The sequence below is a fragment of the Clarias gariepinus genome, chromosome 12 (genome assembly GCF_024256425.1).
Source record: "Clarias gariepinus isolate MV-2021 ecotype Netherlands chromosome 12, CGAR_prim_01v2, whole genome shotgun sequence".
NCBI classification, from domain to species: domain Eukaryota; kingdom Metazoa; phylum Chordata; class Actinopteri; order Siluriformes; family Clariidae; genus Clarias; species Clarias gariepinus.
Genome location: NC_071111.1, coordinates 20,827,414 through 20,899,502, shown reverse-complemented (window position 1 = coordinate 20,899,502; position 72,089 = coordinate 20,827,414). Strand labels below are relative to the sequence as shown.

Sequence of the window (72,089 nt, the reverse complement as noted above, 5' to 3'; positions counted from 1 at the left end):
TTTTCTCCCCATGCTTGCTTCAGGTTTCTTCCACAGTCTAAAGACATGCAGATTAGACTGATTGGCATTCCCAAATTCCCTCCCAAAGAGGTTTTCTTCACAGTTGTAAAAATGGAAATAAATACAATGGCCACCACTGGCCTTCCTTGTTTAAAGGTTCCTGTATGAATGGATGGACCATACATTAATGTGGTCTGGTTAAAAGGATCAGCTCAGACCTGTCTAAAAATCTGTTGTGGTGTTTGGCACATGGAAGTTATCAGCCAATCCTTTAAGCGCTGTAAGTTGCAAGGTTGGACCTCCATGCATTAGACTTCAATACCCTTGAACTCTTTGCCTGCTAAGCCTATACACATCTGTCTGTGATGCACTTGGGGTTCAAATACCTTTCTTTCTTCCATTTTTTTTTTGTTTGTTATTTTGGTCTGTCCACTTGCCATCTGGCACAACTGGCTATGGATACACCCCACCCTGGAGATATATCCTCTGTGGCAGTTACTTATGGGGTCCGGTTGCCAGCTCGATGCCTGATTGTCATTCACACATTATGGGCTATTTGGGAACACCAGTTATCCTAAACTGCATGTTTTTGGGTGGAAACCCACCAAGCACGGGAAGAACATGCAAACTCCATGCAATCAAGACCCCAGGAGACCCCAGGAGCCCACTCCATGAACCTGACCCTGGAGGCGACAGTGGTAACCACTAAGCCACCATACTGCACCTTTATATCATATTTGTGCTTTTTGTAGGATCAAACCAGTCAGGCTGGCCTTCGGTCCCTGTTGGCATGGGTAAGCCTTGAGTGCCCATGATCTTCAGTTTACTGGTATGTAATAAATGGAAAATGATTATATAAAAATGTAAAAACTGGTATATAAACAATCAATGTTATTTCATTCACCTGACAGTTGTGTTGATGTTATTTGTCACATACACGACCAGGCACAGTGTTTTATCTGTGAATACTCTTTTAGAGCATCCTTTCCCCAACAGCCATCTTTTTCTTTTTTTTTTCAATTCAGAAAAATTCAAGTAAAAAAAAAAATCACACATCTCAGAGACACAAAAAAGCTGGAGGCATGAAATTGTAATGTTAAGCCACTGTAAATCCTTGCTGAAGAATGGAGACACAGATTGTAATAATCAATGTTAGCCCTTTAAAAAGTGATAGAAGAATTGACAGCCAGAAGAGAGACAAACGCGCACGGACACACACACACACACACACACACACACACACACACACACACACACACACACACACACACACACACACACACACACACACACACAAATGCCAGCACACACGGCATGCATGATGTGTCTGACTGTTCTTCCTGGTTTATTAACAGCAAATTATTTATGATATATAAGCATTAATCAACTTTATGAGTCCACGACATTAAAGCTATTCACATGTTGTATAGAAACAAAAGGGTTCCAGAGAACCATAGTAAGTATTACCAGTATTACCATATAAGGAACAAGGGGGCTATTTTATGGACATATGACATAAAATAAAGAGAGATGTACAGGAAGAGATAGAGGCATGGGAAGGTCAAATCAGATTCATATTCCAACTTTTTTTATCCAAATTTTATAACTTTAGCAAACAAAGAGATGATTCTGTGCTTCAGAGTTTATGCCAACAGTTTGCTTAAGTCCCACATGTAGGTGTGATGATGGTGTGTCCACATACTTTTGTCCATATCGTGTCTGTAATGTCCCAACAAATTAGTCACTTCAGCCTTCACAAAAATCATACTCCTGCTCTGCTTTCTTGCAGATGACACGCACAAAATGTTTTATATATTTATTTTGAACCATTTTCTTTTTTCCATGTTCTTGTTTATGGCAGATTCATAACGAACACATCAAAAGAATGTTCAGCTGTATCTACTGGCCAGTGCGTTTTTATCTCTCGTGACAGAGCAGCAGGCAAAATGTCTTTCTTGTCTGTCTGTTGATATTTCATCATTTACGCACGCTCGTTTATTTTCCCGCTAGGGCTAAGTAGATATAGTGTGGGTTCTACCATATACTTATTTTATACGTCAACGCTTTAAACTTTTTATTGCTAAGATACTGCGTTTCTTTCTGTAACGATGCCGCAATATGCACTCGATGGCGACTAGGCCGAGATCTTATAAACGTAATTTACATAATAGTCCCGCTTTATAGGCATTTCAACCTTGTATTCAACTCTGTCCATGTGTTGGCGCAGACGGGTCCAAATTCATATCAGGAGGAGAAGGATGTAAAACCATTTCCTACATAATGTGCCCACTTTAAAATAGCTCTGCTGCAAATCTCGCTATCCATTATGAAGCAAGACACAGCTCAAACACCGTGCTAGTAAATGAAGTCTGCCACATTATGCATGCAGATTAATATAAATCTCACTCGTGCAAAAAGACAAACCCGGCAAGACTGCACCGCTTGTATGCTGTAGTTCACAAAGGAAACAGGAAAACAAATAAATAAATAAATAATAATAATAATAATAAAAAAAAGAAACAAAAAAATAAGCTGAGACATGCCAAGTCCAACTGAGCTTGCTGCCCACACAAATGTGCTATGTTTCAAATCCAGCCCTTCCTGATGGTTATTATCCTCAAAACAGTATAGGAAAAATTTAACAAGACACCACAGACAGATCCCAAATGCCAATCCACCCACAACTGCATGGATTGTTAAATCAACCACCATTTCTTTCCAGATATATATATACCGCTCATACATAATCCAGATAGATAGATAGATAGATAGATAGATAGATAGATAGATAGATAGACAGATGTTTTCTAGACCCATTATATTCTTGCTGATTTTTGATGAAAATTGCATTTTGTGGCTAATTGGCGTAAGAAAAAAAAAACATGCTTTGAATAATTTAAAAATGTTATTTTTAACGTATATGAATTAGAGATATAATTATTCTGATTCATAGGGCAAATTAAAGCAAAACACTTCCAAACCCTTAATTAATGATCTTTTACATGGCTCGGTAAGTCAGACATCTTATTATGTTTAAAATTCTCTTATTAGAGAAGCTAAGTTTCATGCACACTGTAAATAGCCCCCTAGAGCTTAGTAATGCAACAACAAATTAATTGCAACTTTGCCATCTAATTGTGGATTTTTAAATGTAAATACAGCAATTTACTGGCTGGATGAGGCTGGATGAGGCTCACGCACACGTTCATACAATGTGGGAAATTAGGGAACGCAACTTAGAATAACCTGCATGTCTTCAGAATGTTGGAGGAAACTGGATTACCCGGAGGAAACCCACCAAGCAAACTCCATTGACACACACATGAGGACTCAAACCCTTGACCCCAGAGGTGTGAGGCCATAGTCTCCTGAGATATGTCTCATACAGCTTTTCACATCTGGATCCTGGATCGATTTTTTGCTTGTCTATTGTCAAAATTGCTTAAGCGCTGTCAGATTCAGTTGAGACCAAACATTTCAGACCAAAGAAAAATTGTGTGCTGGGATTTTTTTTATTTTTTTATTTTCTATTTATTCAAAACGCCCAGGTTTGTGAAGTGTCCAATAGGCTGTGGTTGACCTATTGTATGAACAGCTTCTATGTGTGTAGGGGATCAAGAGAATTAATTAAGGGGATGCACATCAATGTGGGTAAATACTTATGCAATTATTTTTCTTTATGTAAAAAAAAAAAAGAAAAATCTTTAGTACAGTACTCCCTGACTTACAAACATTTAAGTTACAAATTTTCAAAGATACAAATGGACCACTTGTCCATTTCTGGTTCATTCACGGAAGTAACTCAATATACCAATATTTAAGTTACAGCATATACAATATTTTTAGTGTGTAAGAGAATGTATAACATGTCCAAAGTCTGGTATATTGTATGTGTGTGCATGTGATGGTGTGGGAGAAAAAAGTCGGTCTCACCAGTTTCATTTAATTAGTCCAAAAGAATGTTGATAAAAAATGGCTGTCCTGTAAAGCTGTCCTGATGGGATTCCCCTTGTGATTTAAAGGCGCAGAGACGGCATTTCACTGTGAGATTCATTCGCAAACCATGTCAGATGGTTTTGGCCACATGATGGCAGTGTGGGGAAGGGGACATATTTAGTCAAGTGGGTTGGTATGCTTTACATCATATATTTATGTCAAGTTGTATAAGACTCACTTTGTAGAACTTAAAAACAAATCAGACTTACGAACGTGCTCCCGGAACAGAGCTTGTTTGTAAGTAGGGGACTAATTGTATTAGAAGAGTTTTTAAGTTTTAACATTGTTAAAGTTTTTTATCCAGTAATTAAACAAAATCTTGCAAAATTAACACACTGTTTTAATCCTCAAGGTGACTACATACAAAGAAATTAAGTAAAGTATAAAACAGTATAATGTAATAATTAACTGTTTGATGTTAGTTGCAATAGCAGTGTAATGCATGATTTACATAAAATATCAACAACAAATGTCAATCTCTAAAATGATATGAACACAGTACACTAAACAAAGTGCAAGCATGCCATGTTCCAGGCACAAAGAGAATCACAATTTTTTTACCAAGGTATGTGTGAAAGTGGCATACAGAAAGCCCTGGCCTCAAACCCACGGAACACCTTCTGTATAAATTGGAATTGCAGACTGTGCACCAGACATCATCATCCAAATTCAGTGGCTGAACTCACTAATGCCTTCTGGCTGAACGGGCACACCGTCACACAACCATTTTCCAAAATCTAGTGGACTGCCTTCCAAGAAGGGCAACGGTTATTATAACAGTAGCAGAAATAAACCTGGATTGGAATATTCACAGAGCACTTATAGGTGTGAATGTTCTAGTGTCCATGTGCTTTTGGCCTTATAGTCCACCTCAGAAAGACCTAGTGCTGGGCTCTCTATTTCTATGTGACCTTTTATAGTTTTACACCTAAACATACATGTTTTAGCTAGCATCAGGAGTGAAAGCAGTATTAAATTCTTGCCTACAACAGTATTAAATTCCACTACAACCTTCATCGCTTCATATTATTCATATCTTCTCAGTTTCATGCAGAATATTTTAATATTCTAATACCTGTAGGGAGTAGAAAGCAATTAGAAACACTTGACATTGTGTATAGCAAAACATTTGTTTTAATGTTTAAGGTACAACCTTTAACAGGCTTATATAAAAATTGACAAAACTTTTAAAATGATTATAACTTGTTTTGTTTTAATCAAATGTCCCAGAACAATAAATCAAGCATACCCTTAGGTATACAGTGCCAGATCACACCGGCTTACTTTCTCTCATGAGTAGCATTCATGGAAAATACTTCGTTTTTGTTCTATCTGTAAAAGTGAATATTAATATAAGTCAATTTTCTATCATGATAAATGCCATAGGTTTATACTCTATATCAGAAATATTAAATTAGCTCCGATTTTAGTGGCAACAGTTTTCTAAGAAAAATGCTTTGTAAGTCTTCTTCTTTCCTTATTTGTTGTGATAGGAATAGTGTATGAATAACAGTTTTAATTTAGTTTAAAAGGCTCTGTTTCACTCCAGCACATCAAAAGTCATACACTTGGTTCAATATTGGCCAGCATCAAGAACACAACTAGATGCTGTGGGTTGCAGTGTTGGGCCTCCATGGATCAGACTTGTTTATTCAGTGCATTTCATGGGTGCTCGATCAGATAGTGATCTGGGGAATTTGGAGGCTGGCTTGGCAGCCTTGAACTCTTTGCCTGCTAAGGCTCGTCTATGATGGCCTCTGGTGCACTGGGTGTTCTGGTGTCATTCTATCATGACAAGCATTAGCTTTATTAGGGGACGATTTGTACTGAATTGACTTTCGTGTGGGATCAGACCACAGAGGCTAGATTTTGTCTTATTCACTTTTGGAAAAAGTAGGCATTAAAAACTGTTTTTGTGCAAATAAATAAACCTTCCCACATCACCAGACACTGACCCACTGGCCTGCTTAAGTATCTTCCAGTTCCTCATCATCCCCATGGTGTCATATTTCAGTTGATTTCATCACCAACCTCCCAAATTAGCTGAGGTCAGATTCAGTGAAATATTTCACCACTCTGTTATTTCTGAGCATCATCTTGGATTCTGCAGTGCAATTCATATCATGTCTGTAGAGCATGTGGTCACCAATTCAACATCAATGTCAGTCTATTATCTGGGTGTCCTCCACTGTCTTTTGGAATGTGAAATGTCTAAACCAGGGAAAAGAATGATATCTAAACTCTTACTGCAGTCAAAACATGACTGGAGGTGTTAGGTTTTCTGAGCTGAGTATACTGTAAGTGCAGGAATTGCTGGAATGTATTCAGACCTGTACAGTACTGACCTAGACAGATCAACCATAGCTTAAAAACCTACTGTAGTTTTTTTCCTCCTTGTTGCTCTGGCTCCAACAAACCTCTAGGGGAGTGGGATCCTAAGGTTGCTGTCAGTTTTGAGGATTGAGGTCTTTGAGGATCAGACGAGTCAACAAGCTCGACCTCTTTGCCAGTGCATCATAGACTACAGTATATGCAGCGAGTTATAATGCACTGGGTGTTCATTTACTTTCTTTTCTTTTTTTTCTGTAAAACAATTTTAGTGGTATACTGTATAATTAATAATCATTCTTAATCAACTCACCTGGCAGTGGTGTTAATGTTATAGCTGATCTACATATCTGATGTACTGCATATCGATGTATATGTTTATGTATATAAAGTGTCATTGGCTTCAAGATTGGCTAAGATTGTGTGCGTAGCTGTTGTTATTTGTTCTTTACACATCTCAATGAATATCCTGTTTGGGAATGCAGATATGTTTAAATGTGTTTTAATGTGTTCCTAATGTGGTGGATTACATATCCACACCACTAATGGAATTCTTCTGCGATTGTTTTTGACTTTAGGCAAAAGTTTAAACTTTTTTTTTTTTTACTTTCTTGCCTGTTCTCTTCTAACTAATTTCCCTTATTGTTTTCTTTTTAATGTTCTATGTGCTAATGTCACTTTAATTTTACTTTTTGTGATGCTATTGATAGGAGTTAAATCACCTACAGTGGGAGAAAAGCATGATGCGGCATGATATGCATGCCTGGAAGACACTTCCATTATGCTGCAGCAGCATTAATACATACTGTATGGACTGCACTGCATATGGTCTGCATTGTTCTAAAGGCGTATGCTGTGTGGCTTAGTAGTGTTTCTAGCTAGACAATAAAAATAAAATGGTACCGTTCGCTTTCAGGGAGCTGCTCACTAATGAAAAGAATGACCATTACTGGGACCATTTATTATTAGTTTTTTTTATAGTGAATACTGAAACACCAATCCATAGTCGAAACCTGTTATATTAAATAAAACTGTTCCTGAGTAACTTTTAGTAATCATTTTTAAGGTCTTGGATTATATTATGTTGAGAATCAAATTCATTAATTGATCCACTTACATAGAATTCTACACACCTACTGATTTACTTGTCTTCCAGTTTTTAGTCATGGTAATTAAACACATTCTATTTTATTTTGTTCCGCATGACCAGGGCAGCTACTCTGGGAACTAGGGGATTATTCTCACAAGCGTTGTTTTTGCCAAAGAACAAACAGCTGTCACCTGTCAGCTGTTTCTATAAGCCCACATGGGTGACCAAACAAATTGGGGTTGTGTAAATACTGCTTTTCTTTGATGTTGCATTATCACAGCAATGAGTGACAAAAAAGAGGAAATTACAAGTAGAGCAGAGGTGGTAAAAATAACCAACTTGTTTCATCAAGTAAAAGTGCAATTCCTTATTTGAAATGAAAAAAAAAAGAGTTACAGAAAATTCCTAATAAAAATAAAGTACAACGGTTTTATATGGTGCGTTCAAGTCAAACTGGGACTCGTGCTGTAATTTCTTATGAATTTCTTTAAGGTATAACTCAGATTGACATTTTTGTAAAGAAAGCCGCATTCTTTTTCATTAACATTCTTCGAGTGAAATTGTTCTTGAAAATTTACAGAAAAACAACGTTTTTTCCCCACTTTTCCATTCTGAACTTTTCTTCAACTTGCAGAGTAGATGCATCTGTCTGTGGGAACTGTACACACAGTCATTCATAAATTTTAAGTAAAAAAAAATAAGTCAAATTTAAAATTAAAGAATGCCTCGGGAGGCCAGAATTTCAGACGTAAACCAGGCGGTCTGATCATAGCCCTGGCATGCTGAGAAATCTTGATGGTACACAAGCACGAGTGAAACACTGGGATTAGTGCATTAGTATAGCAGGGATTGTATGTTTAATATTAATGTAAAATGTGCTAATGTGATATTGTTGCATTATGACCTTTCTGCATGTTACAGTGTTATAGCATGCATGTGACTTCACTATCCAGGAGAAGACTGGTGTTTCCACCTGGCAAGTCTGGCAAGTCATTGGATAACCACCAGGCATGTTGTTGCTGTGGTGTAAGCATTATTAATAATATAAATATCTTGCCTTGGCAATCATCATTGTTCATGCTCATGTTAGACACATAAACATTGTTGACTAGCCACACATTGCACCCTGTGCACACTGGCAAGGATGTTGGCAGTATTGACCCCAACAGTAAGGCTAGAAATGGCACCCCACCAGACATCTCAGTGTTGAATAAATCCTTGATGCCTCTCGGCCATATTTCAAAGACATGTGTCAGTAGTAGTGACAAGGGCATGTGCTCATACCCTCAGGTGCTGGTCCAGTGCTGGATTTTTTTCATTTGATATATCTTAGGCGCTCTACCTGGAAGAAAGAGAAATGATAAGATGCCTTGGAGGGAAGAATAAAAGTAAAGGCGATGTGTTTGGCTAACATCACAGCATTTCAACATCCTCAAAATAAAACTTTTTTCGAGAACACTTAAAGAAGATTACACTCACAAGAGTGGACTGACAACACTGTGGAGGTATTTTACCAGCAGGGACACACAAAAGTGTTTGTTGAAGAGAGGTAATCAGACACACACTTAGAGTAGGCAAATGCACACCTTCACATGCCAAACATCTCGTTAGAGTGATTCAGTCTTGCTAGAGGCCTATACATATATAGATGATATACCCTTAAAATATTGAGATAATACACACATTGGAATTAGTTATGAAATTCAAACATTATAGTGTTTTTGCTTCACCGTTTATGTGTGTTTGTATAACAGACAGCCTTGAGGGGGTTGCATTGATGTATCGAAGCAACAGGTGTGACATCTACTGTATGCACTGATGTCTATGTCTGGATCTGTCTCCGGTTTTATATCCAATGTAAACTCAGCCTTGTAACACCCACTCAAAAGCAGCTGGTCAGTGAGGACCAAGTACTTGAACCTCCACTTATGTGGGAGTTTTGTATCAGAAAGACATTTCATTAATTTTACTTTTTTAATTCACTCTCAATTAACTTATTTTTGTTATTATTATTATTATTATTATTATTATTATTATTATTAATTTTATTATTATTATTATTATTATTATTATTATTATTATTATTATTATTGCCCTATTTCCATAAGATGTCATATTGTGATTCATATACATTAGTCTCATTCATGTCTTCCTGTTTGAAGTACCATACTTTAACATGAGTTTTAACTCTAAACACAAACTGAATTAAAAGAGGAGCATTTTAAGTTGTATTACTCTGACAATGTATGTGGGTCTGCCCCATCAACAGAACGCCCACTATTCAGAAAATTTATATAAGGGTTAGGCTTAAGGTTAGAATATGGTTCTAGTCAGTTCACTGCAGTGAGACTAACTAGCCAGTGTTATACCACTGATGTAAATCTAAAGTGGCTTTCGCTGAAGCTTTTCAATTAGCTGTCCATCATTAAGATGTGAGTTGAGATTAATATACATCATGCTGTGCCTGAACCCAGCATGCTGGCCAAAGAAATTGACATCACAGCATTATTAAACACTCAGGCTATCTTTTCTTATATGGATGATGATGCATCTAGGACAGAGGTGAACCTGGAGGAGCTGCATGTGAAAGTCACCACCAGGTCACACGTCACAGATTGCTATGCTTTTATGATAAAAAGAGTTCCCTGTTAAGAGACTCTTTTTCATGGGTATATATCCATAATTTTTGTGGCAGTTACAGTATTTACAGGGTCGGGGTGCCAGCTCGACCCCCGATTGTATCTGAGCACTTGGGGGTGAAGGACCTCGCTCAAGGCTCCAACAGTGGCGGCATCATTCCGGGGACCTCCTGGTCAGAAGTCCGACACCATAACCTCTGGGTCACCCCTGCCTCTGAATTACTGAAGCAGTGGCAATATGAGAATACAGAATCACGTTTACATGTTTCACGTTTTTTTTTTTTTTTTTATATTTACTCAATTATTTAATCGCTTGTCTAATTTATGCAATTGATTGTCTTTTTTTGATATCCTAAATGTAGCACAAAAAAATAAATAAATAAATAAAAAGTCATATCCACTTCCCAGAATGCACTCACATTCAAACTTCTTTTTTTTTTTTTACTACTGCCTACTTCCTCTTACAGTATATACGGTAGAAAGACCCAATCCCCCCACCCCACCCCCCCCCCCCCCAAATTCCATACATTAGATTTCAAGTATAGAACATTTTCTTTCTTTTCTTTGTTTTTTTTTTTTATTCTGGTTTATGAGCTTGTCCTTAATTTCCAGGTTCCTTGATTTTGGTAATGCCTTGTCAAATCTGTATGCCATAGCCTTTTTCTTTTGTCTTTTGACTGATGGTTTGGATCCGGTTGCTTGTCTGATTTTTTTTTTTTTTTGATTTTCAATAAGACCACTACTTCAATTTCAAAAAATAAATGACCTTTTTTTTTTTTAATAAAAGATGTATGTAGGAACAGAAAAGGACCTAGATGCTATATATAGACAGGGTCCTGTTCCATCACAGGACACGTGTACGCACACACTCACACACACACACACACACACACCCACACTGTAATAAGGGGAATGTGTAAATGCCACTCAGCCCAATCTACATGCCTTTGGACTCGGGGAACATACAGAGTCTATGCACACTGACTCGTATGTGGGACTCAAACCCTCAACCATGGAGGTTGAGGCCACAGTGCTAATCAATCAATCAATCAATCAATCAATCAATCAATCAATCAATCACAAATACTGTATCTTTTATCTTTGGTCAGATAACCCACGATCATTTAGGCCAAAACCAGCATGGCGACTCTCCTTTCTCCTTGTAGTGTGTTGACATACTTTGATGACACACACCTAATCTCTCTCCATCAAAGAACAGATTAAATGTCACTAGCTTTTCTTGTCAGACACAATGTCGCATCAGCCAAGCGCATTTATACCTCCTTAACATTTGGTAAGCTTTTGTTGATAAATTTCTAATCCTCTTTTAAAAGCAAGGATAATAACACCACAATGGAACCTAAGCTGCTCACATCTGAGATAGATTGCTTTACTCTCTTTACCTCTTACTGACATTTTCTTTATTTCAAGTGAACCTAGGATTTTGGTATTACAAAGGGGAAAAAAGGAAATTAAGATATAAAGTAGGTACTTAATGAATTTCAAGAAGTTTACAAATGAAGAGTGTCCTGGTGACTTCACATGAAAAAGAGTGCACATACTGTCCACTGCTCAGCCATCAAAATTCATGCAACCATGCATGGGGCCTAGCAGGTAAAGAGCTCAAAGGTTGCCGACCAGGCCTCCACACTCCTCACATACCACTTGCATCGGACAAACAAGTCCAAACCACCACCCTGCAACCCACAGCATCCAAAAGATCTTCCATCAACATCCTGGTGCCAGACACCACACACACCCTAGTGCCCTGCTAAGCCACCTAATTGGCACAAGAGGAACCCAACACCTCAAAGGTTTTAATGTTATGGCTGATCAGTGTATATTGCCAATGACCCTACATGATGCAGTATATTATACAGTATATAATAAAGTGTAAAGCTCCAACTTTGTGTCATTATTAAGAGAAATGTCTTATACGAAGCATTTTTTTTTTGTCTTATACGAAAATGTCTTATACGAAGCATTTTTTGAAATTGAAGTAGTGGTCTTATTGAAAATCAAAAAAAAAAAAAAAAAATCAGACAAGCAACCGGATCCAAACCATCAGTCAAAAAACAGTAAGCATATACAGTACTATACTGTATGTAAACATGTTTTGTATATACAGTACATCAAGTTTAAACAGGCATGGTGGACACGAATCCTTATAAGTAAACACATATTACAGATTATGCATTGTACTGTAGTAATACTTTGATGTTGAATGAATATATAGACACCAGTTTAATTGTGAAGCATTAACCTTAGTGCATTAGGTGCATTTTTATACATGAAACATGAATCATGGAAGCAGTGCGAATGGACCGTTCAGATTCTAAATTTGAGCTTTTAATAACTTAATGCATTTATTTATTTACAAACTATTTAATTATAGGCAAATGGAATGTGGCACCACCGCTGTGCATTATAACAATTCAGTGATAAACTTTTAAAACAAGCTGTGAGGACCATGTTAAGAAGAATAGATAATTCCTGCTAAGAGTTTTGGTTCCCCTTACTGCACAATTTTAAATTTGTTTTTACATTTATTAGTAATAAATTATGACTTGAGAAAAAAAAATGTTTTTTTTCCACATCTGAAATTTATTCTTGCACTTGCTCAATTTCCTATTTTGACTAAATACTACTAACAACATCTTATGGCTTGTTTATAGTTAAAGTGGCAACAGACAACATATTGTCTGTCATACTATATCAACATACATGAGTGTTGATTTTATAACACTCACTCATCATCCTCACCGCTTTATCCTGTATTTAGGGTCACAGGGGCCTGGAGCCCATCCCAGGAGACTTAGGGCACAAGGCGGGGTACAGTCTGGACAGGGTGCCAATCCATCGCAGGGCACACACACCTACACATAACACACACTCACACACTCATTTACACACTACAGTCAATTTTGGAAATGCCCCTGAGCGTAATCTGCATGTCTTTGGACTGTGGGAGGAAACCAAAATACCCAGAGGAAACCCACCAAACACATGCAAACTCCATGCACACAGAGACGGGGATCGAGCCTGGCCTGGAATCAGACCCAGATCCCGGAGGTGCAAGGTGTCAGTGCTAATCACTACACCACCGTGCCGACCTAATGTTATACCCCTTTTTTTCTATTTTCTAACTTACAAATAATTGACATTGTAGCTATGTTGTGGAATAATGGCATGACTACCACCCTGATGAGCTGCAGATCCTGAGTGCTACTGTGTTGCTTAAAATTTATTGACCCTGGACTGTTGTTTCATCTGTGCCGTTTGAATTACTTCTCTGCGATTGTTTATCCTTGCTCTTTTGTCGCTGGTGCTGTGACATTTTTGCTTTTACTTCTGCAGTGTGTTTCAGATTTGATTACTGTACATCTTGTTGAGTCATCTGAATTACTGAAAACTTGCAGAGATACTAGAACTAAAGTTAGAAAACTAAAACAGCAAATACACCAGGAGGACTCTTTGAGGCAAACACACGAAACTTCAGTCATCATGGAGTAATTGGATCCAAACCCCCAACAGACAGCACCCAGTCTCTGCCCAGATAACACCTGGATGTGGGCCAGTTCTGGCAAAAATGTGGCTGTGTTGGCCAATATATAGTAATGCTTAATATTAATAATAATAATAATAATAATAATAATAAAAACACAACGTATGTGGTTTAAAGACATACTTGCTTTAAATAGTTTTTTTTTTCACTACCAAAATTCTGTTGCCCCTGTGTTTAATAAAAGTGTGTAATAAAGTGGGCAGCATGGTGGCTTGTTGGTGCACACCTCCAGGGTCTGGGTTTGATTCCCAGCTGGGTTTGATTCCCACCTCTGTGTGCATGAAGTTACTTTTTATTTCAAAGACCTGCAGACTTTTCGAACTGCTCACTCACGCACCATTGGGGGCAACACAGACACCTCTGATTGGCTGTAAAGCCGTGATTAATGTGGGAGCACTAAGTACCTCTCACCCCTCCCCTCTGAGAGAGCTCGGCCAATCAGCTCTCTCTAGACCTCCCCCTGCGAGAGGTTACGGCATCACCCGGGAATCGAACCAGTTAAAAAATTGTTTTTAACAATTTGTAGAATCTATAAATATGCGATAATTGTTCGGTATGTGGGTCAGATAATCATGGTAGAGATGATCCAGAACTGTGCCATGATAATTTTGAGTATAAAACAGACATAGGCCATAACTCTGATCTCTGATAAACTTTGCATGTTCATTTCTGAGGAATATATCCTCCTTATAAAAAGTGCGAAAAAATTTCAGCACAGTTAGTGCAATTCTTACTTAAAAGTAATTAATTACCAGCACACCCACACTAATTCATTCTGTGCTTTAACATAGAGGTAAACACAATGTGTGCTGAGACAGTTATTTATGAGACTGTGAGTACACCTACAGTAATTGTTTTCTCTTTCTCTCTCGAGATACAAATGGTATTCCTGAGCTGCAACAAATCCTGACCTCTTCTTGTTTTTGGACCTGTCTGATGCACCCTGGTGCCCCGCTTCTGGTTAGGGTTCTGGGTCAGTGCTGAAAATGGCTCTGTGTAGTCTGCTTGGGATGTGTGTGTGTAAGTGTGTGTGTGTGTGTGTGTGTGTGTGCGTGTGTGCGTGTGTGCGCGTGTGTGTGTGTGTGTGTATATGTGTGTGTGTGTGTGTGTGTGTGTGTGTGTGTGTGTGTGTGTGTGTGTGTGTATATGTGCGTGAGTGTTTGTGTGTGTGTGTGTGTGCGTGTGTGTGGTGACTGGGGATGCTTCCACTTGTCCATGAAGATTGATGCAGGCAGTGTTTCTCTGATGACTTCTGACTGCAGTTATTTAATAGTTCAGGACTGAAATTCCTATAAAAAGTTTTTCGTACCCGAGCCTCCAACATCAAAATTGGACTTCATATTAACTTAAACACCTTTCCTGTTATACTGGACTTTCAGCCTCATAGCACAAAGAACGACGGCAAATCTTTCCCCGATGTCTGATATCACCCTGGTGGATGGGCTCATGCAACATCATGGAAATCTTCCCAAGCACCACATGTTCAACATTTTCCCTCAGAGTCCCCCCGAGCAAACTTACAATGTGGAACCCTTTATGTTATTCCTTGCTACCAATTAAGTCTTAAACGGTGAATTAATTGTTTTTGATGGTGCAGCATTTTGGTGCAGCTTTTGCTTTTTTGTGTGTCACCTTTTAGCAATATCAGCAGAATGAGCTTATTAATTATTTCTTTAAGCAAATGTCTCAAAACATTACCCGAAAAAAAAGAAACAATAACTGCACAGATCTAGTTATGGTGTCTCCTTGAGCACATAGTTTTATTGCAGCATTGTTGTTTTCATCCTTGACTGATACTTTTATGTGGCATATTTCATGTTGTATGTGAGCTTTGTATTCTAGAACAAACAAATTGATAGAACTGGAAAAATAATGAAGGCTTGGCTGCTTTCCAGTAGCTCACTCTGGCTCTCTCTCTCTCTCTCACACACACACACACACACACACACACACACACACACACAAAGGCACTCTGGCTTGGCTCACTATGAAAGAAAGAAAAGAAAATTGCTCATCAATATATCCCACACATATTCGCAACAGGTGTGATGCCTTAATTGCCTCCCACATGCTTCCACAGCAGACTCCCAGTAAGCCAGGACCTGGTACACCACCACCCAAAACAGGTCCAGTCTGTGTCTGACATTCCCCATTCCCGTAGTTGTAACACCAGAAACCAACGAGTGATCGGCTCATCGGTATCCTTTATGCGGTGGAGCCGCTGCAGGGGGGCAGAGCCACTGAAACAGAGAATAGATGGGCACTCTTATAAGTACTAAAGGTGGGAAGCCATTAAAGGACTTTATCTCAAAGTGTAAAATTTCTCACTTGGGAGCACCAATTCTAAAGATGATTCGGTGTCTCCTGTGCCCGGAGCAAATTGTTCTGTGTTAAGTGGTCCAGTGTCCAAAATTTTGGACCACTCTTACATGCTGCTGTAGTTTGGCACATAATCTACTTTCAATCGTTATTATAGATTACTATGTCATCTAAGTAGGCAGAAGCATAAGTGCTTTGGGGCTGTAACACGCAATACATTAGTCTTCAAAAAATAGCCAGTGCCCCAAAAAGCAAGAATGAAAATGTGACAAATTGGTGTAAACCGAACGTGGTGGAGAAGGACATATTTCATTAGACTCTGGAAACAATAGAATCTGCCCATAGCTCTTATTCAAATCCAGGTTTTTTAAATTCAAATTTTCTAAAAAAAAAAATTAATAAAAAAAGAAAGAAAGAATTAAAGAAAACAAGAGAGGCAGATTCCAATAGGAAAGAATGTAAAATATAAAACCTACAATATTTTGTTAATACAATAAAGTAGAAACAGGAATATATAAAAATGTGAGGGGAAAAAATGAACTGTATAAATAAACTGTCATATAAAGTATATGAAATGTGCAATGTGTGCAATGTGCAAACCAGCAATAGTTTGGGTGGTCATGGAGTGTGAAATAAAATTAAATAAAATGATGATCAGCAATAGTTAGTCCTAATCAGTGTTGGTGGACGTTACTTTTTAAAGTAACTAATTACATCACAAAATTACTGTCTTTAAAAAGTAATCCGTTACATTACAGCGTAACTTTCTGATAAAAGTAACTATTTCGAGCACTTTTCCATTGCAGAAAACGAAAACTCCTTTGTGATTCCTCATGCATGTTGTTTTAGTCAAGACCTTTATTATTATTCTACCATCATCACTCAGCGAAGTTTGGCCCATAATCTGTTAACTACTAATACCCCTATCTCATCTACACGGTTTCGCGCGGTAGCCGTAAGTACGGTTCATCATGATTTACTGTAAGTTTTGGCGCTATGATTAGGTTTCCATTTTTTCGTACGCCGGTCCTCGTATAGTCAAACCGCATAGGTGAGATAGGGGTATAACAGCAGGAATAACAGAGGGGGGCGGGTTATCGGGGGCAGGGCTTGTAGGACGACTTTCACACACGCACACTAATAGATTGGGAATGACTCCTGTCTGGCTCACGGATTACATAAATTGTCTGAATAACGAATTACATTTTTGAAAAAATAACAAAATAACTGACTAGGGGTTAGATTACAGTACACGTTACATCAAAAAAGTAATCCAAGTACTCTAACACGTTACACCCAACACTGCTCCTAATTTTTACAGTATGTAAACAAAAGAGTCATATTTCATCAGTCCAAGGCTACATCGATGGAATGCATAGGATAGAAATGAATTTTAGAAATTACATTGATTTTGTGGATGTCCACACAGAAACAGCCTGCCTTACTAGCCTTAAGTAAAACCAGCTCCTCTCACTCTGCTGATATTTCAGGTAAGTGTCATCCTGTTGGTCCTCATGGCCTGGGAAAGCCTTTATCTGCCTAGCATTTGCCCTAACTCATCTTAAGACACTGAGGTTTTTTTTTTTTCATTGCAACTTACAGTACCATGATCTGCCTTTTGGGACTTTTCTCTATTTTTGTGTACAACTGTATAGTGAACGTCTCCCACTCACAAAGTCTCCGGTCACAAGTGCCCCAGTACATGGAGTTTATTTGCATAAAGTATGGGACATAATTGATGTGTCTTGGTCAAAACAGGGCCTCTGCTAAACTCTTCACAGAGGCATTCTGCTACGGAATATTACTCTGCATAGTCCACCAGAACTAATCCGAAGTGATATCCTCATGCTGACGGGTCTAATGGCCTGATGCGATCCATGCTAACTCTTTTAAACAGGATCACAGTAAGAGAGGGAGGCCACAGTGGTATCTGGGACTGCTGGGGGTCTGGGACTACTGGGACTGCCTGAAGATTTACCAGGTGACATTTATGCCGAGACACAAACCACATGCATGCATCCGATGCATCCAGCAAGTACAGTATTAAACTAACTATTTACAATGCTGGTGTTTCAATCACCGCAGAGTTCTCTGTTATTCAATTATATTGAGCTCTGTCAAAGAACATTTCCTTGCTGCCTCTTGGTATCAGTAACTGGGTCATTGTCTTGCTTGTTACAGTGGCTCGCTTGGTATAAATGATCACTTATAATAGGAAAATGGAGAAAGACAAGTGCCACCAGCCTGAATACTTTCATCCTCAATTACCACCACCTGCTCAATTGCATTGCACACAGTTAACATCAGATGATTGCACCAGCAGAAAATCTGCTAGAGGCTTAAAGAAAGGATGCGTGTCTGCCTCTCAGGCCACCGTCTCACCGTTCGCCTCATTGTGATCATGCCCAGGCCACACTCTAATGGGACACACCCAGTCAAATTTGTTCTGTTAATTGCTGTATGTTTAATTTAGCCAATCTGTACTCAAAATTACCAAATGGGAAAGGTGGGGACAAATCACCACCTATGTTTTTTCCATTACAAGTGGTTTTTAGGGGCACCATGTGTGCACATCCATATGGACATATAGAACAGACAGGATACCTTTACTTCCAAACATCCCTGGTTAGGAAGCTGATGACTCACTGGGTTCTTGAGTCTGCTCACACAGACATTTTAATCATCTGTTCTAGTCTGGTTGGCGGCACTGGAACCCGTCTTGTCGGCAGCTGTGCCAGGGGAGTTTCCTCCATGTCAGAGTGGCTTCCATTCTGTGCTGATCTCCTGAGTTATAGCGCCAATGTGTCATATTTTGGCTATCAGCAGGGAGAACTCAGCAGACTCAGGTAAAGGTTGTATGTGCAATTTTATTCTAAAAGGAAAACAAAATAATAGTGCTGAAAAATAACAGAGGGTTGTCTGCTTTCCTACAGCTGCCTTCGGCTCACTTACTCGCACACATGTGCACACATTTATAGCAGACTGAATCAAGCAATAATAGTGTTCATGATGCATTGTGTAATTTTATGACATGTGCCTTGGAGCGTTAGTAATAATGGTAACATTGCTACTATCCGAAAAGATAAGCAACAGGTATGCCGCAGTAATGTTTAATACCCATGCCCCAGCCCATACCCAACCACACCCCCCCTCCCCCACCCCATGCATCTGCTGCAGACTCTTAATAAAAGACACCTTCAACAGGGTTTACATTATTATGTTGGCCTTTTTTACATTTATATTTTATATATTAGGTTGACTTAGTGGTAAGCACTATTGCCTTGCACCACCAAGGTCCAGGTTCGATTCCCAGCCAGATTCGCCATGTTCTCTCCGTGATCGGTGGCTTTTCTCTGGGTACTCTGGTTTCCCTCCAAAGACATGCAGATTAGGCCAACTGGCATTTCCACTTTGCCCATAAGTGTGTGAATAAGTGTGTGTACTGCATGTGTGTGTGCCCTATAATGGATTGGCATGCTGTCCCATGTTCCTGTATACAGGATTAAGCTGTAAAGATGGTGAGAAAATGAGTGAGGTTTTTTTTTCTTTCTTTTTTCCATATTATTAATATTGTTATATAGCTAAAATGTGTATTTTTTGAGTTCTCCATTCCCCAGGCTTTTCATTATATTTTGGAACATGTCTGTAGGGTTTTGCCCATTCAGCCATAAGAGCATTAGTTTTCTATTAGACGTCAGGTGATAAAGGCTCTGGGTGCAGTAGGGATTCAAAGTGTTCAGTGTGCTTGAGGTCCAACTGATGTGTTCATTGTGTTTTATGCATAAGGGCATTCTCATTCTGGAGCATGGTTGGGCAATGCTAGAAAATACTGTGGTGCCCTATAGAAATGTACAGTATGTCTCTAACACCATCTCAGAGAGACATCACTATTAGATCGTTGGTGAAAACAAAAGTCCATATTATGTTTATAATAATAATAATAATAATAATAATAATGTTTCTGGTCGTTCATGTATAAACTACCATGGTGAAGGTGGTGTTAAAGCCATAACTGTGCTATTAGAGGAATTTATTTATTGTATCTCTCTCTTTTTTCTTTATTATTGTAATTGTTTTATATTGTTACATATTGTGTTTGATGTCAGTTGACAAACAAAATAACTAACAACACATCCATTCTCAGACATAAGAATGTGAAATCAGGCATATACAGAGAGTATCATAGTGGGGTAGAATATTTTTTACATGATGATAAAACTTAAAATATTAGATGCTAAATTTGATGCAAATACATGGTAATGTTGATCTGATTTTTTTAATGCCCAATTTATCAAGCTAATTATAAATGGGTTTATGCATTAATAATACATATGAACATTTACACAAGATAATTGGTATTCATGAAATACTGTATATTTGGGAAACCGTTTCTATTTAAATTCTGCTGCTTAGATTGGTGAAATTTCTGCATAAGAAGCCTTTAAATAATCTGGGTGTATAGACTACTGCATTGTTGCATACGGAATAATGTTGAGTAAAAATTTATAAAAAGATATAGTTTTATCTTGTTTACAGCATAAGGGACACCCTTATCCAGTAGAGCGTATGCCCTGTAGTCTCTATCAAAAAACAAATCCTAGATGTGTGATGCGAAATCGCTGTGTGGAAGGCTGCACTGAGCATGTTGTTTAAATGTCTGTTCTTCCCCTGAGCACTGGAGAATAAAGTAGCCTTGCTCATACGGTTCACATCTATTCACTTTTTTGGTAAAAAGTAAAATCCACTTCTTTTATCAGGGGCTCCTCAAGGATGAGTAAATTTGTCCCTGGGTTTCTTCAGTGACAGTCATCTAAACACCAAAAGGGGAACGGCCTGAAAAAAACTGGGAATACCATGTGCACTTACAGTATGATATAAGACTGGATCTTAATTCATTAAGTGAAAATCAGCAGTCAGGACATCCAATTATTCAAAATTTCTATTGTTTATACTGTGCACTCTAATGTTAATTGTGCACAACAATGTTATGTCATTTAAGTAAATTATGGTCATGATATAATAATATAATAGATTTTTATTGAGCAAGCACTCAGAGGTGAAGATGTTCGTGATAGTACTATAAATAGTCTTCTATAGATGAGTGATCTGGGGAAGAACAGACACTTTAACAGCATGCTGAGTGCAGTCTTCCACATATATTATATTATATTATATTATATTATATTATATTATATTATATTATATTATATTATATTATATTATATTATATTATATATGTGTTTATAGACATAAATGGTTGATTGAAAGTAATGATATGAAGAGTCTCAATATATAGTGCTGTGCAGAAGTGTTGTGCCACCCCTCAGCAGCAACCTCATTTCCCCTCTCGTCTGTTCCGACCACTTGGCATTCCGCATACCCTCTTTGTTTCTGGTTCAGGGTTGAAGAAATATGGGCTGGCTCAAGAGTTTTGAACAGTACTGTATAAACAATAAGTTGTTTGGTTGCCATGGTGTTGCATAAACTATTTTTGAATGGTTTTACCTTTTTACTCCAGGTATCAGCAAATGCAGAATTGATTCAAGGGCACATCAAATTTTAAAAATGTACCCATGGGCCCTCTCTGTTTGGAAGACAGGGGAAGAAGTTTTAAGGCAGCTCGTACCGTTATCTTCATCCCTGACTTAATTTTTTTTTTTTTTAATCCTGACTTTTTATGTTGCTGTGCGTGCAGAATTACATCAGTTCAAATTCTTTTTTTTAAATAAAAGACCATTTAGTGTTGTGGGCAGTGCCATTCAATGAGACGTATAAAGAACGTTTTTTGGTGCAAAGTAATAGCTTCAAACCCTGTCTGCTCTGAACTCTTCTTTTTCTTCTTCATTCCACTAAATCTGGTGAAACCCTTTCCATTGTTTGCATATGTCAAGAACAATAGAGATTTTAAAAGTGGATAAATATGTTTATGTAACAGAAACAGTCAATTCAAACAGGGGAAAGTCATTAATGTGAACATGAGTTGATCACTTTGCAAGAAACCTCAGAATACAGTAAATGCAGAATATAGACTACTGTGCTAAACGTTTAAGAATGACTGCATATATAAAGGATGTACTCTTAATCGCTCATGCTTACCAAGAACCTTAGAATTCAGTCCTTTGTCTAATGTGTGAATACACAGAATAAAAGGAAGAAAGAAGTCAGGGTGATGCAGCAGAACTGCTTTTGCCCAATGGCATGGCTCCATTGAATGAAGATGACAGGGCAGTGCCAATCACAGTGGGGCTCATCAACTACGGCTTGACTTCATCCTAGGAAAATTTTTTTTGTGGTCAGCATAATTGATGGGGTGGCTGCACACAACCCTGCCTGGGGCAGTCTCATTGTAGTCCTCTATATTTATGTAACTGGGTACAGACATCTGAAAATGTAGTCTTACAACCTGGCAACCTGCTTACTCATATCAGATCCCATAAAGTTAATAAAAATGAGTAATAATAGTAATGATAAGCAAACCCGCCTGCCATACAGAAGGCACGGGTTCAGTTCCCCCACCCAAAGCCTAAACCAGCCGCGGGATGCAGGGGCGCTCCCAAGCCCGGATAAAATGAGAGGGTTGCATCAGAAAGGGCATCTACTGTAGCATAAACCTTGTGCCAAGATATGTGTGCGGATCGAACCTTGACGGGAGCAGCCGAAAGACTAACGACTTAGAGAGTACAATGAAATGTGCTGGCCAAACAAAATATTTCACATTGCTGTTTAGTTGAAACAACGTGTACCCAGTTCAAAACACACAAGCCTCAAGTATATAACGCTAAACTGTCCAAAATAATCTGTATGCTTACTTAAACATATTTTATTTCCCCAGAATAAAGAGTACATAAAATGGCCATCTTTACCTCCCTAAGGATGTGCAGTTTGATTGGGGGTTTGGGGTTCTTATAAAATCATGTGATTGCATCTCAGAGAAGGTCAATTGTGGCTCAACTTGACTTTTTTAGTTTATTCAGTTTGTGTTTCCAAAGTTTTCAAGAACACAATGTTACCTGTTGTCTCAACAAATACCACTGTAAGACATTGAACCAACTAAACAATATTAATTCATTCGACATTCATCTAGTTAGATTTTTTAGCCAGTAGACAGCAACACAAGGACAGACAGACTATAAAACAAAAAGCATTTTACTTTGTTTGTAATTGTAGTGGTAGTAATTAAAAAACAGAAAAATGCATATTATTATCTTTGTAAAAAAGGTGGAACAAGATGCATATTGGACATGTGTAGCGGGTAATTATATAGTAAATAAAGAAAGAGTTCAGCCTTGGTCATGAATCCTTCAGCTCCTCAGGATAAAGCCTTGAAGATCTGATTTTTAAGCAATGTTAACATCTTGTTATTCTTCTAGAAGACTCTTGCCTCAAGGGATTAAACAAGCTATAATTAAAAAAATAAAAAGAAGAACAGGATGGTGTGATGTGGCCTGGTGCATAGTGTATAATTCTTGTTTTATTGCAGTCTTTATCCATGAGTAAATATTTCAATTAAGTCAACAATAAACATTTTTTACACATTTACAATGTAAAATTACATGTAGTATAGTGGACTGTCCAGCAAACAATTTACTTTATTTTTATGAATTATATTATAGGAACTACAGTGCATATATTCATATCAGCCATCACATGAAATCAGCTGACAGGTGGAGTGAATGACATTAACCATGCAGTTACAATGGCACTTGTCAGTTGGCGAGATATACTGAACAGTCAGTTCCCAAAGATGATGTGTTGATGTGCTTACAGCGGACATATGACAATCAGAACTGGTCTATAGAGCAATGGCAGGAGGTGGCCTGGTCTGATGAATCACTTTTTCTTTTACATCATGTGTACAGCCAGGTGCATGTAAAACAGCACCAGGATGCACTATAGGAAAAAAAGGCAAGCCAGCAGATCCATCGGGATTCTCTGGAGAATGTTCTGCTGGGAAACCCTGGTATTTATGTGCTTCTTTCTTTGACATGTACCACCTACGGTGGATAAACCATGTTGCAAACTAAATACACTCCTTCATGGCAACAGTATTCCCTAATGTCAGAGGCCTGCTTCAGATGCATAACTCGCCCGCTCAAAAAAAAAAAAAAAAAAAAGGTGTTTAGGAATAGTTTAAAGACAAAAGGGTTCGAGGGGTTAGTTGATTAAGTTAAGCATGTGGATTTAATGTCATGGCTGTTATGGCTGATATAAAATGATATGGCTGATATAAATGTTTGTGTGTGTGTGTGTGTGTGTGTGTGTGTGTGTGTGTGTGTGTGTGTGTAAATAAGGAAATATTTTTTGGCACAAGATACATTTTTAGTAGTTATAGGATAGCAAATCAGCCATGGTTTTATGTATGGTGTTATACTGCACCCTAGTGGTAAATGATTCATATAAACATAGATATTTGGGACTTTTTAACAGTTGATTATTACTGTGCTGTTCTATGTTAAAGTAATATTTTAAGAGGAAATGATTGCCCTGTCGTTTTTTTAAATATTACCCATAGTACTTAAACATAATATATAGAATTTACTCAAGTCATCTTTGACATAAACAGTGACCTTCCTTTACCCGTTTCTGCTTACAGGGATGCTAGAAGTGCTTGTCTATATGGAGATTATATTTTAAGATAAATAAAACATAGGTACAACCATTCAGAATGCCACCAATCTCCAAATTTATTAATTTATTATTAAAAAGAAAATTTTGCATTGCATAAAAACTCAAATATTGTGAGAAGTGTTGAATTTTATAAATATTTGTTAAACATAATGAACATATATATATATATATATATATATATATATATATATATATATATATATATATATATAATATACAGTCCCGATCAAAAGTTTAAGACTACTTGAAAGATGGCAAAAAATCATATTTTGCATGGTTGAATCTTAACAAGGTTCCAAGTAGAGCCTTAACATGCAACAAAAAGAAATGGGAGTCAGACAAAACATTTTTTAAGCATGCAATTTAATGAAAACAACGATTAAACTGAAACAGTCTGTTTTACAGCTGATCAAAATTTTAGGACCATTCATTTTTATTGTCATTTTCTGTCAGGTAGTCACACGTTCTGATGGCAAAGGCAAAAAAAACTCTCCCCTTTTGAACGTGGTTAGGTTGTTAAACTGCATAAGCAGGGTCTCTCACAGCGCGCCATCGAGACAGTCATTTGGAATTTCTTAAATGATCCTGAGGGTTATGGAACAAAAAAGTCCCCCAAAAAAGACCCAAAAAAAAGTTCACCAGCACTAAGCCGGAGGATCCAATTGGCTGTCAGTCAAGACACTGGACGATCCTCGACCCAAATTAAGAGAGCCAGAGAGCATTCCTCATGACTGAGGGCCCTCTGTGTGGTAACGACTGGGTTTTTTAGCAGGACAACGCTACAGTACACAATGCAGGACAAGGGACTTCTTCCAGGAGAATAACATCACTCTTTTGGCCCATCCTGCGTGTTCCCCTGATCTATATCCAATTGAGAACCTTTGGGTATGAATGGCAAAGGAAGTTTACAAAAATAGACAACAGTTCCAGCCAGTAGATGCCCTTCGTGTGGCCGTCTTCACCACTCACCTCATGGAAACGCTTGCATCAAGTTGCATGTTGAAGCTCTGCTTGAAACCTTGTTAAATTCAACCACGCAAAATATGATTTTTTGCCATTTTTCAAGTGGTCTTAAACTTATATATATGTCTTGTGAGTGACCTACTGTGATGTAACTTTGAAGATGATTTGTTGTTGGTAGTTTATATGTTCAGTTACACGGCCATCTGTTTTTGACTCCCTGATCTGGTACAAGAGGTTTTCATTAAAGTTTGGAAGTAACTTTAACCCTGGTGTCAGGAAAGGAGTGCCCTTTGCACCATCCTCTGAAACCCCTTGTAGAGACAAAGGGGAAGTTTTAATCACTTGTGGGTTTTTTAAAGAAATACTCATGGATAGGTATGAAGGCAGTGTTTCTCACAGTTTCAAAGCAGACAAATATAGTGGAGACTTGTTTGTTTTATTAGGAAAGTAAGCCTTTACTTAAGCTAACTACAGTGAAACCTCGGCTTGCGGTTAAGGCGCGCAAAGATTTTGAATACATTTTCAAAAAATCTTGAAACACGAGCAAGTCTTGGTTTACGAGTACCAAGTATCATGGAGCATGCATGCGCTTTTCGTTTTGATGCCAAGCGTCACATGATCACAACTGTGCCAACTTTTTTTCTCTTTTGCGCTGCTGAATTGTGAGTAATCGTCTCCCCTGCTGGGTCTTAGTGCGCGTCTCTTACTGGTATAATCAACATCCGTACACGTGTGTACTGTTTACTATAACACTGTGAACACATGTGTGTGTAAAAAAAAAAAGCATGTTTTCTTTTGTTTTTGTATGCATGGGTGTGAAAGTCTTACTTTCACGGTTGTGTACTATTTATTATAACACGTGTGTAAAGCAAAAGCAAGTCTCATTAGAAAGGTTAAATATCCATTTTCTCTCTCTCTTTCTCTCTCAGCGTCCTCTTTCTCGCGTTATTGAACAACGTCCCCCTTTCATTTTTTCTTTATATTTTGTATTAATTTTTTTATGTATTTAATTTTTGGGGTTTTGGAATGAATAATTTGAGTTTTCATTATTTCTTATGGAAAGTTCTTTTATTTTTATGAGTCTTTTGATATATAAGCATGCTTCCGGAACAAACTATGCTCACAATCCAAGGTTCCACTGTACTCGTAGAAATTTGCTGCAGACAACTCTGAGCAAGATGGCAAAAATTATATCACTGTTGTGATTTGGTATTTCGGTAGAAAATCAAACATCTGCATGCCACCACAGTGAGACATAAGATAATAAATTGTCTGAAACTGTTTGTTCAGTGTGGAAATCCATTTAACAGAAGTAATGGATACAGTAATGGTCTTTACTGCCTACATGTCTGTCAACAAAACAAAGCTCATAATTAGCCAGATCTACAGTACAGTTCCCATGCCACTCCCATCACATTAACTGAAATGAACCCTGCTCAAATTATGATTGGACATAATCAGATTCGACCAACAGTCTTAATACCAGAGACACTCCTTGCCAAAGAATCTGGCTTTTTATTCAGAATTAAAGTAAGAACATGAACATGTCAGAATTAAAGATCAAGACATCCAAAAGCACTATCAACACTTTCAGTGTTCATGCCATTTAACACATTAACTGTCTACCCAGGTTTTACATGACGGGAACAGGGGAAGTCTTAACCAGAGACATTCTCAGCATGGCCCTGAACGAACTGAAAGACAGAATGTAAGTTCTGTGCAAAAGTCTTGAGCCAACCCTCATTTCTTTATATTAATAAAAAAATATATATATAATTACATTTAAATAAAATCTGAAATATTAGAGAATGTGTTAATAATGTTGAAAGTTCCCTGTAAGGACTTGTAAGTACAATAACAGATCATTTGCATAAATACCTTCTTTTTTATGTGACTTATTATCTTGTCACCTCTCTCTCTTTTGCTTAGACAGACCTACCTTTCCATTACAAACAGTTCACATATTTTACATATACCAATAAAGTCACGTAAACTTGCATCATGGAATATTAACACATTCTTGAAAGTTTCAAAGGGGAAAGTTTTAGTTGCATGTGTTTGTTTTTTTTTTTTAAAGAAATACTCACAGGTAAAATGTGAGTCTCAAAGGGGAATTTCTTTACTGTATTATTAGGGCAAAGGGACAGCACCTACAGTATACTCAGCAATGTGGATGTTGGTTATAGCGTCAATTAAGGACGATTTTATAGGATAATGATTATAAGACAATGTTTAAGAACAATTAAGAAACTATTGTGTATAAGCATTTCATATGCAAACAGTGCAGCTGGTCAAGAAATGTTGGTGTTGGTCTTCCTGCTGATCCCCTCACATAACTTGGCATAACTCTCCTATTTTTATCCAGACTTGGCATCCAATGTCTGGGGTTTGGGCGTTGTACCCAGGCCTTCCTCATGGCGCGTGAAAAACTTTCTGTATTACAAATAATGAGACACATTTAACATACATCAATGCAGTCACTTAAACCTGCATCATGAAAGGTGCATGACTTCAGAACTCTCAATAAGGTAAATTGGACATTTCTATTTACAGTAAAACCCTAAATGATTTGGTTTCGGAGAGACATTCCTACAGTGAATAAAAACTTTATACCGGTCACTCAGGATCACAATAAACACAAATGGGATCGCTTCACAAAGTTTTAGACTGCTCAAGGTGGTGACCAGACAAAGGTACCCACTTTCTCTCTCTTTATCCACCACTTGAATGGAATCAATTGCAGCAGTAATACAACAAAACCAGGACATAAAAGAAATACAAGATTATAATTCACATAAAAAAATTGTCTCTATGCAAATGATCTGGTATTGTACTTACAAGTCTTTACAGGAAACTTTTAAAATCATTAACACATTCTCTCAGATTTAAAATTACACAATAAACTGAAGAAATCAATTGTTTAGCCTCTCTTAAGGTATCGATATTTCCCTCAGGCTATCAGACCTTTTTAATCTCAATTATACATCTCTGTTGAACAAGATAGAAGATGATTAAATAGTTGGACTAAGCAGTTGCACTTTCTCTCTCATTAAACAAATTGTTACAGATAAATGAAAATCCTATCTGTCATTAGTACATCCCATAACACCCACAGATAAATGGTTTAAATCACTTAATTCCTTAACTGCAAAAAGAAAACACTACAAAAAAAGAAAAATGAGAAAAAAGAAAAAAAAAAAGAAAATTTCTGCTTATCAAACCAATTACAATAGTTAGACAAATAGATTCAGAAAGGCACTTACAACAACTCATTGATCAACTTGGAACAAAACCAGTGCAAATATACCTCAATTAAAGATTTCACTTTCGTACCGCAACCAATTCTGAAAATAAATCATTGTAAGATTGTTACAATCAACTCAACTCTGTCAGCCTGGTGAAGAGCCAACAAAATTACTAACATCTTGTAGATACATCCCTATCTGGCACAATCCTGTTTTTTTAATTAAATTAACAACACTTTCCCTCATGGCAATTCTTTCAAATTACAGTATCTACACTGAGTTCAACCATACACAAAACAATGCATCGCTATTTATATTCACAACAAAATTCAAAGATTAACACACTTGATTAAGAGAGAATCATACAAAACATGCACTATATTATCTGTAATGTATGAAGGCTTCACACACTCGTACCGCCGAAACTTAGAATCAAGTCACAAAATAAAAACAAAAATAAATAGATAAAATAAATATATGCATGCATTTAACTGTGTGTCAAACATAAAGTGACACTAGTGATGAAAATTAATGAAAAAGAATATCTTTATAAAAACTACAACTTACTGTAAGACATGCTGTATCTGTTTCTTCTTGGGCTAACCTTCACCCTAAAAAAAAGAACTAATTCCCAACAGTGTTTAACTAATAGTAACCTAGTAACTAGAAAAACATAAATTCACAACACAAATGAGCAGCTTTATGTCAGTAATATTATACTCAGATCACAAAAAAACACAAGCAAATACCAAAAACTTAGCATAGAATAATGAGGTCATTATCATTTTCTTAACACCTCTGTAATAATCCGTAATAGTTAGGAGCGTCGTTTTTTATTTCGCTGTAGTCGTGTTGTAATTGGTTTCATTATTATTTATTTAGGGTTCAGTGGAACATCGTTAAATTCCTTAATGGCTGGTCATTGGAACATTATGATGTTGATAACATGTCCTTATTGCTCGTATTGCTAGTGTCAAAACATGTTGTAAGGTCGTTTTTCATGTCCTTTCAAATTAGTTTACACTGTTTAATGGGGGGTGTCGCTATACTTAAAAAATCACCCGAACTGTTAAAGACCATGAGAACTTCAGAGCCGTTGGGAGACGTCCGGAGAGGATTGTAGACAATTCGGCTCGGTGGAATGCAGGGTAGGTGTATGCATCTCCAGGACTTTCGTGGGTACTTACCAAGCATTAAAAACAAGTGGGCAGAAATCTCACCGTCAATACTGCAGGAAAAACTGCAAAGCATTAAATAAAGGAAAAATTATATAAATAATAACTGGCAAATCAACTACAAATGAAAAAGTAAAAAGCAATAATACTATCCAGTAACATGTTTAACACTTTTTACACTGAACTATACTCCTTAACCCATAATTTGGAACTTCTAACACTATCCAAAAAACAAGCAACTGTATTCCTTACCACAGGGGAACTCCATAGAGCATCAAATACCATGGCAAAAAAATTATGGACCTAAAATCACCTGGACCTGATGGATTCCCAGCTCCGTTTTATAAACAGATTTGGCAAATTGTATAATCTTTGTTTTATAGAGTAACAAAAAGAATCGAAGCTACCTCTAAAATACCAACACACATGAATACAGTTATCATGAATCTACTGCTGAAACCCAACAAAGATCCAACCCAAGCCTCACCCACTTTTACCAATAAATATAGACCTAAAAATATTTACAAAAACACGAGGCATTAAAATAGAGACAGTCACCACAAGGCTTATCTATCAAGATTAAACAGGTTTAATTAAAAACAGAAATGCTTTTAGATAACATCCAAAGATTTTTCAACTTAATTACAGTAATATTGTGCAGCAACAACAAATAAAAACAATAATTCTTTAGATGCAGAGAAAATATTTGATAGGGTAAGTTGGACATATCTCTTTTAGTATGCTGCATGAGTCGGTTTCGGAGAGTCATTCATCCAATGAAGAAAAACACTATACACCTCATCCAGGATCACAATAAACACAAATGGGTTCACAACAAAAATTTACACTTTGTAGGGTGTTGATTATATAAAAGTGCCTTGTCACATCATTTTTCCCCCGTATGTTTTTTTTTCTTTTTCTTTCTCTTTTTTGTGCTTAAGCTTTTTCCGCCTAAATAAAATCCGTAAGATTCAATTCAATTTTATTTGTATAGCGCTTTAAACAATTGTCATTGTCGCAAAGCAGCTTTACAAAATCAAAAGAATTAATTCAGTTTATATGAAATGTGTATGAATCAAAATGGTCAGATAGTCCCTGATGAGCAAGCCGAGGGCAACAGTGGCAAGGAAAAACTCCCTGAGATGGTATTAGGAAGATTCACCTGTGCATTTGTATGGTCGCACGGTGGTGGCAGTGTGGGGTGAAGACTTTGGCGTATGCTGGTCCAGGGCTTTGGTGGGTGCTTGTGATGGGATGGGGAGGTTCTGGTATGGTCTCTATGGTTTCAGCATGGTGCTAGTGCCGGATGGGAAACTTTTTTGTTTCATTATGACGATTAAATGAAAGAAATGGCAACAAATGTTTTAGTGCGACATTGCAAAATGCTAAAAATGTAAAAATTGGTTGTTAATGTTCCAACCCCTCAGCATTCACCATAATGAATGACTGGTTTGATCATCTGTCATCATCTCACTGGCTCATGGTTTAAGTTAGATTCTTTTATGCTACAATGACTCATGTGTGGTTTAACTTTAACTAGAAAAATAGCATTTTCTTGGAAGCGCTTAGGTACAGAAACTGTACTGAAAACAAGAACCAAAAACTCGCCAAAATGAGCATTACTCATGAAGCCAACTATTCCTCAATACTGCATTAAAAATACAAGAAGGGTTAGCTCTATGGAAGCAAAATATAAAGAAATAAGCAGTGACCTTTATTTGATTGAGCAAGATGGAGCAAGCCTAAGTCAGTGGAATGCACCCTGAGTTACCTGAACACACCCTGGACTCATCTGGAGACATCCTAAATCAATTAATCCTGTTCCTACTATACAGTACATGCTAAACCAGTCAAACCCGTACGTACCACTGGTAGAAGTTTATCTGTTAAATAGCTCGAACACATGGTCTGGATAAATGTTTTAAAGTAAGACTCACCTTGTGGTGGTCAGCATATGTTGGATTTTCCATATAATGTAGGAGGAATACTAAATTACAACAGTGGAACAAATTTCAGCCATGCACTTCTTGGCAGGAGGGTAGTTCTTTTTCAGTCAGGGCTTATTTACCTGGAAAAACAAGCAAGTGTTAGAGTACTGTAAAACTCGCAGTACTAGGAAAGTGAAACAGTGTCATATTATTACAGAGGATACAGATATATACAGAGGATGTCATATTATTAACCATGCTTAAGGGAAAATACTGTACAAACTTATAAGTCAGCAATTTTACTAAACTGCAAATGATGGATCATGCAATATCATTACAACAATTAAAAAAAAAAAGGGTGGTGTACCAGTTGTGCAACATATTTCCATGCTGAATACTAGTAATCAAAGTGTTTTGTTGTTTTTTTCAGTAGAAGTGATTTTGTTGAGTGACCCACTGTGTTGTGGTGATGTGACACTGATAGGCGGACTTCTAGCTGTTACAGTATATTTGTAATCTGGATGCATGCCAGAGGTGTTCATTAAATTTTACACAATAAACTATATGGTTTTTAAACTTAGATAATAAATATTTGATAAACTGTTAAACACTGTTTGATAAACAATATTGAATGTGTTTAATATTTCTTGCGCAGCTTTTTATTCTGATATGAGTCAGCTGTGCATTCTTGGTGATGACATATTTGATTAGAGCATTTTGAATGCTTTCTTTCTAACTATTTTGAAAAACAGTATTTATGCAATTCTTAATTGAAGCATGTATGTAAAGTTAAATAGACTTTAAAGCTCCGCTACAGAAAAAATGGCAGTGCCTCCAGCTGGAGGGTTTTAAAGTCTACAGCTATTCCACAGGGACGGAGAGGTGAACTTTTTTTTTTTTTTTTTTTTACAGATTGATGTTCAACATGTTAATTATCCCTAATGGCTTTCGGCAGCATTTTTTTTTCTTGTCTTAATTATCAACCAGACAAAAAAGTACAGGACTGTGAGTCACCCCTCATTTCTTCAGAAGAGCCAGACTGTTTTGTGTTTTTAATGTAGCTTTGAAGAATAGTTACATTTTTTGGCTTCTTGTTTTAACTGCTTTATGTTTGGGGGGGGGGGGGCGGGTTTGATTAGTGTAAAAGCGAATGCTGAGTGATTGGAACAGATGAAAAGGGAAATTAGGTTGCTGCTAACAACCAATTTTAAATTGTATCTTTACACACTTTGCCACATAAAACATTTGTTTCTGTTTCTTTAATCTACATTATTTAATTTAATTTTAATAGACAATGTACTGTATTAATAAAAAAGAGCCTTGCTCTCTTGTCAATATTAATATGAACTGATACTGATAGTGATATTGGACTTCAATATTAAGCAGAATTTTGGCCTGGGAGCAACGTGAAGTAGAAAAACGTAAACACACATTATAAATTAGTCGTGACAATAAAAATGCACAGGGTATGCATCAACACACAAAGGAATTAAATACACAACACCTATTCTGCTGCAATTAAGTTAAGCCCTTAAGTGTGACTTAGAAATTACAGCATAATGACATTCTGATCTATCCTGTGAATAATTGAAAGTACATTTAGACATGTCATGCAAGCATGCATGCGTGTCTCCATTTCCTGGGTTTGGTATAGTAAGAGCTCATTGTGCTGCATGATGCTGTTCCCAAACCTGGTTGCGATATTTCTAATCTGATGCACCTTGGAGGGCAGTCTGAAGTCTCTCAAGCGTCTGAGGTGGTAGAGATACTGCCAGGGCTTTTTCACTTTGGTGTTAATGTGACAGGACCATAACAGGTCATGTGTGATGTGACACAGAGGTGAGAAAGCAGCATCAAAAGCAGCTGTCAGATAATAGATGATTGAAATTCTATTTAACTCTTATGAGTGTAGTCTTAGAGACAACAGAAACCCAAACTCCATTATGTATATATGTCAATTTGTAGAACAGGTAGTCTCATGTCTGCAAATTGTTTATAACCTTTAATTAAAAGAGCAAAATAGGTGTTGTAACCCAATTCACAAATCCAGGGTATATAAGGAGTTCTGATGTACCTAGATTTTAGACAATCCCAGGGTCTATATTCTCGAAGACATATTCTAAGGTGAGTGAGTTTGAGATTGGGAGTGGTTTGTCTTACGCTGGTAAGTATTCCTTATTGGGAGGAACATTTCTCAAAGGCAGCATCACAATAGTATTAGTCAAAAGTTCGGACACACCTCATAATTTAATGTTTTTTGTTTTATGGAATAGTTTCCACATACTAGAACAATTTTTCAAAACTATTTCAAAACTGAATAACACATGAATGAAATGTGAAAGGATTTCGAAACTATGAAATAACACATAATTACCTTATTTGGTAGTTAAGTAACAACAACAACAACAGTCATTATTATTTTACGACGCATAGGTCAGCTGTACCTTTTTCATATATCACACACCCACACATGCTTTAATGCTACAAGGATATTATGATAGACATTTCTAAATGCTAAACATCTAAACCTATCACTAAAGGACGATGTGTTACACTCAAACCAGGACTTCTGATTTTTCAGTATAACAGAACACAGTTATGAGAGTAAAAAAGTCTCTTTATAATCCCCTGCTGCATTAATGCTCTTAGATAGGTAAATATTTTTTTGCTTAGAGTCCTCTGTAAATGTAAGTCAGTTTATGCATTCACAAGAAAAAAGTGCCAGTTTAACTTGAATGCCATTTATTCATTCATTCATTCATTCATTCTTTTATTCATCTTACTGTATATACTTCTTATCTGGTACAGGGTCGGTGCGGGCATAGAGCCTATCCCATAAAACTTTGGGCACAACAAAGACATCACAGGGCACACACTATAGACAAATTGGGGTAACACTTTATTTTGATAGTCCATCTGTTGACACTCTACTAGTTACCAGTAGTCATTTAGTAGCATGTCAACAGTGCATCAGTTGACATTCAACAACATTGTTTTAACAGACAAGCAACATACAATCAACTAACTGTCTGTAGATTATAAACTGCAATTTACTTTCTATTCTATGGATTTTATACAAAGTGCATGTTGACTGTCAGCATGTCTTTCTTAACAGGTTATTATCTAATAGTAACTACTCAGAATTAATCTATCAGTTGATAGTCTACAGCCATGTCAACATATGATCAAGAGCATATATCTTTAATCAAGGGTCTCAAATGCATCAGATAACTAATTACTTAACCATCTCTTTTTTATTTTCCCAAAATCACTAGTTTATTATCTGTTGATAGTCAACTAAACATTAGTTGCACATCTGTTGCTTGTCAACTAATGTACAGTTTACGTTCAGCAGACTATTAGTAGGCATTCTCTACTAAGCATATGTAGATACATTTTAGGACTGTCCAAATAAAGTGAAAAACAGTTGATAACTGTAGAAAGTCAATAAGCTATTAACAGAACACATACAGCCATCCATTAATAATAGACAACAGATTTACCATTTAAGATAAGAAGTCAGTACCAGACGATAAAATACAATAGACAAAACACTACAGGCAGGATATGAGAGAACGTTGTTTTATTAACAATATGTTAACACAAACCCATTGTTCACCAGGGTATCAGATCATAAAACAAAAAGAAAAACAATAAAATAAACATGCTGCACTGGCAGCACCATGTCACCGTATAGGGGTCACGCAACTTCACCATCAGCACACCAACATTTCACATTATGAAAAAATAAAACTTGCCTGTTTAACAATCTTACAAACAAACAAAAATATCCTGCTAACATCCTGTTACATCCTGCATACATTCAGGCTTTCTTGGCAGAAAAGGGGATGAGCTGTTTGTTGTTTTTCATTTCAATTATCTTTTCTGCCAGCTCACCAACTATTTTTTTCTGACAAATTTGCGCTAGTTTCAGAAGTGTGTATTTACCCTTGAACTGGCTTAGGAGACTTTTGTCAGCTATGTAAATCTCGGCAATTGGTGCCGTGTCTTTCACGGCATTTCTTGAAACGCGAGCTTTCTTGAAAGCTGTGGTCATCCGGAAGCCTCTTTGCACATGTTTGAGGACACGCCGATATCTTTTCACCACATCCGAGATTGAAGCAACTGAAAGAAAAAACAATGTGAAGAAATCACCAATGAGTTCTGTTTTGTGTCTTGTGTGGTGTCTTAGTTGCAGGGTGAGACACAGGGTGAGACTTAGTTGCACAGTGCTTCCCAAAAAGCTGCAACTTGGATGAAGGTGTTTATCTTTGATTCAGAACATTTATTGTATTTTATAGTACGCAGTGTGAGAGCAGTCTGCCAATTAAGCCCATGCAAGACTATTTGCTGATTACTGGTTAAAAAACAAAGAGAGATAAAAACTAGTCGGTATACTGTATTTTTCATATTTAACTATTAATTACAGGTTCACCTCATCCAGACATAAAAGGTAAGTGCAGACAAATTGTTTCTCTATTTACTTCATTCGAAACATTTTTAAGAAACCTGTAATAAAAATACAAGTTGAATGCAGATCGTCACTGATTGAAGAAAAACAAACAGCACAGATTTCAGAATTGACACATTGATTTCATGTAATTCAAAAGAGAGATGATAAGATTGATATTGGTGGACAGTGTGCAGAATGTCTCAAATCCTAAAAATATAACCTCAACACTTGATACCTAAACAAATACAGCATGTCCTAAGAGCCTACCATACCTCGCTCTCCTTTTCCGCCTGACCTCTTTGCCTTTTTGTTTTCCTTCTTTCTTTTTTTGCTTCTCTTCTTGCCATTCTTCTTTTTCTTCTTTTCCTTATCTGAAGAGTCAGAGGCAGAGCTGGAGCTGGAGTCAGTGCTGGAGTCAGAGCTTGAATCAGTGCTAGTGTCAGTGACGGTGTCCACCATCATGGCCGGTGGCCCCTCATCTCCAGTGGCCATTATCTCAATGTTTTCATCTGTCAAATGATAAAACAAAAAATAAATAAAGTGTAAAGCATAACTTCACCCTCAGCTCTGTGCCTATAGGCACCACAAAACTTTAAAGAATGTAATTAATGTGGTGGAGATAACATTGTGTTTAAGGAGACATTACAAATAATGTGTACAAAATCTCTCAGGTTGTATATGTACAAAAAGAAGAAAATGCATTAGTGTTCTACTTCCCAGGTGCATTGTATAGAACTTTTCTATAACTATTAGGATATTTCAGTGACTTCTACCCAGGGTAGAGGCAGCAGTTATCAGGTTATACAAGAGAAGTAATTTCAATTCTTCATTCAAATTTCTTACAAATGACAACTAAATTAACATTATTAAAGTAATTTAACAACTAAATCTGTAAGTATTATGGTCTAAATAAAAGTATGTTTATATGTAAATATCCTTTTCTGTTAATATTTTTTAAGCAGAGTTAAACACTAAGTCTAGACCTACTATGGAAAAAGTAGATGGCTACTGAGGCACCCCTTTTTTGTTTCAATTAAATATCATGGACAAAAAGCAGCAGCATATAGCTTTAGATCAAATTACTTTCACATATGCATGTCTTCACTTTTTCAGATTGATAATTTTCCAAAGTAATATGGAAATGCTGGCAGTAATATTTTTAAACATATTGTTATGGTACTGGCAGAATTCTTTTGAATCCCACACAAGTTCTGGAGGTCCACCTGCTGTACTTATCCATACCTTGTTCTCGTGCAGACCTCTCTTCAAGTTGCTTCCTCAGCAAGTCATTTTCCTCCTGCAGCTCATCCACCCGAGACTGGAGCATCTCAGCCTTGTTTTTCCACAGAATGTGTTGTTTAACAGGCTTGAGACTGTCCATCTTACCAGCTGCACAATATGACATATAAAATTTGTAATATATGTAAGTGGCACAGAGTCAAAATCAAAAGCTAGCCCTGTTACCCCCAGTTGTTATATTACCTTATGGCTAATGTGTATAATGTGTGTTTAGACTAATAAATCTGAGAAAAAACATATTGGATGACTTGGGGGTGAGTACATTATCTGTAAATCTTGTGGCCTTCTCCTTTAAGGAAACATTGAAGAATTACAAATAATGTGTACAAAATTGATATATACAGAAACAAAAAAAAATGCATTAGTGTTCGACTTTCAAGCTGCATTGTTTAGAACTTTGCTATAACTTAGAATATTTCAGTGAATTGTACCCAGGGTAGAGGCAGCAGTCATCAGGCTATACAAGAAAAATAATTTCAATTCTTCAATGTTAATGACATTATTAAAATAATTAAGAACTAACTAAAAAAAAAGTAATACTGTACATGAATTACCCAATCAAATCTTTCTCAATTATATCAGACGCGTATTTTTGTGACACATCGTCCGGCGCGAATTTGTGTCCATTCGTGTATTTTAATTGACTTTGTATATTATTTCGTCACGCGAAACATCAGCTTCATGTAAACTATCTTTAGGTCTATAAACACAACTTACCACTTTTGTTCGTGGATTCGCCTCCATCTTCGCTCTCGGCATTTCCCCTCCGTGCCTTTGCCCGGGTAAAATGCATGGTACCCAGCGTACTGCTCCCAATGCCAGGTGAGGGACGATGCACTGAATGTGCTGGATCAAACATGTTGATGCTGAATAGTAAATTGATAATGATTTTACTTCACATGCAAGTAATAAAAAATACTTTCTATAAGAAAAAAGAACAATATTACCCAAAAGAAGTTAACTCTTACCATCTGGACAACCAAATTTTCAGGCGGTGAGATTTTGGCCAATCCGATTGTAGAAGTGCTTGGTCACGTGTGAACACTCATCTATGGTTGGTGTATCTGATAACATAATTAGCCAATGAAATGAAAGTGCGCCAATTTTTAATTCTTTGGTTGTCTTGGTCGTTAAATTGAAGAATAGTTAGCCTACTAGCTCCTCCGGCTAGTGATGGGAAGGTCGAATCATTTAAGTGACTCGGTTCTTTGATCAGAAATAAATTAAAATGTTGCGTTTTCAATAAAAAATACCCCCAATACGTTAACATACAGACATTTTGGCTATAGTTCCAGTTATGAAAATATTACAATGTAACTAAGGGCATATTATAACAAACATAATGAGCAGCTCACCATCATATCTTTCAGTCTGAGTCGTTCGTTCTTTTAAATCTATTGCACCGCATAGCGTTTATGGGAGTCACGTGTCAAAAGAACGAACGACTCGGGACTTGAAGACTCATTGCTGAGAATCATTCAAAACTGTTTCCCGTATATAACATACGGAGGTTTTGCGATGCTTTGCGCATGCGCGCCCAATAGAAAATGAACGAATCACTCTCCGAGACGACTCGTTTATCTGAGTCATTTAAAAGATTCGTTCAAAAAGAACGAATCGTTTAAGAACGACCCATCACTCCATAGTATGGATTCACTGGAGAGAAAACTTTTGACTAAAGTTTATGTTAGAGAAACTAAAAAATCATCTTTAAAATTAATAAAATGGTTGCAAACGATTGGCTTGTTGAAACGGAAAATTAAATGCAAGAACTGTGGGCATAAACTGAGCATGGTTGCTTCCCAGACCAAGGATTATTTCATCTGGTAAGAATAAATTATTGTAAACTGTAACGTTAGTTTCATATTTTGTAACTCTTGTATCTCACTACTATGAGCACAATTATTTGTTTGTTGTATTTCTTTAAACACCTTATTACTTTTTTAAAACAATTTAAATATTTCTCAACATGTACATCAAATGTTTTGAGATATTGGTACTTAACATGATTCGATTTTACAAGATTTTTTATATTAATTATATATCCAATTTACTCAGTGTGTGTGTGTGTGTGTGTGTGTTGAAGGCCATATGTAAAAAAAATAAAATAAAATAAAAAAAAAAAAAAATATATATATATATATATATATATATATATATATATATATATATATATATATATATGTTTATCATACAATTTGATGTCCTAAAACTTCCCAGGGAGTGTCGACGTAAAAGATGTGGACGGTTGAAAAGAAGTGTTAGGTCAAAGTCACTCTTCTCACAATCACACTGCAGTCTATTTACATGGATGAAGTACATACATAGGTAAGCAATGCAAGCATATTACATAAGTACAATATTTGGATATTACACTATGTGTTTAGAGCTTGAGTACATAGATTACAATTGCACTACAACACGTTATAATAGTTTATGTCGGTATGGATTAAAAAGGATATTATACAATAATAGCAAAATATATTATATTTCAAAAGCATGTCCCATACTATGTCATCATAGCCATATGTTACAATAACCAAAACATAAAAAAATGTATAAACATGACTATATATATATATATATATATATATATATATATATATATATATATATTTTTTGGATTCCTCACCGTCACTAGGGGCATTACTTTTGTACGACAGTTACAGTTGACAGAATGTGTTTTTATGTTAATGTTTTTTTATGTTTAGAATTTGAGCAGCAGCATGTCAACAGTCAAAAAACTAGTGGCCAAAATAAAATATACAAATTATGTTTTGTTTACTATTTATATTCTTTGTTATTATGCTTTCTTAATGTGAAAATATACTGTCCTTGTTTAATGATAATCATTTTTGTTAATCCTTTGTAGATTTGCACAAGGTTTACATCTACGGCAAGTAGACATGCTTCAAGATGGCATTGCAAAAAGCACAGCAACACTTTCTATGATGTCAAAGAAACTTAGAAGAATTTGTGTAAAAAGCCTGAAAAAGCACAGAAAGAAAAAGAAGCAGAAAGTTGGTGGAGTTAATGTCATTGTTCACATTGATGAGAGCAAGTTCTGCCATAAACGCAAGGTAATGTAATCTAAATGTTCAATGCACTTGATGAAATGTGTTACATTTTTTAGAACCTGAAAGAATTGACATCGGTATGTGCATTGTAGTTTAGGATAGATTAGTGGTTTTTAAATGTTTTATACCAAGTACCACCTCCAAAAATATTGGAAAATGTTACCACCATAATGACCAGCATTAAAATACAGTAGCATAGTAGGCCTAACTATTCAGCTACAGCTCTGCAGAGTTTAAAAGTGAGACAGTCAGCCACATTGAACATTAACACTGCACAGTGCTTACTAACAGATAAATAATAAACTTAAACTTAAATAATGATTTAATTAAAATGTTAAATAGTTAAATAAAAACTACTGCACATGTGAATGTAAAAATTAAAAAACTTTTTTTTTACGTTTATTGCTAAGTTTATTGATGAATTTTTTAAAATTTCTTCATAAAACTGGCATCTGTCCATTCCTTTACGCTACTAATCAGAGCCGGATGTTGTGACATGCAGACTGTAAAAAATGTCTATTATCATGTAATTATTTCTGACTAGTAATACATTTCCACAGTGTCAAGAGACTATTCAGATTATTTTCTAACACTGTTCATACTGTTTTGGTAGTATGGAAGAGGACGCTTTGGTAACACCTGGAAGAGAAAGCGAACATGGGTTTTTGGTATACTTGAAATCAAAGCTGCAAGCAGACGTCCAATTCTTCGACTTGTGAAGAGAAGAAACAAGGAGACCCTTGTTCCAATCATCAAAAAACATGTCAAAAGAGAAAGTCTTGTAGTGAGTGATGAGTGGAGAGCGTATGCCTGCCTTTCCCAGGAGGGCTACAAACATGTGAGAGTCAACCACAGCCAGAATTATGTAGATCCACAAACAGGACTACACACTCAAAACATTGAGAGAGCGTGGCAGACATATAAGAGGGAAATTTGGCGTATGCGGGGGAATCGGTCTGAGAACGTCTTAAAAAAACAGCTCTGCTTCATTGAGTGGACTTACTGGTTAGCCAGAAGACATAAACATGGTGTACTTGGACGACTTCTCAAGGACATAAGGAATGGTATGTGGTGTATGTATGTATATATATGTATGTATATATATATACTTTATTTATGTTTGTTTTATCATTTGACAGATGGGAACATTGAGATAATAACCACTGGAGATGAGGGGCCACCGGCCATGATGGTGGACACCAGCACTGACACTAGCACTGATTCAAGCTCTGACTCCAGCACTGACTCCAGCTCCAGCTCTACCTCTGACTCTTCAGATAAGGAAAAGAAGAAAAAGGAGTATAAAAAAAAGAATGGCAAGAAGAGAAGCAAAAAAAGAAAGAAGGAAAACAAAAAGGCAAAGAGGTCAGGCGGAAAAGGAGAGCGAGGTATGTTAGGCTCTTAAGACATGCTGTATTTGTTTAGGTATCAAGTGTTGAGGTTATATTTTTAGGATTTGAGACATTCTGCACACTGTCCACCAATATCAATCTTATCATCTCTCTTTTGAATTACATGAAATCAAACCTTCATCCAAGTTGCAGCTTTTTGGGAAGCACTGTGCAACTAAGTCTCACCCTGTGTCTCACCCTGCAACTAAGACACCACACAAGACACAAAACAGAACTCATTGGTGATTTCTTCACATTGTTTTTTCTTTCAGTTGCCTCAATCTCGGATGTGGTGAAAAGATATCGGCGTGTCCTCAAACATGTGCAAAGAGGCTTCAGGATGACCACAGCTTTCAAGAAAGCTCGCGTTTCAAGAAATGCCGTGAAAGACACGGCAGCAATTGCAGAGATTTACATAGCTGACAAAAGTCTCCTAAGCCAGTTCAAGGGTAAATACACACTTCTGAAACTAGCGCAAATTTGTCAGAAAAAAATAGTTGGTGAGCTGGCAGAAAAGATAATTGAAATGAAAAACAACAAACAGCTCATCCCCTTTTCTGCCAAGAAAGCCTGAATGTATGCAGGATGTAACAGGATGTTAGCAGGATATTTTTGTTTGTTTGTAAGATTGTTAAACAGGCAAGTTTTATTTTTTCATAATGTGAAATGTTGGTGTGCTGATGGTGAAGTTGCGTGACCCCTATACGGTGACATGGTGCTGCCAGTGCAGCATGTTTATTTTATTGTTTTTCTTTTTGTTTTATGATCTGATACCCTGGTGAACAATGGGTTTGTGTTAACATATTGTTAATAAAACAACGTTCTCTCATATCCTGCCTGTAGTGTTTTGTCTATTGTATTTTATCGTCTGGTACTGACTTCTTATCTTAAATGGTAAATCTGTTGTCTATTATTAATGGATGGCTGTATGTGTTCTGTTAATAGCTTATTGACTTTCTACAGTTATCAACTGTTTTTCACTTTATTTGGACAGTCCTAAAATGTATCTACATATGCTTAGTAGAGAATGCCTACTAATAGTCTGCTGAACGTAAACTGTACATTAGTTGACAAGCAACAGATGTGCAACTAATGTTTAGTTGACTATCAACAGATAATAAACTAGTGATTTTGGGAAAATAAAAAAGAGATGGTTAAGTAATTAGTTATCTGATGCATTTGAGACCCTTGATTAAAGATATATGCTCTTGATCATATGTTGACATGGCTGTAGACTATCAACTGATAGATTAATTCTGAGTAGTTACTATTAGATAATAACCTGTTAAGAAAGACATGCTGAAAGTCAACATGCACTTTTTATAAAATCCATAGAATAGAAAGTAAATTGCAGTTTATAATCTACAGACAGTTAGTTGATTGTATGTTGCTTGTCTGTTAAAACAATGTTGTTGAATGTCAACTGATGCACTGTTGACACGCTACTAAATGACTACTGGTAACTAGTAGAGTGTCAACAGATGGACTATCAAAATAAAGTGTTACCCAAATTGGGAAGGGCAATCAAACTAATCTGTATGTCTTTAAACTGTGGGAGAAAAATAAAGTACCCAAAGAAAACTGACCAAACACAAAGAGAACTCTATGCACACAGATGTGGAAATCAAACGCTCGACCCAGGAGGTGCAAGGTCACAGTGCTAACCACTAATCCACCATGCTGCCAATCGCCTTTCACATATTAGAAAAAATTGGTTTATATGAGAATGTATTTTAAGTAAAAACACCTACAGCACATCTCACCACTGTGTTACAGCTGTCATACATGTTCTGCATTACTCTAACATGGTTCTCTGTCTCTCCAAACTTACACATACAGTACAATACCACAGCTCCTCTCTCTGCACTCTGTCATATGTTTTAAGTGAAAAGTAGTAGTTTCTTCTTGTTTTGTGTGCAATTATTGTTATATATAGTATATATACCAATTCAGCAAATCATCTGCCTCCATCTAACCCTATCCTCTGCGTCCTTACCTCATCATCCTCCTACCAATATACTCAAAATCTGTCCTCTAAGCATGTCCGAACCGCGTCAATCTGGCCTGACTTTACCTCTGTCATTCGATAGTTCAGGACTGGAGTTTCATACAAACATAAATAATTCTTTAGATTTTGTAAAGCTGCTTTTCAACGTCAACTGTTAAAAGCGCTATACAAATAAAATTTAATTGACTTGAATTGATTTTAATTAAATTGAATTAAATTAATTTTCAAAACATCTAATATGGGTTGTCCCTGTGATGGACTCATTCTTGATCCTATCCTTCCTTGTCACTCTGGCACGGTTATTGTGTTGGGTTGTAGGCGAGGCCTAAATGTGGAAGTAAAGACTTTAAGGTGTGTTTAATATATTATGAAGTAAACATAAACAAACAGACTATAACCAGGAACATACATAACATAAATCTATGATAACAAGAACAAAAACACAAAGCATGGCAAAAAGGCAAAAAAGGCAAAAAGGCACAATGCTGAAACACAGTTTAAACACAAGAGATGCAAAACAAACAAACTTAACTTAGGCACGTTCTTTATAACAAAACTAATGAGCCACCTCGGTTCAGGTGAGTGCCAGTTCCTGGAAACTGAAGTCCAATAAGCAAAAAAACAAAAGAGTCTCAGGGTGCAAGACGCCCTCTAGGGGTTAACCCTGACATAACCCCCCTCCTCAAAAGGTGCTACTCCAGAGATCCTGTGTCTGGCCTCCAGACACAGAGGCTGCAGATTCTGTCCCTAGGGCAGGGTGGTGGGGCAAGCAGGACAGAAGAGATTTCTCCCTAATCATGAAGCGTGACAGAAACGAGATCCTGGGTGAGCGCTGGGTTGTTAAAGCCGGGCAGCAGAGCAAGCACTGGGTCGACGTCCTCGAAGTCGGGCGGCGGAGCTGGCACGACGTCCTCAAAGCTGGATGGAGAAGGTAGCAGTGGGTTCTAGCAATGCAGCACTCTCTGGGTGGACTGGGCCCTCAGCAGGGTTCTCTGGCAGGTCTGGGCCTCCACTGAGGCTAACTAGCAGGTCTGGGCCTCCACTGAGGCTAACTAGCAGGTCTGGGTCTCCACTGAGGCTAACTGGCAGGTTTGGGTCTCCACTGAGGCTAACTGGCAGGTTTGGGTCTCCACTGAGGCTAACTGGCGGGTCTGGGCCTCCACTAAGCAAACATCATAGTCAATGATGACTCCTGTTTTAAATTCATCTGACATCCTGTCCATCATCAGATCAAACAAGAAGGGGCTTAGAGCCGATCCTTGATGCAGACCCACCTCCACCTTGAAATCTTCTGTCACACCTACAGCACATCTCACCACTGTCTTACAACTCTTATACATGTCCTGCACCACTCTAACATACTTCTCTGCCACTCCAGACTTCCTCATACAATACCACAGCTCCTCTCTCTTTCTCTACATCTGCAATAACACAATGCAACTCCCTATTACCTTCTTTATTAACATCCGTAAAGCAAATACGATATCTGTTGTACCTTTTCTCAGTTTGCACATCTCCATTATTTAAAAAGATCTGCACCAATACATTTGTCTTCCATTCCTCTGAAATCCTTTTAGCTCTCCTAAGCATTTCCATACCTCCACAGGTATGACATCAGGGCCAACATCGTTTCCACTCTTCTTCTTCTTCTTCTTCTTTAACACCCTCCTCACCTCATTCTTAGTAATTTTTGCTTCTTTCTGCTTCACAACAGTCACCTATTCTACTATTCATTCTCTTTCACGTTCCTTATTCAACAACTCTTTAAAGTATTCCTTCCCATTAGGTTTCTGGCATGTTTCAGTAAATTTCCATCCCTGTCTTTATTCACTTTAACATGCTGCACATACTTCCTGTCTCTTTCCCTTTGCCTCGCCAACCTGATCAACCTCTAATAAAATAAGATAAGATAAAATAAGATAAGATAAGATAAGATAAGATAAGATAAGATAAGATAAACTTTTATTAGTCCCACAAGTGGAAAATTTGTTTTGCCACGGCAGCATGTGGACAGTACAAGTTAAATAAATAAACAATAGAATAAATCAAATAAAATTGAAAATAAAATAGAATACTAACAGTATAAAATGTACACTATACAATCTGGGTATAGAATATGGACATCTGTGTAGTAAAATATTTACATAAATATATTTTTAGACTATAGTGAGCAAAGTTGACTAAGTGATATGTCTCTACACAATGAGTATATATACATACAGATAAATAGTGAGTGACAGGCATTTACAATAATGTATTAAATGTTTTAAATGCTCACTTTTCCCAGTTATGGTGGTTCCCCCAAGACAGAAAAAAATGGCATGTTTCACCATAGTATTACAGATACTGTAACTAGAGATATTGCACATCACTAGAAAATTGTACATGTACCATTATAATGTTATGTTCCAACATAACCACCATGGTGTAGTTTATGTGTGTTTGTTCGTTTGTGCGTTAGCTTGTGCGTGTGTGGTCAGAGTCTAAGTTGTACAGTCTGACAGTGGTTGGCAAGAAAGACTTACAGAATCTCCTCGTCCCACATAGTGGGTGCAGTAGCCTGCCACTGAAGGAGCTGCTCAGTGCTGTCAGGTAGCCCAGTATCCCTGTGTACTCCAGCTTGTCCCTCAGGATTGTGGGAAGGATGGTGTTGAAGTCACTGGAGAAATCAAAGAAAATGATTCTCACAGTGCTCCCAGCAGTCTCCAGGTGAGAGAGGGAACGATGCAGGAGGTGAATGATGGCATCCTCCACTCCAGTGCCAGGCTGGTAAGCAAACTGAAAAGGGTCCATTGATGAGCACACCAGGGGCCGAAGCTGAGCCAGGATAAGCCGCTCCAGGGTCTTTATCATGTGGGATGTTAGAGCCACCGGCCTGTACTGTAGCTGTTTAGGTCCTTGGAATGTGGGGTCTTCGGCACTAGTAAAACACAAGAGGTTTTTCAGAGCTGTGGAACTCTCCCAAGCTTTAGGCTCAGGTTGAAAATGAGCTCCATCACCCCACACAGCTGATCTGCGCAGGACCTGACAACTCTTGAGCTGATTTCGTCTGGACCTGCTGCCTCCTTGGCTTTGATCCTCCTCAGTTCCCTCCTGACCTGAATGTTTGAGAGAGACAGGCTGGAGCCATGTGTTGGATCAACCTCTAGCTACAGTACTTACTGTCCAACCTAGTATACAAGTCCTCATATGCTCTTTGTTTGGCCTTTGCGACCTCTACCTTCACCTTAGGCTGCATCTTGCTGTACTCCTGTCTACTCTCTTCAGTCCTCTCAGTGTCCCACTTCTTCTTAGCTAACCTCTTTTTATGTATACACTCCTGGACTGCCTCATTCCACCATAAAGTCTCCTTGTCCACTTTCCCTTTCCTGATGATACACCAAGTACTGTCCTACCTCCTACCTATCTCCCTGTTCACATTAGCTGTAGTTGTCAAGTAAACTGGCACCACCTCCTGACCACCCAGAACCTGTCTCAACTCCTCCCTGAAAACTTCACAACATTCTTTCTTTTTCAAATTCTACCACCTTGTCCTCTGCTCTGCCTTTGTCCTCTTCAGCTTCCCCACCATCGTCCTCCCTCACCTTACCAATACTTTGCAGTCACTGATCTCTTTCAGATTAAAACATCATCACAAGACGTACAGCAGACCACCTAAGTGCTTCTGCCTTTGCTTTTATTTGTCACCCTATGTTCCCGCTTCTTCAAAAATAAAGTATTTTATATATTACAGTATATTCATATAATCATAGTATTTAATAAATAATCACACAACAGTGCTCGGTGTTATAGTTACTGTACGTTTAACACACCCATATAAGGCAATTATAAAGATGTTTTTACGTGATTAGATTATTTAATGTCGATTACATTATTAACTTTACATGACACTAATTTACAAAGAACACTTAATTGTCCTGCTTGGGTGTGTCAAAAAGCAATAAGATTTAACAAAATTGTATATACAGGTATTGTATGTGTGTGTGCGTGTGTGTGTGCGTAATAAGGCAACCTTTACTTAAGAGACTTTATTTATATTAACTTTATTATATCGTAAGACACTAGGCTAGATCCATACTAATTCATGAGACTGAACTAGATTTTCTGCTTTTGTTATTATACACCCCAGCCTTTGTTTTTTTTCTTAACAGGTGTGGCCTAGAGAGGCGGATAATTATTGGTATGACGCGGTTGCACAAGAAGTGTTCTCGGCTTATGCTGAGGTTTTTGCCATTACCTAAAGAAGATGGATCAGCAGTTGAGCAGTTCTGGAGGGTCTCTTAGTGTCAAAAATGTAAAACTTTTAAGAGTATTGTTTTTGTCTTTACTAGCACTGAGTGTTTTCACATATTTTGCTGTTTATCAAGATGAAGCTAAAACTCTTCCAGCTCTTGGTGAGTAGTGATTTCTTTTACCATCAGTAAATTAATACGGTATGTACTGTATAGCTAAAGAGTGGTTTGAACTCTGGGATATGGTAATCGTTCTAATCTAACAAAACACAAAAAATCTAGCTTGAAAAAAGCCAAAAACCAAACTTTGTCCATTTTATTAGCCACTAAATTGGATAAAATAATGAGCAGACTTAACGTGTTCTTATGTTTCTTCCAATCTGGATAACAACATGTCATCCAATCTACAAATTGGTGTTACATGTGGTTTTTGCTTCATGCAGTTCATTAAACATTTAAGAAGCAGCCATAGAAATTCTCAGGAAAACTGTAATGCAAAATATATATATATATATATATTACTTTTAAACCTGAAATGATCAGAAATTACCAGAGATTAATTGGATCACTATAAGGAGTCTGTTAATTTACGTAAAAATTAATTTTAAGTTCTAATCTGCAAACATTTTCTGTTTCAAAATCCTAATAGTTTTCCTTTTATCTGTAGAAAGACATTTGGTATTTTACATTATTTACATGCATGGTACATGCAAAGGCATCAATAAGCCATTAGGAAATACATATTGCAATATACAGTATACTGCTCAATGAAATTTAGTTCCCAGTTTCACAGCAATGTCCTTGTATGTGTATGTACAGTTCAAATCAAATGGGATCTGTAGGTAATTAAGTGTTCCCCTCTGTATTTAAGAGATATATTTATATTGCAAACTTGTTTTTCTAAAAAGTTATTGTTACAATTATAAAGGGTTTGTCCCATCCTACTGTAGATCAACTACAACATCCCAGATTTTTTTTTTTTTTAATGACTACACAAACTTTATAGGGAGTAATGGAAACACCTTAATTTTTATTGGAAAATGTTGCCATGAGTCATGATCAATTTAATTCTAATGCCACGCCCCCATTTTGCACTCATGACTGTCATCTATGATTTGTTTCCATATAAGGGTCATATCTTAATTTCTAAATAGCATAAAAAGCTAAACATTGGCTTACCCTGGTTTAGGATACATCTGGAATAAGTTATGGGCTTCTAAACATAGAATTTTGAGTTGCTGGCAAACACTGCTTTTTTAGATTTTGATCTGCTGATTTTGATGGCTGTAGGGTGCTCAGTGGGCTAAATATTCTACTGTATTGTTATTATTTAGGGAGGACATTATAGGCTATATTATTATTGCTATTATTATTATTATTATTATTATTATTATTATTATTATAAAGGAAAGTAAGGGCACAGATGACTGTCTAGATAGATGGCAATATACAGGTAATATACATTTATACAGTTTAACAAAAGAAAATACTTTATCTTCACCATGATTTGTGCAAGTATAATCAATTAAACTAATCCTGTTCAGTATAAACTTTCCCTGAAAAGAAAAGGTGTTTTTAACAACCCCATATTAGCTACACATGATATATAAGTTATCAAATGATCAGCCTTTTCATATTTTCTCTTTTCTCTTTCTTTTCAACTGTTTGGTGACAGTACAGCATTAATCAGAACCTTGATGTACTACAATAAGATTTAGGACATAGGCCAATGCCAACTGTTTTTGTTGGGCATTTTATTGAGCATAAATTTAAATATTTATCATACATACTGTAATATTCAAAATATTACATGTCAAGCACATTTTTCTTAACAAAACAATGAATAGCATCTTAAGATAAAAGAAAGTTCATTTAGCTAACAAGTGTGCCATTACTTTTAAGTACCTCGTATCTGGCCAAAGAACTATCAATCCACAGTATCTTCACTTTGATCACAATCGAACAATTAACTTAAAATGATCATGTGCCACTTTAATTGTTTTAAATCCTGTGTGAGAAAATGTTCTATTACCGGAAGTATAATTTAGCTGAAATTATAATTAGCTAAGTAAGGTTATCAGTCATCATGACATTGTCCAGCATTCAATTCCTTGATGTTCCACCAGGTAGTTCTTGAATTAGCAGTGCCACAAGTTTCACAATAAAATAAAAAGTGGTAATGCATTGGCAATGTATATAAACGCTTAGTAAGTAAGTCTTCACACAATTTATCTACAACATCTTTAAACTTGTGCCATGCATTAAATTGCTATCATCATATAATTGTTTTCTTGTGATGTGGGTAATGTTAATATACATAGGCCTATATATATATATATATATATATATATATATATATATATATATATATATATGAAGTTTGCATGATGGAGTTTGCATGTTCTTCCTGTGCTTGCTAGGTTTCATTTGGGTACTCTGGTTTCCTCTCACAGAGACTAGGCTAATTGGCAATTAGCCTGTGTGTGATTATGTATGTGTGCCCTGTGATGGTTTGGCACCCTGTGTTATATGCACCCGAAAGTGGGTCAGTTAGTTATATTTACACCAATTATGGCTACAACATGTATTTTAAACTTTTGTATATCTCATTGTCATGAGATATCTACACAGTTGTCCGTGCCCTGCAAAATGCTGCATGGGTCTTTGACTTGTGAACACACTGACATGTCTATATATCTGAGATGTGATGTGAAGGTTGAAATTTGGTGTTTGAAAGTTTGCCTGGGTATCTTTCCTGAATAAGGATTATATATTGGCCCTATAGTTCAAAATCTAAAACTGTTGACATGGTTTGTGGGTGCAAAAAGGGAATGTGGTACTGTAGCTGAAATTATAACTTGTGGATACAGTAATCTTTCCAAATACAATTTATGTTTTTCTCCTACTGTTACCCAGGATTCTTTTGGAAAGTTCAAATTAGAATCTGAGATAGCAACTAGTGAAACTTTCCTGAAAATTGCTTGATTTGGCAAGGAATGACTACATTTGCAAATTATTACAATCAGTTTAAAATATTAGTAATAATAGTTCTAAGGACACAAGACTGTTTATAATAAAATGCAAGAATTCGATGTACTTAGCAAAAAGACTAAAATGTTCCTAATATAAAGTACAGTATAGTTATAGATACACACAGATGCAAACACTCAGGATGATTAGTAGAGGTGTTTTAATTCTGTTTTCTTTAGTGCAATTAATTTTTGTTATTTACTGTTTGTTTGTATTTATGTTTGTTTGTTTGTTTGTTTGTTTTAATCTAGATATCCGTCCAAATGTTATATGCTAAATGTTTAGATTGTATAGATTGTATGTATAAATGGGAAAGTATCAAAAATATATATTTGAAATTTTGTGCCTTAAAATCTGATCAAACCAAGCGGTTTATTAATATCGTCAAATCCGTCATAGCAACCCATGCTCACTCGGTGCTCGACATTAACACTTGCCTGATTGAAGTGACAAATAAAGTGGAATTGCAAGTGGAATGCTTATACTGTGCCTGATTAGGCAAGAAGGAGATGAAAACAACATGTTCACAATCAGGACGGGAGAGACAGAGAGAGAGAGTGAGAGACAGAGAGAGAGAGAGAGAGAGAGACAGAGACTTTTTGGGGGGTTTTACTATGGACTTCTACTAACTGTACACCTGAGTTATATTTGCTCTTAGGAATCAGTACTTTTACTTAAGTACACTATTAGTATACTGGGCTCAATTAGTACTCACTCCTATTTCATAGATCTTGCATTCTACAGTAACCAATCACAGAGAAAATTTGGGTAACCAATCATACTGTAAGACTTGTCAGGAAATAAAAGTTATTCTTCCGTCTTACTGCATCTTTTAGTCTTAAAATGTGCCCAGTGTTATCTTTTGCACTCTGAAACACTTCAATAATTCTAATGTGACCCAAAAACAAAAGCCTGGCGTTGATCTCCGTCTCAGATATCCTTTCAAATCCTTATTCTTGATGCATTACAGCAAAGCAGTGTTCAAGAACGGTGTGTACATCTGATCTACTAAACTCTTTCATAAATATCAGTAAGATAGCTGTTAACTGTTTACAGTTGATTAAGCATAAGGGCGTGTTGCACATACTGTAGTACACACGTAAAACTCTTCGTGCCCCTGGCTTAAAGGCGTGACATGAATCCACCTCCATTCCTTTCATACAGAACATCAATGTGCAATGACGGCACAATATTTCAACCTTACACCTTCCTTAGCCCCTTTTTTTTCCATTAGGGGATAAAAACTGCGCTACAGGATCACGAAGCAAAACAGCAAAGAGAATGTCCGAAGAGTTTTTTTGTTGCGTGCCTCAGGACAGAAAGTAAAAGAAATTGTTTATAATAATTGATAAACATAAAAATAAACAGAAACAGAAAGCTAATTGCCCGTATAATAAGGCACAATTACAGATGAATATAACTCTACTTAAGCAAAACAAAAACAGGTATGCAAAGAGTAACTGCGAAACAGGGAGTGGTCAAGCAAGGTGCAAACTGTACAATCGAGACTGACTGTGTGTGGAAATGCTTTTTTTTCTTTTTTTGTTTCAGGATTTTGGGAAAGCCACCACCATGGGCACTCCTCCGCTCAGGTGAAATATAATTAGTTTTTTTTCCCCTTAATAAATTGCTCCTTTATGACATTTAATTTTAAAGAATGTAGACATAATATTCTAAATTGTAGATTTTTTAATGCCTCTTTTTTTCTTTTCTTCAAAAGAAACGAGCCCAAGATGAACAGCCATTATGGAAACCTGCGGTAACAAACACTTTTTTTTAATTAAATTTTTTAATTTTTATCATTAATTTAAGCATGGTAAAATATTAACTTAAATAAGCATGTAATTTTATTTTTATTATTAGTGCAGTTTTTTTAATTTTTTTTTAAACTTTATATTGTGTGAACAGTTTCTAGGTGAAGTGAACATGCATGTTTTCGAGGACTGGTGTGGAGGTTCTGTGAGTCAGCTAAGAGCAAACGTGCTGTACCCTCTTTTCCCCCATGTTAGTAAAATCTTTCATGCTTCACCCACACACCCAAACATGAACATGCAAGCACACACACACACACACACACACACACACATACACACACAATCATTGGCAGGTTTCTTAGACTCGAAGAAATTGTTGCACCAAATGTAAATGAATAGTTTAAATAACAAAGACAAATTACTTCTTGACTGGTGTACATTGACATTGTCAACCTTAGAGTTACATTAATAAACAACCAATATTTGAATTGTATCTTTAGGCACTTTGTACCTACTTGCAGTAAAACATTTTTTTCCCCATGTCTTCAATATAATCTATATACATTTAATTTAGTTAACTTTATTAATATAAAGAAAAAAGGAGTGGGTTAAAACGTTTGCACAGTACTGTATATCTAAAAGCTGAATACTGAATCACAAATGTGGCTTTAACTCCTCAGTATACACATGTAACTCTAAATATGGTCCTAGCGATAACTAGTTGTACATTTATATTAACATCCTAAAGATTTATCTGGTAAGCATTTTTTTTCTTGATGACTGCAATCTCTGGCCATTTTGGTTTGCCAGGTTATTTATTATTGTTATGCTGATGTGATTGTTGCTCCTCAAAGTGTACAAAAAAAAAATATATTGAATCATTTATTTTAATTAGCCTCATAATGGCCTGAAACTGTACTTGCGTTAATATGTCCCAGGTCTCATTACAAAATCATTATTAAATGCATATACAACATATGAAACTGACTCCTAGATGCAAATGCCACAAAATTGAACTTTGCATTCCATGGTTTTATTTCTTGCACAATTGCAGTCTATCCACTAACATGCAAAATCTGATCAATAACCAGCAATATTATTTGTTACCATACTGTTAACTGCAATATATTTCAACAATGTGCCCCTTGACCATGCTCAAAATCAAGTATTTTAAACAAACACTGAAAAAGAAATGTTGATGTTTAATAACATTTGACTGATGTTTTTGTGTATACATAAAATAATTAGAAATTCCAGATTTAAAAGCAACCTCAATTCACCAAAATCTGTATTATATGGTATCATTGTCTTAGACCCGCACCACAATCGGCCGGCTGGCTATTAATGCTGGATGGAAAAACTATGGTGTGCGAATTTTTGGATATCTTCATCCTGTAAAAACTGGTGCGTTCTCTTTATTGTTTTCTTTTTAATTAATTAATTAATCAATTAATTAATTAAGTAAGTAATTAATCAATCAATTAATTAATGAATTAGCTGAATGACAGGAATTGATAAGTAATAATTGTTGTTTAATATAAATTATGGTTAGCTAATTAATTATTTAATGTATTAAATAATTAACTACGGTTGTCAAAAGTACATACCTTTTTTTTCTAAGCTGGTGTCCTGACCTTTTTCATTGTATATAAATTCTTACCAGATGAATACATTTTTGCTGTTGCCTCCGACAATAACGCAGAAATCTGGCTGAGTTCAGATGACAGCCCTAAAGGAGTCAAACTTATAGCCTACCTTGGCAAGGTAAAAATTTTCACTCATAGGTTCAGTTTTCCTGACACTGGTAAACAAGGTGAAGCATAGACAGCAGTAATTTTAATAACATTAAAGAAAAAATTATTATTATTATTATTATTATTATTATTATTATTATCAAGACCTATTCTATGCTTAATTGCTCTTACTGATTGTCAGTCAGACAGGAAATGAATGGGCAGCCCCAGGAGAGTATGAGAAATTTTCCTCTCAAACATCACTACCTGTTTTGTAAGTGATTCTCTGATAAATGCCTACTGTACACTTTTTCGTACAGTAAATATAAAACTTTATTAATGAATTAGCTCTTTCTCTGACTGTAAACTCTTTATGTGCATTAATCAATACATTACTTTTTATAGACTAACGAAAGACAAGCGGTATTTCTTTGAAGTACTCTACAAACAAAGTGAAGGAATTGATCACCTGGAGGTCGCAGTACGTATACTTCAGTATTTCTAATAATTACTGTATATAGTTGCTACCTGTGGCTATTAGTTAATGGAACTCATCTCTTATTAGTGCAATTACACAAGTGTCACTAACCTTATTGCATAGCAGTAAATTAAAAGCGATAAACAGGGAAATTGTTCAGGCATTAAGTAGCTACACTAAGTATCTGTCTTATATCTTAGTATCCCTGTCTGAGATGCTTATTATTCATTGGCTAAGAGATTTTATTACTTTTGTTGTTTGTTTGTTTGTTTGTTTCAGTGGCGTCTCAATAATGAAGATAGTAGTTTTGAGGTCATTACTGCAGAGTATTTGTCCCTCTATGTTGGTAAGTTGCAAGGCTACTTATTATTCATATTACATGTTACTCATATTATTCTAAATCAGCAGGATTTGTGTGTTGTTAAACTTTTAATATGCAGTTTCAGGCAGCCTAAGGTTTATATTACATTCGACTAATTTCCATAAAAAAATGTCAATATTTCATCAAACCAATGCCATTGCCATTATACAATATTTTACTTAACAAACTTAAGAAAAAGGCACTTCAATATGATGTGGTGCCACGTGATTTATGTTAGAGGTACAGTATCCCTGTCCATAAGATTCCTTATGGACAGGAATAAGTACAACCATGGACACTGTTCTGTCTTTGCACTTAGTCTCGCTCATATACAAAATAATTTGAAGTAATGGCTAAAAAAATTGCTAAAAAAAGAAAAAAAAAAAAAAGTGTGTTTTTTTGTTTTGTATATACAGATGAGTCCTCTCTACTGATGACTGAAAATGATCACATCCCGCAAACAAAAGCCAGTCATCAGTCGCGCCTTGACTCTGCTTACAAGACAGTAAAGGATGTGGACATGGTCAAAGCAGACTCACGAGACTTTATTTATAGTAGTAAGTGCTTATAAAAGTTATCATATGAAAAGAACTAATTAATGCCTTTATTTATTTGTATTTTATCTAATTATTTAATTATTTAGCTGTGTGTCTTTAGGGTTTTTGTTTTGAGGGGGTTTGAAGCATTTCCAAATACATGTTTGTTTCAATGAACTTCTGTTAATATAAATTTCAGACTCATATTATTCATATTTATCTATCAACAGTACCCCTGCTGGAGGAATCCAACTCGGAAAATTTGTTTCCAGAATGTGACTACTATCCAATTTATATATTTGACAACGAGACCATTGAGAGATATGATGGTATAAATTATGTAAGTACATCTTTACTTTATGTTTTCTGAGAAATAGTGCTTTTAAGGTTCATGCAAAATATTGTTTTTGTGTGTAGGTTTGTGTGTTTTTGCTATGTTTATGTCAGTTGATGTGGGGTGACAGTCAGATGGGGGTGAATTGACGGGGGATTGGGGGTGGACCAGAGTTTGTTTGTGCATACTTTTCAAGTAATCTAGCAGATTCAGAGTGACCACATACAATATGTATGTATGTATGGATGGATGGATGGATGGATGGATGGATGGATGGATGGATGGATGGATGGATAGATAGATAGATAGATAGATAGATAGATAGATAGATAGATAGATAGATAGATAGAAAAGCCAGGTGAGCTGTCTTAAATACATTCCTCGCAGTCCATTGACTCCCACAAATCCACAACCCCACTTCCCAAACCAAGCTAGTGTCCAGATTCACTAAGAAATTGAATGAATAAATAAACTGACAAATGAATAGAAAAATTATTTTAACCTCTAGAAATATTTTTTTAAGTTTATTGTATGTACAGTATATTTTGTTCTCATGGGATAATGGTTGATTGTGCTTTTTTATTAAGGTTCACTACTCAGCAGTGTATCCCAATGATCATACAAGACTAACACATGAACAGACTGATGATCAGAAGTGCTTTTATGAAAAGGATGAAGCTTACTTTAAAGAGTAATGTAGACTTTTTGTGATCATTCTCTCCTCCATAATAAAGTATTAATTGCATGTACTTTAAAATTGACATATTTACTGTATGCCTCTCTGTGTTTGTTCAATCTTTCAAGGGGTGGGTTTAGTCCCTTTCTAAAAATTGATAAGAAAGCAGACAACAAAAAGCCAGGTAGCTCACTGAAACTCTAAAACCTTTAAAATGTTTTTCATGAATAGTCTCATGTGAAATTTGTATTCAATGTGTTTTCTGTAATTCCTTACAGTGCCCAAATCCTTATCAAATAGTGAGGAAAAAGAGCCAAATTGGGAACAGGTCTTCCATGTAAATGCTTTGGATTTTCATTCAAAGCAGAGTGATGCTGTTATGGAGACCTGCAGAAAAGCTGGAAATATTATAATGCTCAAAAAAGAAGTCATGCCTGTGGTTCAAGCCTTAATAAATCAGCTACACACAACAAAGGCTACAAGGTTTATACTCACCCCCCATAGTATTTTCATTCTGAACGTTTTGGCTTGTGCTGGTGTCCAACAATTTGCAGCATTTAACTTGACTTTTCATGCATGTGCAGTGATTTCCACATAAAGCGTGTGCTAAATGTGGAGAGGAAATCAAATGAAACTACAGGCACTCGATACCTAATGGAGCTGGAGCTGGAGGACACAGAAGGGAAACGCTTTCTGTTCTCTAAATATTTATATCTTACAAAGGAGAAAAAAATAGAGAAGAATCCAGGACTACCTAAACTCTGTAGCCCAAAAGGTTTTTCCTGGAATCCAAAAGCAACAGTCCATGTTGTTCTAGCAGGTTAGAACTTACATATTTATAATAATCTCTTTTTTAAACATTAAATTAAAGCAATTCTAAGCAATAGGGCAAATCTTGTGTGCGTTGATTGTTCTTTTAAATCTTTTTTTTTTTATCATGTAAAATTAGTATCATTAAAAGACATTTACAGAAAGCTTGACCATCATCGGCAGGTCGACTGATAAAATACATTTCATTATTTCATTGCAAGGGTATTACTTTAGGTGAGTGGCCTCTTTCAGTAGGATATTGTACAATGTCACATTGAAAAAAAACGGTTAAGGAATGGCTTGAGGAACATTTACATTTACATTTAGGCATTTTGGCAGACGCTCTTATCCAGAGCGACTTACATTTTTATCTCATTACACATCTGAGCAGTTGAGGGTTAAGGGCCTTGCTCAAGGGCCCAACAGTGGCAACTTGGTGGTTGTGGGATTTGAACCTGGGATCTTCCGAACCGTACATGGCAAAGGGATCAAGGTATCGACTTGGCCTCCAAATTCCCCAGATCTCAATCCAGTCGAGCGTCAGTGGGATGTGCTGGACAAACAAGTCTGATCCATGGAGGCCTATTAAATCTAAGGATTTAATAATAATGTCTTGGTGCAGATACCACAGCACACCTTTAGAAGCAAAGTAAAGTACATGATTTAAGATATCAGAGCTGTTTTGGAGGCAGTGGGATGACATACACAATATTAGCCAGGTGTTCCAATGTAACAGTTGACCAAACTGCATCTTTTTAACAAAGTAAGCTTATGTGATTTTGGTTAATTATGGTGCATCCAAGTTTAAGTCCTGCAGTCCTGGGCATGCGGTTCTGTTGTGTTTAAATGATAGGGGTTTTTGGACTTATTGTTTTTTTTCTGGTTCTTATGTCAACAGTGAAAAACCAAGGGAGATGGATCATGCATTTTATAAAGGAAATGGAGAAAATATACAAAGCCACTGGAGACAAAAACTTTAACATCATTATCATAGACTATAACAGCACCGATATTGATGTAGAGAAGGAACTAAAAAATGCTATTTTACCAAGGTACAACTTATGTACATTAATATATACATAAATGTTTTGCTTTGTATATATACAGTATATATGGTAGTTTCATTTAATATATTATTTATTTATTTTTTTGGGCCTATACACAGCTACCAGTTTAAAAGATTGGGTGGAGCTTTTGGCAGATCACCAGGACTACAAGAAGGAATAGATCTTGTTCAAGTAGGGAATATTTTGTAATTGTGCTTAATAATACACTAATATAATAAATTATTTAATAAAATTCTAAGGACTTTAAATGAATTGAATCTGCTGCCTCTCTAAATTTAAAACAAATAATTTAGTCACAGGATGTTTTCACTAATTTTTATTTTCTCCATCAGGATAATAGCAGCATTTTGTTCCTTTGTGACCTACACCTGAATTTTCCTGTGACAATAATAGACACTATACGGAAACACTGTGTGCAAGGAAAAATGGCATTTGCTCCTGTTGTAATGAGACTGGAATGTGGAGCCACAGTGCAGGCTCCTGCAGGTAATGATTATATAGTACACATTGAATGAGTTTGTGATCTATATTCATTTACAATATACAAAATTGTCTGTGTGATTTTTTCTTGTTTTTTTTCTTTGGTGTTATCATTTTTGTCCTGCAACTCCTCTACCTTATATAGTAATTATAATAATAGTTTTTTTTTCTGTGACACAGGTTTCTGGGAAACTTATGGTTATGGTCTTGTTGGCATTTACAAATCAGACATTATTCGAATCGGAGGTATGAACACACAAGAGTTTACAGACAAGTGGGGAGGGGAGGACTGGGAGTTGCTGGACAGGTAAGCACAAACTAAATTACTGTACCAAGAAATGTAAAATAACATTATAATCTTCAAAAGTATAGAAACCATGAATCACACACACACACAAGTTTTATGTGATTATGTGTCTTATCTGAATTTTTTATTATTATTTTAACATAATAACTTGTATTCAATTTTTTTCAAAATAGCGTATTAAATTATATACTGTATATATTATATTATATAAAAACATGCTTTTATTTAGCTTATTACAATATTTAACTATCCATTTTCTATCCAAATGATACATTTGTTAAATATTAGTTTATACCATTTATTACATCTTAATCTGTATGGTATTTCCCATATGATTAAGTTTACCCAGATTATGCAATATGAATAAAACAATCAATAATTTAGCAGCAATTTTGTTTTGTAAAATGTTCTTTGTAAAATGGTATTGTACAAATATTCACATGAAATTTTGAAAGTGTAAAGACTGAAAATATCAATCAAATTAATTACAAATTCACTTGCATGCATACAAAATTATGCCTGGAAAATAAGCATTACAAGTTATTGTTAAATAAATTAATATTACATATTGAGAATAAAAAGAAAAAAAAAATCTTAAATTTTTTGTGAAGCTGCTTTGAGATAATGACCATTGTTAAAAGCACTATATAAATAAAATTGAATTGAATTGAATTATTAACTACATTATGCAAGTGAAAACAGTAAGGTATTGAAGTGCTAATAACTTACTTAACAGTTACCAGTTTCGTACTAGACATAACTTGTTTCCTACTTGAACAGTTTCTATTTGACCCACTTCTTTTCTTCTCATTCTGTCAACTCATCTGTTGTTCATCATTACAGTAAAGCAATTATGCCAAACGGTAGTTTAGAAAATTGGCCACAAGAACTAACTGAAGAATTCTTTAAGAAATAAGTGTATTTTAGAATTAAGTGCATCATAGGTGTTTAAAACACAGGTAACCATTTGTGACTGTGGTACTATGAAAATTGTTTAACCATCTGGTGTTTAGCTTCACAAACACACACACACACACACAGCGCCTGCGCACATAAATGGAAACACTTATCTGTCTGGATTTATTTAGGTAATTGGCAGGGGGTTTTTTGTACTTTATATTTTTAATTAATTATTTTTATGCATTTATGTTTTTGGGCTGTGAAACGAATAATGTAAGTTTCCATTATTTCTTATTGGGAAATTCTCTTTAGTTTACAAGTGTTTTGAAATATGAGTCCGTTTCTGAAACGAATTATGCTTGTAATCCAAGGTTACATTGTATGTCTTAAAAAAGAATTGATGCTAAGGCAGCAGGCTTAAATATGAACATTTTTCCTATATTTGAAAATGTTTTGTCTTTCAAAAGTTACTATAAATGATTAAAATAAAATAAAAATCTGCTAATAAAACAAGATAATTATAGGCCTAAAATTATATTTTACTTTATTATTATGCATTTCTATAATTGTTTGGAGATTTTAGTAAAATATAAGTGGCTTAGTGGTTAGCATTGTCACCTTGCACCTGGGTTTGATTCCTGTTTCGGTCTGTGTGCATACAGTTTGCATGTTCTTCCCATGTTAGGTGGGTTTCCTCTGGGTTCTCTGGTTCCATCCCACAGTCCAAAAAAACATGCAGATTAGTCTATTTGACATTTCCCGATTGGCCGTAGCATGTAAATGTTGACCAGAGGTCCTATTATGGTCCTTCAAATGAGAATTAATACAATGGTCACCATTGGCCTCGACAGTCCCTAGTTGGACTACAGAGGCTTCTTAATAGATGGATTAGTTAAATGTTCTATTTTTAAATGTGCTAAATGCCGATTTGCAATGCTGTACAGTATCTGTGTACACAAGGTTATAATATAATAAAACTTTGTGGTAAGGTCTTTGCTTGTGAGTGCACCAATAAGGATCCAGCTATTAAAGCACCACACTGGGACATTTGTAGTGCAAAGTATACAAAACCAAGTAAACCTTAATATAAATTAATACTACTGAAAGAACTTGAAGTGAAATAGGTAAACACAATGCTTAGCTACGACAAAAATTTCATAAACATTTTTGTAACAACAAAATGCTGAAAAATCATCCAATCTTTTTTTTTATCTCTCATTTAATATTCAGAATCTTACTGCACAAGTTAGAAGTGGAACGGCTCAACCTGAGGAATTTCTTACACTTCTTCCACACAAGGCATGGCATGTGGAATGAAGCTTAAACAGCATGAAGTGAAGGAGCTGGAAGGACCCACAGCACTTTGTATAGAGATTTTAAGTGATATAATTTGGTTATTTTTCAAGTCACCAACAAATTTTTTAAAATCCATAAACAAATTGAAACATATTTGAACTAACCCTTAAACAAGAAAATCAGCATTTACAGATTTTAGATATTTCCTAAACAATGTTTTAAAAATCCTTTTGACCATTTTAAGCTCTGTAAATAGTGGATATTAAATAAAAACCATGGTAGCTGGGAATATTACTAGGAATATTGGTTTTGCAAATTCAGTGATAATATTGTGATAGCAATATGTCTTTATTTGAATGAAAAACAATAACCCAGAAAAAAACTTTTGTCCTGCACCTTTTATGTTCATTCTTATTTGTCCTATTCATTCTGTTCGTACTGAATGTATGCACTTACGTACTGTATTTTTTACCGTATTTAGGTTTATACAGTATATTTTAAAATATGTAAGACTACAATTGCTATGGTCTAAATCAAAAACAGAATTAAGTGTTTTATAATATATTTTTTATATTTTGGAGGTGTATTATAGTGTATTTATTGACTCCTAACGATATAGAGTATGTATTTAAAAAAGTCATTAAAAAAATCCATAAAGTTTATGCTTATGTTTTAAAGTTGACAAGTTATGTGTGTTTTTTTCACTAAAATTCTCAGTAAATAAGAATTTCTTTACTAAGAAAAATAATACAGCACATTGGAACCTCAGATTGCGAGTAACGCAGTTTGCGAGTGTTCCGCAAGACGAGCAAAGATTTGTACTAAATTTTGACTTGAAAACGAGCAAGTCTTGGTTTATGAGTACCGAGTATTATGTAGCATGCATACGCTTCTTGTTTTGAGGCCGAGCATCACATGATCACAACTGAGCCAATGTTTTTTTTTCTCTCTTGCACTGCGGAATTGTGGGTCATCATTTCCCTTGCTGGTCTTGGTGCGCGTCTCTCACTGGTATAATCATTTTACTATGTTATTTACTATAACACTGTGACCCCGTGTGTGCATGTAAAACATATTTTATTTTGTGTTTGTAAGCACGTGTGTACAGCGTAAGTGTACTGTTTATTATGACACATGTGCGTGCATGTGTGTAAAGCAAAAGGAAGTCTCATTAGAGAGATTAAAGATCCATTGAAAGATTTTCTCTCTCTCTGTATCAGCCTGTCGTTATGTGTGCGTGCACGTAATCTGGCAATGTGCCCCTTCACACACACTCTTGCCATTATTCCCCCCACACCCTCCTCCGCTCGGCTTCACACACACACACACACACACACACACACACACACACACTCTCTCTCTCTCTCTCTCTCTCTCTCTGCTCTACATAGAAACACTGCTCTGTCACAATTCCTTTTAAAAGTAAAGTGCAGGTTTATTTGTGTGTTTTACTTTACAGCAGTGATTCCATTAGTATGCGTTTACCCCAGTATCATTAGTGATATTCCTTGCTAATTTTTACTATGAAACTTTCCGTTAATGTGTGTGTGAAGCTCAAATAAAAGAGGAGGAAGGTTTAATATGTAAAATGAGAAGGGGGAAAGGGGGAGGGGCTGAGTCCTCCTCTTCTCTTACCTTAGCTTTACACACATACACATTTAAATAAATTTTAGGCAGAGACGTCTGCTTGGTCTTGGTAATTCGTTTTAAACCCTTCAATTAGCCTTTTGATCAAAAAGCGTGTATGCGCAACTCACTTTCACTTTGCAAAAGGCAGTATTTATTGTTTAGTGTATATTTAAAGTGCATATATACAAAAAAACAATACTGGTATATACTTATCATACATTTTTGTGTTCTTAGTTGTGCTTCATCTTTTTGCACACACGCGGGTGCGTTACAATGGTAATGAGAATAATAACGATAATAAATTCGGAGCATTACTACTACTAATAATAATAATAATAACAATAATAATAATACTAAATGGCGAAAGCGCAATCAAAGAAGTATCATCATCGAAGGAGAGAAGAAAATGAAGAATAAATACATATCAGTATTTACAGTTTGAGCTCGACACATTTATGAGCTCTGTCGCTTGCTGTCAATGGGAGATAACACATTTTCGGCTTCAGTAGACACACAATACTTCAGACTGAAACATGACTGCCCCCTACAGGTAATGAACAGAATTTTCACAGCTTGCCACGCAGTGCCGCAGCAAGACTCGTTTTCTCGAAATGTGCGCTCCTAATGGCCAGATCTGTACACACACAGCACCTGTGCGCATAAACACTTATCTCTCTGGATTTATTTTGTACTTTCTTTTTAAGGTAAAGTGCAGGTTAATTTGTTTTTACTTTATATTTTGTATTAATTATTTTTACGTATTAATTTTTTTAGGCTGTGGAACAAATTATTTGTGTTTCCATTATTTCTTATTGGAAAATTTCGATTAGATTTACGCGTGTTTTGGAATGCGCAACTGCTTCTGGAATGAGAGATGCTCGTAATAGCTATGCTTTTAATAGCTTATTTTTTTAATATTATAAAACAAACTCTACACTTCAACGATAAGATTTCTTGTCTTGGGTATGCAAACATAACTGTGAAACAAATATTCTCTAAAATAACTGTGTCTTTTTTCAAGAGAGAGAAATTTGCATTCTCTTACTTAAATGTACAAGCTAGTCATACCCAGTCCTGCCTCTATACCCTCACTAGGTTACCACCAGTGAATCTTGATCTCTTAGCTTTTGTACACCATGTGCATGTACATAAACATAGTATTGAACAATTGGCTTTGTCCTGGTTGGGGGTGCAGCAAATTAGATTTTCAAGGAACCCTTACAGGGAACTTATTGAATAATACACAATATCGTTTTAAACTTATTTTCAGTTAAGGTTATTTTCAATACGATCAATCAATATTCTGCAATCATCTGAAATCTTCCAAAGTGGGATCATCATCTTTTAATTACCATTTTATACACTTTATGTCTAGGTCTTTTTTTTAAATGTCTTAAATGTCTATATCCTTTAGGCAAAGTAATGACAATGCTTAAATATTAGTTATGTAAGCTCTGGACCTGGTCTTTGGATGGATGTGAGGCCAACTGCATTTAGTATATATTTTTTCATACTAATTTTGGGCTATTTGGAGTAAAGGTCTGCATTCCCACGGCTCTCCCGTGGGACCTGCGGAACCCGACAAGATTTTTTGTGGCGCGGGAATAAATTTACAAACAAAACGCGGTAGCAGTCGGAAACTGGTGTAATTTGGACGGAAGCAGGCGGTCTAATAATATACCGTTCCCGACACCCTTTCTAAACAGAATATCTGGCAGATGTAATTTTTGTTTTCAGCTACACCTTTCCTAAGCTACGATGTTGACAAAAAATGTCACATTTATATTTTGAATAAAAATAATAAGTATGCTACAATTTTGTACATTGTTTGTAATTTTTTTTCCCTGCAACACATTTTCCGTATTAACCATTCTTGACAAGAAGAATAAAAATAAAATATATTGTTGTACAACCTACAGTTTTTTTGGTATCCCTCTCTTTCGGGTTAAATGTAAGATTCTAGAAACAGATAAGCATTTAGCGGGAGCGGTCGGGTTGGGAAGAAAATTATTCTAAGCAAGCAGCGGGTGAACAAAGAGTGATATATAGCAGGAGTGGGTGGGTGCGGGATAAAACCTCGCGGGAGCGGGCGGGAGCGGGACTACAAAAACAGTCCCGCGCAGACCTCTAATTTGGACTGACAAGTCACCAGCCAGTTGCCTGTGTACAGTATTTTATTATCATGTTTTCTTAGTAAGGCCTCTGTCACACTGAGTCATGCTTCCACTACATCTGTAAAAAAAAAAAAAAAAAAAAAGGTAAATGCAGTAAGAACTTGTACAACTAGGGAGGAATGCAGTGGAAATAGGTTAGGACGTACTATTTTCTCCCTTGACATGGAGCTATTACACTTTTTTGGACACGTTCAAAAACAAGCCTGGTGAGTAGAGCAAGACACAACCAGAATTTAATAAAGACGTATAGTATTAATAATGACATTGACCAGTTTAGACATAAATAAGACTGCCATTTGATTGGCTTACCTTCCAAGTTCAGCCTTTATTTTTTAAATATACATCACTGCTCAGGGAAATTCTTTATTCTTCACATATCCCAGGTATTTTTTGATAAGTCAGAGCACTGGAGCAGACAGGATGAAGGGCCTTGCTCAACGGCCCAATAGCACCAAACCTGGTTTGGAAAGCTGGGGCTCGAACCGCCGACCTTCCAATCAGTAACTCAGAGCCCACACACTAATCCACAAGAATCAAAAACCTAAGAGTCAACAACAAAGGTTTTGGTACAGAAGACCAACTCTGCCATAGGTGTAGTGATTAAATGCTATTAAGTGCAGGTATTGTAAGTTAGAACAGGTTATAATTTATTTAAATGAATAGAAACACCATAAAATAACAAGTTTTAGTTTAGTGTTTAAATAAAAAAAAAATCAAGTAAGATATATGAGTAAGGGTGAAATAAAAAGTCAAATAAAGGTATCACAGTCACCACACTTTTAATCAGCTGGATTTTCACTGAAAATCTTGTTTGTATTTTACCATTTACATTACTCAGCCTTTGCTTATTCTTTGATTGGTATGCTGTAACAATTGGTTCTGTTTTCATTATTGATTCAGTCCCTGACTAGTATAGCCTGTTTATTAAACGCGTGTCTGTCCTACATTTGAAATTGCCTTGCCCTTTTATCCTGTTTAAGTTTCTTTAAATAATGCAGTTATTGTGCATCCACCCTGTATTTGCATATTATAACCAGCGTATTTTCCACTTCAGTCACACATGAACAAAAACACATATTTGTATTATCTTACATTATCTAAAAATTTGAGGGAAAAATATGATGGCAGATCAATACACCTTCTGTAATTAAAGTACAAATTTAGTACAGTACAAAGCTAATTGCACATAATCATTATTCTTCTATACAAAAGACTATGTAGTTTATTGCATTGTTCGACTATAATAGTTTCCTCATTGATTTAATTTTTAAGCAGGTAAAAAATAAATTAAATTATAACTCCCTAAGATGGCAATAGGAAGAAGCCTTGAGAGGAACTGGAGTCAACAGGAAACCCATCCTCATTTGGGTAAAACAGAGTCAGGAATTGATCTGCCTTCATACTGTGTTAGGTGGCAGGCAGTTCAGCTATAATTGTTGATGTTTATTGATGTTAATATGGACTTCAGATAGTTATTGGAGGCTCAGGTAGACTTGAAATTCCAGTCCTGAACTATCGAGCAACTGCAGCCAAATCAAGTCTTCAGAGAAACAGCTGTCAACATCAGTCGAGTAGACTGTTGATCAACATCAGACAATCTTTATGGTAGAGTGAAACCGTCCCCAAACACCAGACGCATCCCAAAGAGTCACACGGGGCATCCATGTGACGAGATCTCCAACCAGAAGCGGGGTACCAGGATTGGTACAGTTAGGTATGGTCACATGGTGTAGAGTGTTTATTTAGTGTAGAGTGCAAGACTCCGGCAGGACTAACTATAACAGCATAACTAAAAGGGAGAGCCAGAAGGAAACACAGACATGTGGGCTCCCTGAGATGAAAAGCAAACAAACACCTCACCGTCAACAAACCTGAGTGATCAACAAGAGTGGGGAAGACAGCATCTAAACATACCAGTTCACCGCAATATTCTCCATGAGTATATTCTACAATACGTCCATGAGTCCCCCAGATCTGCTTCTTTACCCAATGCAAATCTATTTATAAAAATGCTTGATTAAATTAATAGGTTTTTAGGCTGGACTTTAACACTGAGACTGTCAGTGTTCCAAATAGTGTTCGGGACTGTGTCTGAGTCCCGAACACTATTTGGATGGCTATTTCATAACTTTAAGGCTATGTAAGCTGCTCTGCCCCCAGCTGTAGTTTTCATAATATGCGGTACTGATAAGCAGCCTGCATCCTTTGATTGAAGTAGGTGTGGCAGATCGTAAGACACTAGCAGTTCACTCAGATATTGTGTGGGCATAATATACAGATTGCTAGTAACTATAATTATAAATTTACAATGGATAAACAATATATACAAGTTGCTATTAACTATAGTCAGGAATTTGCAAATAGATATGAACATAATATACAGGTTGCTATTTTCTATGGACAGGGATTTACAAGTAGACATGTGCAAATATATACTCAGTCAGAAGTTTACAAATGTATTGTGCATATTTTCAAACAGGTATGTACATTTTAGTGCAGTCCATATTAAACAGTGTAATGGTAATGGGAAGAGTATAGGGGTGTGTGAGGTGTGGGCAGGTGTCAGTGGGGGGCAGAGTTCAATAAGGAGACAGCTCTGGGAAAGAAGCTGTTCCTCAGTCTGCTGGTTCTTGGCCTGGGACACCTGAAGCGCCTACCAGAAAGCAGGAGAGAAAACAGTTTGTGGGCAGGGTGCAAGTAATCCTTAAGAATACTGTGTGCGCAACGCACACAGTGTTTCTTTTGAATGTCCTCAATGGCTGGAAGTGGAGTCCCTATAATATGCTCCGCAGTTTTCACCACCCTCTGCAGTGCCTTACGCTCAGCAACAGAGCAGCTTCCGTACCAAACTGTGACACAGTTGGTTAGGATGCTTTCTATTGCGCAGTGATAGAAGTTCACCAGAGTAGTTGAGGACAGCTGGTTCTTCTTAAGTGTTCTCAAGAAGAATAGGCACTGGTGAGCCTTCTTGACCAGGCTAGAGATGTTGGTGGACCAGGATAGGTTCTCCAGGTTAGGGACGGGCCTAACTTGGGTGTCTATTGTTCTATGTAGTCTGGGAGTCGACTGAATGTGGTCCAGGGCCGGGGGCTGAGAGGAGGAGCTGGCCGTTCGGTCGGGGTCTGGGCTGGTGGTCCTTTCCGCTGCTGCGGGGACCGGGGGGGTATTTCTGTCCCCGCAGCGAAGGGAAGTGGGTCCAGCCTCGGGGTCAGGCACTGAGCACCCCTTCGGGGGTGGCGGTGCCTGGTTCCAGGAGGATTTTGCATATATGGGGAGTGGGAGTGTGTGTACTGTGTCTATTTTTGTGTGTCTACATGTGTGAGTGTGTGAATATTTGTTTGTGTGTATGAGGGTGGGAATGTATGTTTGTGTATATGTGTGCCTGGCTGTCTACGTTCAGGTGTCAGGTCAGGTTCTCGACTCCACCTCACTCAACATCCCAGGCCCCCCCTGCTCTGCCACCACACCTAGCTGTGGGGTGCCCCCGGCCGCTGGTGGGTTGGTGGTTTCTCGCTCTGGATCTGGCTCTCCTGGCTTGGCTGGGCACCGGCTGGGGGGGCCCTGGCATCTCTGGACCCAGGGACCAGACTGCCTCGGAGTGGACGGCCGCCGGCGGAGCCTGCGGTCCTGTCGCCACGGCCCCCTGGGGCGTCTGCACTGGGGTGGTTCTCCTGGGACTCCTGTGCTCTGGGGGGCCTCTGGATGTCTGGGGCCCGGGTCTCCGCAGTGTGTGCTCCATGCCTTGCGGGGCAGGACTGTGGTTCCCCACACACACTATTAAACATTTACATGGAGGAACCTTATGAACACAAGCACGCTCACACACACAGGTGTGCACACAAACGTTTACACTGGTGTACAAACAGGTGCTCACACACACACTGTTTTTGCTGTTGCTTCAAAACAAAATGTATTTTTCAAAATATTTTATTATGTGCGCTGCTTAACAGGTTTTAGGATTTATGATTTACTGCGAATCATACAGATGTTGGTTGTGGCTGCAATTTCTTTGCTGTTGTGTCCTTTGTTGTTTTCTCTTTTTTTTCTTCAGCAGGTACGGAAGCAGATTGTGACTATATTCTCCCCCCCCCCCCCCCCCACCCACCCACCCTTTTTCCCTCTTTTTCCTTAAATGTTTGTTCTTTTGTCTATTTATTTATTTTATTTCATTTAATTTTTTTTTATTTTTAAACTTGATGATGTTGTTTGATCCATACACAGGCCTGCAGTCGTGGGTGAAGAGGGAGTAAAGGAAGGGGCTCAGCACGCAGCCCTGTGGTACTCCAGTGTTGAGTGTGACGGTAATGGAGCAGATGTGGCCTGACCTAACATGCTGGGGTCTGTTAGTCAAAAAGTCCATAATCAAATTACAAAGTGAGGTGTTAATATCCAGATCTCTAAGTCTGGGTCTAGTGAGAACTCTTGCTGCTGCATTCTGGACTAGCTAAATCTTGTTTATCCACCTAGTTGAACACCCAGACAGTAAGGCGTTGCAATAGGCCCTGCACCTAGAGGTGATAAAAGCATGAACTAGTTTTTCTGCATCGTTTAGCGACAATATATTACTTAACTTGGCAATATTTCTGAGGTGAAAGAATGCTATCCTGGTGATATTGTCTACATGACCTTTAAATGAAAGACTAAGTATATAATCACACCAAGGTCTCTTACTGTTGCACTAGACAGAACAGAAAGGCCATCTAAAGTTACAGTGTGATCTAAAAACTTGCTTCTAGCTCCATGCAGTCCTCTGACTTAAACATCTGTCTGATCAGGATTAAGCAGAAGAAAGTTAATTAGCATCTAGTCTCTTATTTCCTTTACGCATTGCTCAACTTTAGCAGGCTGGTTTTTCTCATCTGGTTTTGCTGAGACATGTAACTTGTAACAGGCGGTTGCCTAGTTATGGGCTTCCGGCTACCAGGGACGCTGTGGGGACTTTTCCTCTTAAAAACAACCCGAATGCGGAACCTGCTATGTCCAAAAGCCCATGTAAATGTGTTTGTTTGTGTAATGTCCGCCGAGGAACATATGGTTTACACATATGGTTTTACACATATGTGGTCTGTTACAAACTGTGTGTCGTCAGCATAACAATGAAAACTTATACCATGCTTATGGATTATGTTGCCCAGAGTAAGCATGTAAAGGGGAAAAAGCAGTGGGCCTAAAACTAAACCCTGTGGAACACCAAACTCCACCAGAGAACATGCAGAATAATCACTAATTAAATCTACACTACCGTTTAAAAGTTTGGGGTCACTTGCAAATTTCTTTGTTTTTGTTTAGTGATTGATTTTCCACATTCTACAACAATACTGGGGATTTTAAAACTATAAAGTAACACCTATGGAATTAGGTAATTATCTAACAACAACAAAAACAACAGTTAGTTGTTATTTTATAACACAGAGGTCAGCCCTTCTGTAATAGTTCTTGCAAGAACAGTATTGTCAAATGCATTTGCAAAATCCGTCAAGCACCATAATTAAACTGGCTCACATAAAGACCATCCCAGGAAGGCGAGACCCAAACCTACTGTACCTCTGCCGCAGGAGAGTTCATTTAGAGGTATCAGCCTAAAAAATGCCCAAATTAACAGCACCTCAGATTAGAGGCCTTATAAAGTCTTTACAGAGCATAAGTAGCAGACACATCTCACCATTAACTGTTCAAAGGAGATTAATGCGTTTTTTGGACGCCTTCAGCATTCCTTTACAATGTAGAAAGAAAAAAAATCAGGAGCGATCATGGAGTTAAAAAGTGACCCCAAACTTTTGAACGGTAGTGTATATACTGATAACAATCGGTCAAATAGGATCTGAGACAGGAGAGGGCTGTTCCCTTAATTCATTTTCCAATCTGTGAGGAAGAATACTATGATCAATGGTAAAAAAAAAGAAAAAAAAAAAAAAAGCTGCTCTGAGGTTGAGTAATACAAGCATACTAATGATTATTATTATTGCCAATATTATATATTGGAATTTTGTTATTCCTTCCAGAACCACATGCCAGTTAAAGAATATTTAGCAAATTAGAGATACAGGAAAAAAACACTGTTATGAAAAGACCTTTTAAAAAGATCACACATTTTGATTACACTTACAACTTCAAAAAATGTCAACGAATTGTTTTTTACACACTGGGAAATTTAAGGATGGACATTTCAAGCTACAGTGCTATTTGAA

The 72,089-nt window shown here is 36.6% G+C and overlaps 2 protein-coding genes across 2 annotated transcripts; both read left to right on the top strand.

Annotated features, from left to right (window-relative positions):
• The first annotated feature begins 40,610 nt into the window (after nt 1-40,610).
• Nucleotides 40,611-42,925, top strand: LOC128534479 (protein FAM133A-like). The gene is made up of 4 exons (XM_053508922.1): nt 40,611-40,708; nt 41,319-41,769; nt 41,845-42,093; nt 42,369-42,925. The coding sequence occupies exons 2-4, from the start codon at nt 41,646-41,648 to the stop codon at nt 42,668-42,670; spliced, it is 675 nt and encodes a 224-aa protein (XP_053364897.1). The 5' UTR covers nt 40,611-40,708; nt 41,319-41,645; the 3' UTR covers nt 42,671-42,925.
• A 5,425-nt stretch (nt 42,926-48,350) lies between these two features.
• Nucleotides 48,351-62,671, top strand: b4galnt3a (beta-1,4-N-acetyl-galactosaminyl transferase 3a). Its single transcript, XM_053508777.1, has 20 exons — nt 48,351-48,498; nt 52,918-52,958; nt 53,087-53,125; nt 53,275-53,370; nt 54,434-54,524; nt 54,784-54,884; nt 55,060-55,127; nt 55,259-55,334; nt 55,611-55,677; nt 56,109-56,249; nt 56,459-56,568; nt 57,150-57,253; nt 57,367-57,422; nt 57,517-57,721; nt 57,823-58,058; nt 58,947-59,100; nt 59,214-59,286; nt 59,448-59,601; nt 59,776-59,902; nt 62,033-62,671. Exons 1-20 carry the CDS (start codon nt 48,351-48,353, stop codon nt 62,124-62,126), a joined length of 2,181 nt encoding a protein of 726 aa, XP_053364752.1. The 3' UTR covers nt 62,127-62,671.
• The last annotated feature ends 9,418 nt before the right edge of the window (nt 62,672-72,089 follow it).

Bases quoted from the DNA above. Each gene is read 5' to 3' on its own strand.
- LOC128534479 (XM_053508922.1), top strand. From the start codon at position 41,646: ATGCGGGGGAATCGGTCTGAGAACGTCTTAAAAAAACAGCTCTGCTTC. The intron at 41,770-41,844 runs GTATGTGGTGTA...ATCATTTGACAG, and splicing joins TCTCAAGGACATAAGGAATG to ATGGGAACATTGAGATAATA. The intron at 42,094-42,368 runs GTATGTTAGGCT...TTTTTCTTTCAG, and splicing joins AGGCGGAAAAGGAGAGCGAG to TTGCCTCAATCTCGGATGTG.
- b4galnt3a (XM_053508777.1), top strand. From the start codon at position 48,351: ATGGATCAGCAGTTGAGCAGTTCTGGAGGGTCTCTTAGTGTCAAAAAT. The intron at 53,371-54,433 runs GTTAGTAAAATC...TCATTGTCTTAG, and splicing joins TGTACCCTCTTTTCCCCCAT to ACCCGCACCACAATCGGCCG. The intron at 55,335-55,610 runs GTACGTATACTT...TGTTTGTTTCAG, and splicing joins TTGATCACCTGGAGGTCGCA to TGGCGTCTCAATAATGAAGA.